The 66,438-nt window shown below is 46.6% G+C and overlaps 1 protein-coding gene across 8 annotated transcripts; it reads right to left on the bottom strand.

Moving 5' to 3' along the window:
• Positions 1 to 7,316: 7,316 nt before the first annotated feature.
• On the bottom strand, positions 7,317 to 34,338 carry SLC41A3 (solute carrier family 41 member 3). Of its 8 annotated transcripts, none has more exons than XM_063347873.1 (11): positions 34,085 to 34,338; positions 31,814 to 32,132; positions 21,134 to 21,241; positions 20,212 to 20,283; positions 19,259 to 19,403; positions 16,998 to 17,144; positions 14,246 to 14,390; positions 13,548 to 13,627; positions 11,626 to 11,760; positions 10,671 to 10,819; positions 7,317 to 8,255 (listed from the first exon to the last, which is right to left on the bottom strand). In XM_063347873.1, the coding sequence occupies exons 2-11, from the start codon at positions 32,102 to 32,104 to the stop codon at positions 8,070 to 8,072; spliced, it is 1,458 nt and encodes a 485-aa protein (XP_063203943.1). In that variant the 5' UTR covers positions 32,105 to 32,132; positions 34,085 to 34,338; the 3' UTR covers positions 7,317 to 8,069. The 8 variants fall into 8 exon arrangements, with proteins under 8 accessions (XP_063203943.1, XP_063203942.1, XP_063203944.1 ...); XM_063347872.1 differs by lacking the exon at positions 34,085 to 34,338 and adding an exon at positions 33,189 to 33,324; XM_063347875.1 differs by lacking the exon at positions 34,085 to 34,338 and adding an exon at positions 33,189 to 33,324 and having other exon boundaries at positions 8,116 to 8,802.
• Positions 34,339 to 66,438: the final 32,100 nt, after the last annotated feature.

Below are 66,438 nucleotides of genomic sequence, written 5' to 3'. Positions count from 1 at the left end.
CGATTTTAAATTAAAACCAGTCCAAGGAGCTGTATTTCTTTAAAACCATATTTCAGTCTTTCCTCTTTTCTGTTCGGCTTTGGCTCAGTGGCTGCCTTTGTAAATAAACACGCCAGTAATAGATGCTGTAGAGTGTGTCTGCTGGCTTGGCTGCGAACACTTGACTTATTAGTGCAATACAATGGGAGGTTTTATAAAACCCCAGTGCTCTCAGGCTCTTTTAAAAAAATAATGTTTTCATCTAACAACTTTTGGCTGTTGTATCTTAACCTTTTTCCTCCCTGCCTCTGAGCAGCGCCTCTACACTGACACTCCCCTCCTTGGTTGCTCCGTTTGGAGATTGGGTTTAGCAAAGCAATGAAAAAGAAAAGTAAATAAAATTGCTGGTGATTCTGGCAGCCTGACAGATTCTCCCAATCTGGATGGGAGATCTCGCGGAAATGGCCTTTCTCGTGCTATCTTAGTATGTCCCCGTCTAGCTGAAACTCAGAGCACAGAATCAGATTATATGATGCAACAAATTTCATCTGCAGCGTCCAGCCTTGGAGTGCATTCCTCCCGCTTTCTCAGGAGTCTCGCCTTCCCCACTTAGCACTGCCTCTGCTTGGAAAAATCATTGCTCAAGTCACCACAAGCTCTTTTCATTGCTTTTGGTCATGAATTATAATTTGGGGTCAGAGTCACAAAGGGATGGATTTTTGGATGGATTTTTTTTTTTTTTTTTCCTAAATACTGTTCCCTGCAGGTAGGTCTTAAAAGCTGATGGCACTTAAAAGTGAGTGGCAAGGACAGATACACAGACTTTCTCCCCGTTGTGCTGTCTGTGGGTGTTTAGGCAGTATCTGGCTGGCTGGGAGCCCCTTTGGGCCCTCTCTGGAGTGAAAGGAGGGACCGACACGCTCTGGGCTTTGTCTTTTAGCCAGCTGGTTTCTAACCTTTCCCACAGTGGTGGCGATTTGGAGACGGTCCCGGTTGTCATGGCTATTTGAGCGGCAGCCTGTCCCCCCGGCATCCCCATCGGAGCTGACCCAGTGCCCCAGACAACAGCAAAGCCACACCAGTATGGGGTGAACGCAGCCTCAGCCATGGCCCGCTAAGGGCAATACCCTGCTGAGATTTGGCCTACAACAGGGCGTCTTTTAGGACATGTAGGACCTTTGGCAATACCCACCTTTGGGCTTTTTTTTTTTTTTTTTTAAAAAAAAAACAAAACCAAAAAAAACCAAAAAACCCCCACCAACCAACAGCCACAATCCAACCCATTTAGGTCATACCCTGGCGTTCCCCCTGCCTAAACACCGCTTTCCAAAGCAAAACCTGCCCCTGCAAACAGAAAATGGCCACTTTTTATTTCTGAAACAACCGCCTTCAGCCCGGGGCTGGAGCTTTCCGGGGCTGGAAACCTTTCGCCCGTGCCAAAACCGGGCAGCAGCCGGTGCCGGTCGGTGCCGGGGGGCGGCGGGGCCCCGGCCCTGGGCAGCCCCGGCCCCCCCCGGGCGGAGACGGCCCGACCCCTCCCCGGGTCGCACCGAAACCCACTGCAGGGCTGCAGCGAAACGGAGTTAGGAGGACACCGTGTGACGGGTGATCCCAACTGCAAGCATTTTAATGTCCTTCGTGTGCCGGGAACCACGTCTTCGAGGGGCTCCTAGTTGCTTGGGTTTGTGGTTTGTTTTTTTTTTCACTGTTTCCCTGCATCCCTTTTTCTTGCCAGATGAGAAAAATATCAAGGTTACCTAGGCCACCTCTAAAGTTTAATTGGATTTGGTTTTCTCCTCTCTTTAGGACTGGGAATGTGGTGACACCTGCTGTGCCACAAGGAGATGCCCGGTGACTGCCCCCCAGGAGGACGGAGCAGAGTGTCATTCCCTCGGCCCTGCCCGAGCACCCTGCTGGGAGCTGGGAGCGTTTCCAGGAGGAAGATGGTGGTCTGGTGATGAAGGGCAGGAATGCGCTGTCAGGATCCGGAATGGGACCAAAACACAACCCTGCTTCTTAGTGGCAATGGGGCTTTGGGGCAGCTGCGCTGTGGGGCCACATGCCGTGTACTGCGCTGCATTTTGGCTAAGGTTTGGTGACGAGCAGAGGTGAAGACTCTTCTCAAGCAGCCCCGTGACCAACGAGGTGAAGACAGGACCAACCATCCCACCAGGAATGAGCTCAGCTGCTGTCACCTGGAGAAAGAGCAAAGAGATAACCCCCCGGGCAGCAGAGGCTTTTCCTCCTGTGGACTTTCTGGGGCCCTAAATACAAGCCTCACACTGCCAAAAAAAAACCCCCAAGTTGGTATTTCTGCAGGGAAATGAACCTTCCCTGCCCAGGGGTAAGTGTGGCCATTACCCGCTGGCCCCATACCCAGGGAGTGTGGGGAGCAGCTGGGCTGGGGGACAAGGTGGCTGGGGGACAAGGTGGCTGCCGAAGCAGCACGGAGGCGTCCCCACTGCAGTAAGTGCACCGACCCTGCCAAAAGGAGCAGAGGCAGGGCTGCAATTAGCGAGGCTGCAATTAAGACACCTACCTCAGAACCAAGCAGCTGGTCTGCTGGGGTGTGGGGGGCACATGGGACCTGCTGGCCGGGCAGCACTGTTTTCTGACCGGGCTGGAGTCCTCACTGGCATTTTGGCAGTGATGGGCTGGGGCTGGAGAACCAAGGTACCTCAGGGAGAGCCACCGCAGCTAATGCTGCCAAGGTCACCCCGTCTCAGCAACAGGAGCCCAAAGACAAACGGAAAAATCCACGTTAGACGTGACGATTGTGCACGGTTCAGCCTCAGGCAAGGAATAACCTTGCAAACTCTATTTAAACTCTCCTTTCTCCGCTCCCACCCCCATCAAGTGCTTATTAAAAATAAATATTTAAAGAAAGAAAACATGGCTGCTGCCATATGAAGCGGCGTTCTGAGTCGCAGAGCACCTGTGTCACGCAGCCAATGTGGGGTGAGTGCCCCACAGGCGCACTCGGCGAGGGGCTCGGGGGGCAAGTGCCCACCCCACCAGGCTGGCCCTGGGGTTCGGCGCGAGGCTGGGGAGCTGCTGGGGAGCTGTCAGGGCACCAGGGATGCAAAAAGCAAGTAAGATCAACCTCACTTTGATATGTCCATATACAATGTAAATAATTATTATATTATAATAGAATTATTGCAAATAATTGGAATAAATAATACATGCATTATATGTAATAGGTAAATGTGTATAAAGTATGTATCACAAGAATAATTAAACAGCATTTATGATTATACTTACATATTATATGTTATTATATATGTGTTGAGTGATCATGTTTGTGTATGATTGTAATAATTAATAGCCATTTGGTTTATGTATGTCTACATATGCGTGTGTGGACAACATCTTATTTATTATATACACACACACACCCCCCTCCCTGCAATGTTGAGCGTTGCCACAGTCACACGTGGCCCAGCAGCTAATGGCGAGCCGGCCCCTTCCTCCGAGCGCCGCTGACAGCTCTGCGTGCTCCAGCCGCTGGCCGCTGGCCCCATCCCTGGTGGCCCATGTGAGTTTCTCCTTAGAGTGGAACAAGACAGAGCTTCAGCGATAGGGGTGTTTCTTTCCAGAGCCTGCTGTGCACCACAGATTGGGTCTTTTACCAGCTGGAGGATTAAATAGACTTCCATTGAAGGGAAAAAAAAATAAAATGTTTTCAAGTATGCCTTGGAAGCAGTGGCGCGCTTGAAGGAGGCTTTTCAGACTTGCTTGTGTTTGCTGGCTGGCACTTCACTTGTCCCCGGTAAGGATGGTGCATCTCGCACAAAGTAGAGTTTCTGGAAAATTACTGTATTAGGATGGAGGCAGTGAGGGGAAGCTGGGAGGAAAATAAATGCTTTGACTATCCCTGAAAACAGCCCCCTGCTCCCATCTCTCTCTATGGCTGGTGACAGCCCCTTCTTCGCTTGTGAAGAGAAACCCTTCTGCAATTGGGAATGAGGGAGCCCCTGACCGACCTTCCTCCTCCACGTGGCTGGGATGTCCCCGAGGTCCCAGCTGCCACCCCAGCACCCCAACACACCGGCCTGGCGGTGGTGCAGGGCAGGCACCCACCCCCTCCCAAACTCCCGGGCCCTTCCACGCCCCCATCCCACAGCACTGACACGAACCTGAGATTTAGTTTATTCGGGGACCACTAGTGGCTGATCTCAGGACTGAATCTAAACCTCGCTGCTAATACACCGTGAAGGAAAAACAAGGGAAATTAAAAAAAAGAAATTTTAAATTTTTTCACTGCCTACTACAACCCAGATCAGCTGGCTGATGGCTGCACTGGGCTTGGAGGATCCAGCCCAAAGCAGTTTTTTGGGTTGTTTTTAAATTTCTGCTTTATTCAAAACCAGCCAGTCTCATTCTGCTGACACGCCGCGTTTGCCTTATTTCCCCCTAGAGATTAAATCAAGGCAAGCCTTCGACTGGGATCTCGCAGCATGCGATGGGTTTCTTAGCCCAGGTCAAGCACCGAGCCCCAACGGGCTGGTCAGCAGCCAGGGACTGAAGAGCAGAAAGAAAGGAGCTCTCTCCTCCCACCTCCTCCTTTTTAAGGCAGCTGCTTATTTGGGAGCTGTGAGGAATAAATACCAAGAAAAGTCACTGTCAGCTCAAACAGAGGTGCTGGTGACTGTGGCGGGGTGGCTACAACCCAGTGAAAAGCTGAGCCCAGTAATGACACAGACACAGCGGCAGAGAAGCCAGGCCTACTGCTGGCAGGGACTTTCCTGCTGGTTTAAAGACAGAAATCACTATGAAACGCCCACACCCCGTCTGGGCTCTGCTACCCACACAGGTTGCCTCTGAAGCCATGTGAATTTTGGGAAGGAAAAGGGAGGAAAGCAAACCCCCTCCCCGTATCTCCTCCCCAACAAAATCCCTCCAATACACCACCATGGGGAGCATAAAGGCAGGCAGGGCCTGCTGCGATGTACCGACAGCTCTTGAAAGCCGAGGATCCTTAAGGCACTTCAGCACCGACTCCCTGCTGTTAAGGGAAGGGAAGGGGGACGATGCCTGTACGATTCAGTGGCTTCTCGCCCTGCTGGGACGGGGGCTGCGCTCAGTGCCACCCAGGCAGCGGTGCCCGGGGGAGGGAGCAGTGCCTCCCCTCGCTGGAAGGGCTGGAGGTGCTTTCTTGGAGGAGCAGGTTCAGACGGAGGTACATGAACGCTGATCCAAGCCGTGCTCCGGGGTTACATATAACCTTTGGTAGCAAAGGCCCTTTCTCATTTGGACAGGGAAAGAAAGAAAAGGAGGAAAGAGAAAGAGTAAACAGGTTGAACAGGCAAATAACTAGCCTTTTGCTGCCCTTAGAAAAAGAAAAGGGAAAAAAAAAATAATCCCCTTTTATTGAAACCATTTCCTTTGGTTATATCATTTCTCTTGAGGCTGGAAGCAATTTTCAGCATTAAGTGCGTTCCCTGCACTAAGTGCACGGGCACGAGGCTGACGCTTGGCTGCTCACCAAGGGGTACCCCAGAGAACAGCACGTCTCGCTGTGCCCTTTTAGTCGCACCACATCCGCTCATGGCCCCAGCCCCTCCTGCAAGGGGGGAACCCCAAAGCCCGGCATGGGCAAGGTGCAGCACGGGTCACCCCAGCCCAGCTGGGTCCCACAAGTAGGACACAGATGGCATCCATTACATGTTCCCATCTGTGTCCTCTGTCAACAGTGACAACCAGAACGAGCCGAGCTCTGCCCAGAAATCCCCCGATGAAGGGACACACCAGTGCAAGGGCTTTGCTGCAACTGCGTGGCAGAGGAGCAGCCGCGTGTTGGGCACTGGGAACCGACGCTGGAGGGGAGTGACTGGGGTCCCTTGCAGTCAACACCAGCCATCGGCTCCAGCCTGGGGCTTTTGGGAGATTGGAGGGAACAAGAGCAAAGGTGTGCTATTAGAAGAGAGAAAGTTTCATGTGTCTGGGACCCTACAGAGAGCTGGGGTGTCCTCAGCAGCTTGGCCTTAGGACCAGCCTTGCCTGATTCATGCCCAGCAGCAAAAGTATCAAGGCCAGGAGAGGACCTCTACAAGGCAGCAGGGACTTGCAGTAAGGTGGGGAGAAGAGAAGCTGGTGTTGAGGCAGAAGTTATTTGCCAGAAGCCAGTGCTAAATGGGAGCTAATGAGGGTTTACAAAATAAAATGCTAATCTCAAGTTAGTAAAATATGTATGTATGTAAGCTCTAATGCAGCCCCCTCAAACTGGGACCGGCAATCAGACACTTGCTTTGCTTTCCCCGCAAGCCCCCTCAGCTGCTGCTGCTGCAATTATCACTGGTGCGTGCTCGGGGCCAACGGCAGCGCAGCCGAGCAGAGCTGACAGCACGGGCTGCGGCGAGAGATAAAGCAGCGAGGCCCGAGATGGGGGGAGCATGTGCTGCGAATGCTGAAATCTCCCCCACCATGAAGCCGGTGTGCGCATACTCTCCAGCTCAGCCAGCGTGGGGTAATTCGTCCTTCATAACAAAAAAAGGAAGAGGAGGCTTGGAAAGGGGGGAGGTGACAGCTTCTTTCTTTTCAGGGAGTGTTTTTCCCCCACACGTGGCAGCCCGGAGCCAAACAGTTTTTGCTGTTAGGGACCTTCAGGCACATGTTGATCCTGTGCAGGGCCCTCAGCTTTGCAGAAGCTCTGGGAGATCAGAACAGCGCCGGGAGCAAAGAAACACCCAAGGCCAGTAGGCACCCAACACAGCTCAAATTTAAGTTTTAAGAGATGTCAGGTCCTTGAACAAGGCATCTGTCTGCCAGCAGGCTGGGGGACTTGACTTCCCCCTTTCACTGCTCCAACATGTACAAGCAGATAATTACTGAAGTTGAGGCCTAGTGGCATTTTTCAAAGGTTTGGTCCACATGCTCAACTCCAGACTCTCGGGCATCTTACTATCTGGAGGACCCTACTTTGATTTCAGTGAAAACTGGCTGCTTTCAGCCCCACAAGCCTCCCTGACGTGTTCCTGGTAGCACAAGATAGCCACCCTGGAGCGAGGACCTAAGGTGTCATTTGCCAAATTCTCGTGTCAAATCCTCACCCAGCCCAACACCGTCCTTATGCCCACACGCGGATTCCAGACGCGGCACACTGCAATTGTTAATGAGTGGATGGCGACTACGGGAAAGGGAATGGGCTTTAATTGTAACCTGAAGCATGTGGGTTGCAAAAGGCTGCTCTTGATTAGGAAACGTTGGTTTTCCTGAAGCCCTATTAAACTTGTGTTGTCCAACCCTGAATGGATGAGAAAGAAGCGAGCAAGAAGTTCTACCCGACAAGTCTGAACTAGAAACAGGCAGAGCCATGGCAAGAAACAACAACCCCCAAATCCACAGCATTACCTTTTTTTAACCACTTTATTTGTGTGTGTTTTTCTATAAACATTTTAACTACTGGACATTTCCTAAACCGTAAAAACAAACCTTCCTCCCCCCAAAATGCAATCAATCCATCTTGTTGGTCAGACAACAGTGACACTGCCAGGGCAGGTAGGTGGTATCCCTAGATAACCTCCCGCTGGGCGCGAGCCAGCAAGGACCTGACTGCGTCAGATCCTGAGCATCTGAGCGATGGAGAGGAGACAAGTTTAAAGACCTGGTTGCTCTCCTCCTCCAGCAATGCAACAGGAGAGAAAAGTGGGGCAAATAAAGAATTTCCCTTGATGGAAAGTCATAGTCCGACAGAGAGGTTGTGACATCCACTTACAGGATTGGATGCAGTGACCTCGGCAGGCTTTGGAGCGGCCTCATGGGCTATGTTGTGCTAGGGCCAGAAACCGATCAAAATGCTCATTCATGGCCCAAATGCTCCTTAACGCCTTGTTTGCTGTGTGCAGGCATGAGCAGCGGGTGCTGCTTGAAACCAGCTTGCTCACTGGTGAGGGCACAAGTCTGTGGGTGCTGATTCCTCGGGGCGGGCGAGCCCAGCTGTAAGGCACGATGGGGAGGACAGATGGGGCGTCGGGGGTGGCAGGGGAGGTCCAATCCAGCCGGGTGACCCGGCGCTCATTGCCAAGTACCCTGTTGTCCCAGAGGAAAGCACCGTGTCACACGAGTGATGCAGAGCAGCTCATGATCTCTCAGTTCCCCAAGTTCATGTCTGTGCCGTGGACAAGCCAAACCAGGCGGAAACAGATGGCCAGGAATCCAGTGCCCAGGAGATCCCCCAGGGCAGTGAGGTAGGGGATGGAGAAATTATCCGGATCCAGCGCCTTCCTCCACATCAGGCGCACAATTAGGTCAGCCACATAGAGCAGGATTCCCACCTGGGGAGAGGCAAGACAGGCCCCGCTGTGAGGCAGAAAAAAGGTAATGCACAGCCTCCCTCAGTACCAGAGCTAACAGGGACGGCGGAGAGTTAACGCCTTCCCCAGAGAACTGCCACTTCTCTCCGGGATGGAGCTGTGCTGGGATGGGTGTACTTGGCTCATATCCTTGGGCACTGCATTGCTTGGCATCGCCCTGGTGCCACAGCCCCATGCTGCCAGCCACAAGTGTGGGGACCACGCCTGAACGGCTCACCAGCATCGCGTGCCCCAAAAGGGAGTCTGGCCACACCAAAAGCGTCTCCTAAAGGGACAGTTCCCACTTCCCATGCCATGAATGGGAGTGCTCCCATCCACTCCGCCAGAAACAGCACTGCTGCAAATATGCAGGCAGCCCCAAAGGATACAGTCGTAGTCAGATTTTTTCTCTTCATCCTTCTTTTTCCCATTAGAAATTCAGATCGCGTTCTACTTTGTTTTTCCTAAAAGTCTCAGTGGACAACTGGAGTTTGAGGCAGTTTTTACATCAAAGTTATCCCAAGCAGCACTGACATGTTAAAAAAAGAAAATAATTTCTTTTTTTCATCTCAACAGTTTTAAAATCTTTGTTGTGATTGCTTTTAATTCCTATTTCATTCCTGATTCTGATAAACAGATGGAGGAAAAAAATACTTCGGTTAAAGATTAAAGACTGCCTAGTTAATTGAATTAAGAAGGGAGAGAGAGTTTGCACCCCGCATCTGTGGTCCCTCCATGGGAGACCGCCGCACAACAGGAACCAAAGCCAGAGGCGGCATTTCTAAAGGTGAAAACTGCAAGCTGGGTGGGGGGAGAGGGAGGAGGAGAGATGGGGGAAGCAAATTAAATAACAGGACCATGGAAACTCAAGAGTTTTATATAGACCATTCCTCTGCCTCAATATAAGATCAAAAATGCCCACATTTTTCCTGACGGTCGTTTGTTTAACCTATGCTAAACGACCCTCAAAGATGGAGATGCCACACACTAAGCAATCAGTCCCATGGCTTTTTTTTTTTTTTTCCTGTTCTTGTTTTTCCCAAGGTCTAACATAAATCCGCCTTTTTCCATCTGACACCCATGATTTCATGTTTCATTCCTAGTGACCACAGAGAAAATGTTCTTCTGTCCCTCCCTACAGAAACTTGGTAGTTTAAAGGCTGTTAGCAGATTTTTCTCAAGCCTCTCTTCTTTGGACTAGCTAACCCCAGTCCATTCAGTCGTTCCTCTGAGGTCACATTTTCTAGGCCTCTGATCTTTCTCTTTGGGCTTCCTCCAGCTGACCCAAACTTCCCCCTCTCTTTCTTTCTGACTTTCTTTATAAAGTATAATGGAGGGGAAGAGAGAACCAGGCTGCGCGTATTCTCCTCCACTGGCCTCCATGGGAATCTTTCAGGGTCAGTGGCGTTGCTGGGATTCTGGTCCTTACGCTGTCATTTATTCTGCTCATTTTCACGCTTGGCTCTGGTTGAGGAGCTACCTCGATGCATAAAGAGAAGAATAAATATTTTGCTTTACAACTATGGGTGTGCGGCTGGGCTTAGGGTTGTGCAAAGGTCAAGAAAAACTGATTGTTTACACACGCAAGGAATTAACCCACAGACACGAGGCTGCTTGTAAGGCAAAGCAAGAAGTCAGCTACCTCACCCTGCAAATTAATGAATCACTGATTTAAAAGGGCAAGTGAAGTCAGAGCCTCTGTGAGTTTAAGCAACAGCCGCGTGCATTTCTGAGTGAGATGACAAAGTTTACAGCGCAGGCAAAACAGCGAAAGTGAACAGGCAGAACACATTGGATGAACTGCCCATCGCCTACCCAGAATTTTTACTTTTAAAGACTAACTTCTCAGGCCTGGGTTTTCCCTTTGCTTTTGATCCATATGGCCCTGCTCAGAAGGATCCCTAGGTCTTCACCAGGATATGTGAAACTAGTTTCCAAAAGGAGTGGGGAAACCTGCTGGCTGGGGTTCACAGCCTCTCACTTGCCCCTTACTGGGCTGACCAGTGGCAGTCTAGAAATACTCGGGGCTTAGAGACTCAAGGAGTGAACGTGATAAAATAAGGTACCACCTACAGCAAGAGGTACCTCCTTGCTAAGCGTGTCTCTGCACACTTACTGCAGCTCAGCAGATGATGATAACTTGTTCCTCATCTCATGTCTGACCCCTCACTCAGCCTTAAGGGCAGTTGTGCTCATGTGGGAAACCAGACCTGGCAATTTGGGTGAAGTATTACTGGATCCACATAAGATACATGACGCTCAGTAGGGAGCACACCTGAAATGATTGGAAATGTGGGCTGCTGCTGCAAGTTTTACTGTGACTCCTGTTTAGCCTGGAGACTGTTTTGTTTTCACAGTATCTGAGAGGTTCCTTTTGGATGAGAGGTTGGGGTTTACCTGCAGCAAAGCAGCAGTCAGATAGAACATCACAAAGGTGAAGGACAGAGACGTGTGGCCTCCCTGCAGCAGATGGATTGTGTACAGGAACACAAGGTGCCCCGGGATAACCAGGAGGAACAGGACTCGGGCTGACTTGGAATTCACCTCTGCAGAGGACAGAGACAAAAACAGTGATGACGGTGCTGCAGACGGTGGGGGAAGGACAGGACGCAGCGGCGTATTTAAATACTGGTACATAGACTTGGGGCTGTCTCCTCCCACCAACCACATTGCTAACGCCTTTTCTAGATCACACAGCAATCCGGAGCATCTGCAGTATCAGCCCAGCAGCTTTGTCTCGCACTGAAACTGTGTGCCAAAGATGTGCTCCATGCTGATCCACTCCACTTCTTCTGAACACTCCTCTCAGCTGCTCTCTGCCTCCCACTGCTTCTGCTCTGCCTTGCTGCATCCACTTTCCCAGTTTTTAGTTTGCTTTAGCAGTAACTCCCAACCTAGCAGGGAAAATTAAGAAGAACCTGCAATCTAAAAAGGCAACAGACCCAAATCGAGTTTTGCTGATGCTTAGGTTTATCCATTGCTGAAGATGGAGGAATTGCTGATTTTCAGCAAGGTTATGCTCTATTCACCCCTCTGTCCACAGGTGATGGCTCTAGGCTGGCTATGGTTAAAATGACTTTCCATTAGATCAAATCTGAGATTCTTTTTCAATTACTTTCTTTAGTGCTCCCTGAAGGCCAGTTTCTTTGCATGCCAGTGAGCAAGTATACAAGCTTTTTTTCAAGCTGCCCACCGCAAAGATGCTTCCTCTGCAATCTGAGTATCTTCCCTGTAAGGGAGAAAGGGGTTTCTGCCTTTGAAACCCACCTAGTCCTTCGCCAACCAGGCTTGATAAACAAGCTATCTGTGATCACAGGCCTTGAGACATGGACACCTAGGGTTCAAGGTCTACCTGATGAGAAGAATGTGGTACATGGGTTGGGCCAATTCTGCCTCATCTTGTATGGCAAAACTCCAGGCATGCTCCAGAAGTGCAGGAATGTGGAAATACGGCTGGCCTGGATGGCAACCAGATTCCCTCCGACACCTACAAGGACAAAACACAATAAACCTGTAAACCACCCTCACTGCAGCAGGAAACATCAGTCTAAAACCCGGCCCAAGGTGAGTAGATCCACATTCACTTACAAGCCCACTGAGAGCAAAAGAAAACCTGATCCCACATGTCATGTTGATGCTGGTTTTCACTTGGCAGGAACGGCTCTTAAAAATCAGGAAGGTTCCAGTGATCATCTCCTTCTGACTGCTTTATGGGAAACATTTTCCCTTGCTTCCCAGCACCGGCTGTAAATGCCATGTGGCCTCTGAAGATGATGTAATTGCACCTGGTTTGACGCAGGTTTGCTGGGGAAAGCAGCGCAGGCAACGGCAGATGCTGCTCACGGACACTTCTTGGATTTACTCATCCACAGAGCCATTATCGTTTAAAAAACAACAAACATCACAGAGAGTGATTATATGTCTGTCTGAAGGCATCTAACACACTTGTTAAATGAGAAAGAATCTTACGAGAATGAATCAGAGCCCAAATATGTTAGGTAATTAAAAGGCAATTAATTCCTTCCAGACTGATTAATTCTAGCAAACATGAGAAAGCAGCCAGCAGAAAACAGAGGGATGATGATCTATGGAGCAAACCTCCACCACCCTGAGTATCTGCAGGGTAGAAATGCCACAGAAAAGATAACGGTGAGCCAGATCCTATAGGCTTCTCATGTTTTCCCGTCCTTGAAGAAGGAAACGCTCCATCATTAAATATGAGATTTGCCAGAGCAAAATCAAAGTGAAAATACTAAGACTAGCTCAACACAGCTCAAGATGGGAGCTTTCTGAATCGTGCACTGCTACACTTTACAGGAGTCCCCCGCACACGCCATAAAGAGCTACCTGCATAAAGACAGGGAGCACTGCGTAACTCTGCCACCAGCTCTGCCAAACAGGTTGCCCGCCCTCACAGAGCAACGTCTGGGTCAATCATTGTTCAACTGAATTGCTGTTGACGTACTTTCCTAATCAGGCTCTTCGGCTAACCATGCTGGAAAGAGTTTGTCAGCAAGGTGGCTGCCTTTAAGCAGATCCATTAAGATGACAGCTGGGTGACACCCTCTGACACTGCAAGAGGAAACCATCTTTGAGGGTGGCATGAGGCCAAGCCTGCCCTAGGAACGTGGGTTTCCCCTGGAATGGGTCTGGTCTGCAAGAACATCACAATAGCAGAAAAATAACCCAGCAGATCCTCAGCGATGCCAGGATCCCCAGAAGTTTGTACTGGTCTGTGTGTGTATGAAAGTACTGTGAGGCTTCGAACAAATATAACTATATGCACAAAAGATGTTTGGGGAGATATATAAAAATCCCTACATATAATCCATATATATAATCTTTTTATACCTATACGCACACATATGTAATCTTAATATATTAATCTTTAGCAACAATCTGTATAGAGGATGATTGCACAGCTCAAATTGCTGAGTGGAGAAAGACAGGGAAAATGGATTTATTGTGACATCCTCAGTAGGATGTTATCAAAGTAAAGGTGTCAACGTAGCTCTCGTAGACAACTATCACATGCTGTTAACCTTTCCCACAGCTCTGCCAGTATTTTTCAGCCCTGCCTGCTATTTTGCTCCAGAGGTGCTTCAAGATATGAGTAAGCAGGGATGTAACGGGGACCAGTAGTTTCACTTCCACTCATGAGAGGGGCAGGGACTTGAACACAGACCTCTGTGTAAACAGTGGATATCATAATCCTTGGGGAGGAGGGGGAGGTATAAAGAAAAGCATGCATATAACCCCCCCTGACCAACCTACCATTAATCACAGGTGTGAAAACTGCCATGCCTTCAAAGTTTGGGTCAGTTACAGTTTTGTCCAAGATGAGCCCACCAATGCTGTTAAAAAAGGACAGGCAGTGAGGGTGGAACAATCTCTCTTCCCAGGGCAATTCCTATGCTGTGAAAATAGCACACTGAGATGAGTTACTGCTTCTTCCCCATTGCCAGGGCTGGACTATTCCCTATTTACTCCCTTTACAGCTCAGTTTTCATGAACAGACAGCCTGACAGTTTTTGTTAACAGCATAATGAGATCAGGAAGACCTCCCTACCCCCTGTAGAGCAAAACTCATAGTAGCCAGGAAAGCTTTTGCTTTCCAGAAGTTTTGCTACACTTCTATACTCGTCTTACCAGTTTTTTTAAGTTCTGTCCCAGGTGAAGTCTGACTATTTGTGATGGTCATCATCTCACTTTTCGGTTTCCTGGCTTGCACCCACCTGGTGCATGGATGCACGAGTGAGACTTCAAATGATGACTTGCTTTTTCGAGTAATTTGGGGGCTCCTTACCTGCTATCTCACAGCCTGTTGGAGGGCCACCGATGGTGAAGCCCTGGAAAAATACCTTTCTCCTGTCCCTTCCAGTTTCACTTCTGATGGCTTTCTAAATGAGCACGGGGTCTCTCTGCAGCGTGCATATGTGTGTGTGTGGGCTTGGAGCAGTTCCTCAGTTTACCTGCTGATGCTCATTGCAACAATGACCGGCTGCCATCCAGACTTCAGGACTTCGGCAAGGGAAGGACTTTGCTTGGCAATAGCAACCCAAAGAGGAATCATAACAATGAAGACAGCACAAATCAGAGGAGAAAGGTACTTCATATCTGGCAAGGAAAAGAAATCTTGAATTAAATGCCCCTGGCTTCACAGGTTTCCAAAATGATATTGCACAAAGTCTGGAAGAAAGGCAGCAGGCCTCTCGGTCAGACTCAGTTATGTTAGCCGAAAAATCACATGAACCATGATATTCCCCACACAACCACCTCACTCTACCATAGAAATCCTTAATTAACCCCTGAAACTCACTGCTAGAGGATGTTATTTGAAAATCAGCAGGATTCAAAGCCAGTTATATTTGAAGATGAGCAAGTCTCCAATTCCATCTCCAACTAAGCAAGACAAAAAGTTACAAAATTTCTGGCTTCAGGGTACAAATCAAACAGCAGGGCAAGGGGGAAACTCCTGTGTGCAAGCTGTATGACAGACACTTCACGCCTTCACCTAAAACAAGAGGTAATAGGTACTTTAGTGACAAGCCAGCAGAACTGCTGAGCAGCTGGTCTGCTCTACAGGAAGAAATGCTCTCCTGCACGTATAAGCCAGTTAAGATCCAGGGTTTCTTTTTTGCAAGCTTACATGTGTTTCCATTAGGTGCTTTTTCCATTCGGTAGGGGTATAACCTTGAAGTGACCTTTAGAAGCAAAGGAATTAAAAAATAAGTAGATGTGCAGCACTAAAAGAAAATAAACATGACTCAGAAGCATGAGAAACACCTTCAAGCAATGGGGATGATGCCAATCCTTTTGATATAAAAATGCTTCTTCAACAAAGCCCTCCATCTGGTCTCTGTGTTGGGGCCAAAGCCAGTGGGTTGTAATGCAGATTTTGCAGGTAATCTGGGAGACAAAGCAGGCTCAAAGTGTGCATTTTTCAAAATGACATTGCCAGGGCCTTGGGCTACCTGGATGAGATAGCACTGATGTGATGATATCTTCCATGAATCAAGGGCTCTTGCACAAAGAGGTGCACCCTTTATGTGGGGCTTTAGTCGGCACTGAAATGCAATCGCTTCTGGGGTGTAAAGAGCTGCAGTTTTGTCAGTCCACTTTACCACCTGGAGTCACTTAGGACAGATGGGTTGTACGGCAGACTTAGCTGCTCTCCTGGATCTCCTACCTCCGAGTCCTCATGGTTTCAGGCAATTAGTTCCTTCTTAAATAATGCAGACATAGAGCACTGGAGTCTATCAAACTTTATCAAAGCCCACAGAAAGAATCCTGGTAGGATGAACGGACTTCAGCCTCCACGTTCCAGTTCTGCAACATTCTCTCACATACAGACCATAAGCAAGCTGCAATCCTTTGGCATAAAGTACCTCCATAATGAAGGACTGGGAAAGACCAGGGCTGATTTCTAAAAAATTGAAAATCTTAATTGTCAAAACAGTGTTCTGCAGAAGGGGATGGTGCTGCATCAAATGGCACATAGTACTCCAAACTTTACAGACTCACTGGTATTTTTGAAGGATACATTTTGGTAGGACGCAGTTGTCATCACAGCACGACCTGTCCCTTACTACACACTGGGGAGGGAAATGAATTTATTCAACCACTATCAACAGTGCCTTCCTCCTCCCTGCTTCACTTCATGCTCCCAATAACTAGGTGTCTGCGTGCTGAGTATTTTCCATCTCAAGAGGCTATTTAAACAACTCTGAAAACATCACAAATGCGCTCTGGTCATAGGGGTTATCATTTTGTTCTGCCATCTGCTCCCTGGGAGATATTATCAGAGGTGTGGCAACTGAAAGACAAACTAGCTTTACAGCAGCAGGTGTGATGGCGTCACGGAAAAAGCCTATTCAAAAAAAATGCACCTCTGAAGCTCAAGGAGGACTGGATGGAAGCAATTCATGGGCCTCTCCCTGCAACGTGTGTTCCTTCGCTCCTCACTTGCTGGCATATGGAACGAGTTATGCAAACTGAGAACAGCTGCCTTGCTGCTTTTGCTCGCAGTCTGAAGCAACAGTTTGGGTTTCAAATGGTATTGAGTTTACTGGATCTTTTTATTTTCCTGTTTCTGTTCTAGGTTAGGCTCACGGTAAATAAGCTAGCATTTTACTAGCAACAGTCAGGCATGTATCACCAAGTCACAACATGTTTTGAGCTTTTCAGTGTCAACAGGTGCCCGTCTTTGCCAACCAGCAGCCCAGCTAACCCCACAGCCACAACTCCTACTCAGAGTCCCATGAGCATGAAACAATGCTGCGCTGCCTCCCTCCCTCCCAGATGATAATATCTTGTTCATCCACGACTCTCCACATGAGAAGACACAAGAATATTTTACAAATGCCAAAACCCTGAAATAGCTTTGTGAGGAAGAACCTGCTGTTACCCACGCACAGAAAGTAGTTTTGCTTGGCTAACGACAGATGCAGGAACGGAGTCAGTGTCACATATGTTAACCTTCTGTTCCAAGACTATGCAATATACGTTGGTCATTTCTTTGACAAATCCCAGTTGTTTCTTAGGCTCTGCCTTCCAGTTTGCTACTAAAAGAGAAGCTGGAAAACACCTCTTTGGTCATTTTTCTACCACAGTGGCACGACAGCCTCCATTCTGAAATCCCAGAAATGGGTAAGCGCCCTGCAATAATTTCGCAAGGATTTATCCCTCCCTTGCTGAGCTGCAAATCCCTGCTAAACACTGTACCTATATATTTGAAGAGTGTACTGCTGATTCCCGCCAGCAGGGAAAGGGTTATCAAGTCTCCAAGGCTTGCTGCTATGGGTGTGGCGACATTGTCTGGATTGATCCCAACTTTCCTTGCTCCGATGATCACACCAATCATCACCAGACCTAGAGAAGACACAGAGCAGGCATCAGAGAACGTATCCTGCTGCGTTTCACCCCAGAGCTGCTGTTCTGGTTCCCAGAGGGACGCGGGGTCTAGGAAAAGCAAGAAGCAGATTGCCTGTAGCGGTACCGCACAGCTGGAGATTGGACATCCCTAGGAATTTGTCCTCTTGCTTTCACCAACCCAAAGGGCATGACTCTGCCCAAAGGCCCACAGGCACACAAGCGAATTCCAGGGATCAAAGGAGATACCAGCAGGCAGCCCAAATGCAGAAGCTTCCCTCCTGAGCAGCTTAATCTTTGCTGCCTTGAAGCAGGACCATGCACGAAGCACACTGATAGATAAGCACACAGCAGGCATGCGGCAGCCTCCTGGTGCCGTCCCCTGCTCTGGATTCCACAGCACAAAGATATTTTCCATATTAGACCAAAATTTCTCTGAGTTTGAACCACCAAGGAGCGAAGAGCTTCCTTACAGTAGCCTGAATGAGCCTTTCAGCCCAGTCATCAGATTGACCCCTTGTGTCCCAGAATCTTTGGGGCTCCTTTAATTTGAACTGGGTGGATGCTGATGCTGCGAGCAGCTCCCAAGCCAAGAGGCCCACATCACTTCTCTTCCCCTGTCCTCTCAGCTGCACCTGGAAAATTCAGCTGCTTTTCAGCATTGTTGGAGAGGACGGAAGTTTTGCTTGCCCGGGTAAATTAATGAGCACAAACCACAAACCCTGATGAACTTGTGGGAATCCCTCAGCCATCAGATCTCTCACAGGCCTGTGGGAAAGCCACCTGGAATAAACCCGGCCTGGCCAGCCTCCACTGCTGTATGACTAGCAAGAGCAGCCTTGAGACAAGACTCATTTCATCTCTGCAAAGTCCTTCTGTGGCTGACAGGACGCGCCAAAGGAAGCCTGAGAAATGGTGGTTCCCTCCAGCTCACAGCCTCTCTGTGCGTGTTTGCACAAGCCCACCAAAGCTGAATGTACACAGGAGCATCGGCTCTCCCTTAGGAAATGCCACATGTCCACCTTCTCTGATACAACATGCCTTATACAGAAAACACATCCTCACACAACATGGCATTCTCCGCAAAAGCCCTCCCAGACACCCACACTCCCCTCCCCACAGCACAGTTCATGCTGCTTGCCTCCCTGGTCATAAAAATAGCAGCTTCCCGTCGTGCGCAGCCACGCGCAGGCCGCCTGTGACCATGTCCAGGGAAGAAACTAATGCTAGCTGAAAGCCTACGATGGTACAGCAGCAAAGCCTCTCTGTATCGCACCAAGCAGGGAGATTGAGGGGAAGAGTTTAATGAAAGCTGGGCTGCTGTTTTTCTCTTTTAACAACTGCCTCATCCCAAGTTTTTCATCAAAGGCATCTACAATCACCCTTTGACTCCAGCTTCAGGATATGCACTTGCTCTAACTTGTCCCTTTCATTTAGAAAACTTGCTGTATCCAACTCTGCCAGCTCCTGCTATTCAGGGTATCATGCTGCCCTCGTATGGCAGACCTACAAACTGATCATCTTCAGGCGACACAGAGCAGCTCCTGCCTGTCCACCCGGTCACGTTTCCCTTGCAAGGGGAATAGCCAGGAGAGTGGACTGTCTGGCTTGGAGCTCAAAGCGGGAAAGCCACAGGGCTGGCCACAATCCCCTGCACGGTATTGGGTGACTCAAGTCCATCTCGAGTGTCGTCTGGAGTTGACTGCTAACAGACTCTCAGTACCCTGCTTTGTGCAAAGCATAAGTTCCTTCTCCCCTAGGAAAGGGCCAGTGTAGATGGCTAACACGACACCCCAGACATATGGAGAAAGTGTGTGCACCTGTGTGTCCACCCACACATAGCATGTGGCATTTTTTGTGTGTCAGGTGAAGTGGGACATTTTTACTGCTGCTCTGGGCGCCAAGAGCCGAGCAAACAACAGATCCTGGGAGAAGAGAAGCAAAGGCAGGATGCAGAGGGGGTGAAAGCAGCAGACACAGGACTAATGCTCCCTGCATCCTCCCCGCTGTGCCAGACCAAAGGGATGTCAGCTGGGCCTCCCTGGCAGAAGGGACAGTTTTTTCCCCCACACCTGAGTGCTGCATATTTGATCCAAGGAACCAAAACGACTCACCGAGAGAAAGTGCAGCTATGAAGGCCGTGGTCACGCTGCTGGCACACAGCACGGCAGCCTGGCTCAGCTCCACAGAGCCCTTGGAGATGGCTCCCAGGATCACAGCAGCAACAGCAGCCAGAAGTCCCACCACAGTGGCCTGGACCTGGAGGCCAAAAGACAGCTGGTGACAAATCATCCGCATCTGCTCCCGGGCAGTCCTGGCTCCACACGACCACAGCATTTCCATGCAGCTAAGCCTTGCAGAGATGCTGATTGCTTATGTATTTACGCAGCATCCCCGTAAGGCTCCACTACATTAAAAAAAAAATCCTGACAAAGTTTGGAGAAAAACTCTGGATGCCTGCAAAGGGCAGATAACATTTCAGCAAAGGGCAATGAGTCCATCAGCAAAGGAATAGCCTTGGTCAACACAAAAATGGGCTCCCCATCAACACAGCTCTCCTAGCAAGCTGAAAAGCTGTGGAAGGAGATAAGGGAAAGCACACAGACACATGTTGCAAGCCCTGTGGCCTTGCCATGTGCAACCTCTAGGCTGGTTGCTGGATTTTAGCAAGCAGAAAGAGCTACAAGAGTCACATTTCTCCCATCCCTCCCCTACTGCCCAAGGCTGATTCCCAAACACTGCCAGTAAATGACAGGCTTTATCTAGGGCCTGTTGTGAAACAGGGATTGTGCCGCAGCTCCCCCTGCAAAAGGAGGGGTTTTTTTTCATTATTTCCGTTTGTCCACAAAGGCAATGAATGTCTGGATGTGTTTTGCAGCTAAACTACAAGCTCTGGGGCCACACAGAGCTTTACTGGAGGTCAAGTCCTGGGCGCTGCTTAGCTCTGTTGAGAATACCTGCCCCAAATCAACAGCACCAGACCCAGCACTGCTGGGAACAGATGCTGCTGGGCTGCAGCACACCAAGAGAAAAGGGCCTTTTTCCTCTCCCAGCTGAAGTGACTCACCTGGATAAGGGCTAAATTGCAGGTGGCCATTTTCCATTGCTTCTGGGCATCATCCATCTGTCCAGTGTTAGCCTAGGAGCCAAGAGAGACATCCTGAAAACCTGTTTCTGTGGCACAGGTGGCTGCTGAAGGCAGTTTCACCTGGTTCCTGTTGGAAAGGGGCTGCTAAAGCCAGAGAGAGGCACGCGCAGGTCGGCATCTCCTAGCCTTCCCTGCACTTCTTGACACATCTCCATCATGCTCCAGCCCAGTGTCCCAGGGGTATGAGAAGCTCACACGGAGATACAGAGGCATTACAGAACACCCAGCTAAAGGTGGAGTGGGCACATCCACCACATTCCACACACATCAAAAGCTGAACAAACTAGACCATTTTTCCTCTTTTGTTCCCCCTAAACTGCTCTGTTAAGCACCAATTTCTCTCAAGACATACAATACAAACAGACCAAAGTATACAGAACTGCTTAACGAGATAGGAGAGATCAAACCCAGAATAGGAAAAGCTACTGCAGGTCCCAAAAGGCCTCAGCCTGCTCCCCACAAGGCAGGATTTCTGGGAAGCCCTGGGTCTCTCAAGGGTCAATACCCACAGAAATGCAATCCAATACTGAAGCTGACAGCTGTGGAGCCCTGGCTTTGTCTCCTTCATGTATCATAGGGCCCCAAATATCAGCAACTGGCCACCCAGGGATTAATTCACCTTCAAAGTACAGATGGAAATTCTCTGTTCCAGTTACAAAATGAGGGCAAACACACTATTTTAACACTCACACACCACTAGTTTCTACTTAGCAGAAAAGGGCACGTCTCATACACACACAACGCGGTTATATAAAAGCAGAATCTCCTGCTGTCTCCTGCTATTTCCATCCCCCCATCCCCACACACACACCACCACCACCACCACCTTGTTAACACTCACAGCAGTAGAGAGCCTGGACGCCAGCGTCATCTCAAGATTACCCTTCAGGCCAACCAAGGCAGGAACCAGGATAAAAACTTCCGTGATTGTCCGAAACACATCCCAGTGCTGGAAGAAAACAAAGGCAACAACCTTAGTTTGTGATGCTGACTAGTCCAACGCTGTTGCTTCAAAGGGGAGTGGGTTCCCATCTCGCCACCTGCTCTACAGGTATCTGCTATGCACATGGAGGCAGATGGTGCCCTGGGCTGGTTGCCTTTTGGGAGCAAAGAAAGGAATTTTTAGCTTGCAATATTCTTTCTGATCTCATGGACAGCAAAGCACAGGGAAGGAACTTTCTTCCTGAGGGCAGCAGAAGATTTTGGAAAGCCACAAATTAAAATGTGCCTGTAGCATTAGCCAAGAACAACATGAAAAATAATTAGGGTTCACAAGCCAAATGAAATACAGTGTGCTCTCCATCCTTTGTACTGACACTAGATACAGGAATGCCTATTGCTATCCAGACTCATAAGAACAAACACAAAGATCTGGAAACGATCTAACAACAAAAAGTTTTGTCTGTCTTTTTTTACCGAACTTCTAACTAGGCATCTAAGACTGGTGGTGGGCGGGAAGGAGATTTTTGTCTCTCTTCTCCACAGGCGGTTCCTAAATCTTCCTGTTACCAAGCACAGTCCCAGCAGAGCTGGAAAAAGGATTTTGAATTAAGATATCTAATAAGCCCGAACTGCTGGGCCAATATCTTGATTATCGTTGCTCCTCTGAAGCTGAGCTGTACAAAGCTACTGAATCAGCTGCAACACTAGAAATGATCCGAAACCTTAAGAAATGTTGTCGATCAACATGTCTTCTCTAATTTATCTACCATACAGTGCCTTGGAACATAATTCATTCACCCCCCGTGCATTCAAGGATGTTGGCAAAGTCCCACAGTAGCCAGGGAGGCTCCCATCGGGATGAAATCACAGAACGGAGCAGCTCCCCCTGAAGTAAAACCAACTAGTCTGACATCTAAGAGCAGAATACATGAAAAAACCAGCAGCTTCAATGAGTCAGACCAAAGGTCCATCTAACCTAGCCTTATCTCCACCAGCAGTCAAATTCAGATCTATAAAACAAGAACCTACAAATATGACAAGTAGACAGAGTAATTCTCCGGTGTATTTTCCAGCCTACGAGTACCTGCTACAGGGTAGCGAACTGGGGTAGGGAGGTGTTTCTGCACACTTACCAGTGTTCAAAGGATTTCTCTTTCAGGTACTCATCCAATCTCCCCCCTCCAACCCACGTACCATCCTGTGGCAAAATTTTCCATAGTTTAGCTACACATCATGTAAAGGATCAATCTGTTCATTAATTCTAATTTGTCACTGGCTAGTATCATATAATTGTCCCCAATTCTGCCACTAGAGGACAAAACGAGTAACAGATCCTCGCCCACCTTCTTCACATCCATTGGGACTCTACAAACCTGTAAATCCAGGAGGTTGGACAGACTCGGTAAACGTCAACATGTTCAGCTGTCAGCCTGTTGGGAAATATGTACAGGGTGTAACAGCTCAGTGTTTTGCTCTGGTTGTGCCATGGGAAGCTGTGGGAAGTCAGTGGTGTGGCTGTCTGCTGGGGAGAGCCCACAGCTTCCTCCTGAGTCAGGATGAATGAAAGTGGGGCTGAGCCAGCCCTGAGCACATGGTACAAGACACTCCTTAGAGGAGCAGATAACAGGCAAAACATTATTATCAAAATAAAAAGGCACATTTCCTGGCAGTGGTGACCTGGAAACGGGCACGTTTCAAAATGTTAGAAGTAAGTTACTCTTAAGTAAATAATAGACAACACGAGAATAGTCACCTTATTTGACACACTATAATTTTGTTTGAATTTGTTAACATGGAACTTGAAAACCTGAGAAAAGCTAGGGGCGGACATCTCTCTTAAAGATTCAAATCCTCCTCTCTCTTTAATTAAGAATAAAGATCCAAACACATCTTTGACACCTTCAAAAGAAAGAGGAGAAAAAACAGACTTCATAGTCACAATGTAAAAAACCCCAGTCATTTAAAACACACAGGCGTGCAGACATTCATATTTAAGACCTTGCATATTTTGCACATAAAAAGACATAAATAAAAAGCAACAGAAAAACTTAACTATGTGTATTTTTCTGTTCAGTCACCTTTGGGAAAGATGACTTGGTCACATCAACGTAAGCTCCAATCTTTGTATTTATGATGAATTTTTCAGGTCTCAAGCCATCATAACAGAAGTTTCAGGATGCAAAGTATGATTTTTTGGGACTCTGCCTTACACATAATTACACTGAAAGGCTTTGAGCAATTAATAAAGAATCACACAACTGTACTAATAAAAAAACGACTTAATTGCCTCCATTTGAGTCTCATTAGTGACTCACCAAGAGCCTGAGGACATAATGATTTATACTACAGTAGCCAGGACTCCATTGTGTTAGAGACTGCAGAAATAGAGAATAAACAGATGATCCCTGTGCATCGCCTTGCAGGACTGTCAGCTGGAGGAGCAGGTGAATGTGGCAGGTTAGGGCTGTGCAGGCAAAGGAGCTGCCTGAATGAAGACAGATGGATTAAGTCTAGGAAGCATCTCTGTCCAAGACGAAAACTGGCCTAGAAGGAACAGAAACATTCCCTGCAGCACTGCAGGGACACTGAGCCAGGACCCACACAGAGACACTGAGCCAGAAAGACACTCTTTCCCACTTCACATCCCCATAACTGAGTTACAGCCCTAAAGCTCAGCTCTGAAGAAACTTGGTTACCCCATGATCCACTGCAGCCGGTCCCCACGCCAGCGGGATCTGCTCATGGGGTCCCATAGAGGAAGAGAGGCTATGATGCACTGAGACAGTCTCCCCAGCTGCAGTCTAGCCCTCCTGTCCCTCCTTATACTGTCTTCACAGTCCCAACCACGTCCTGTTACCTCTCCAGGGCACGCATCCTCCCATGGCAGCAGCTAAGAAACCTCAGAGGTTTTCTACTGCCCTGAGCAAGTCAACAGAAAGATCAAAAGCTCCCACACTATAAAATGCCAGCCAATTCAAAATCCTTTTCAATGCTAATCATCTCATGGGCTTTTATCAACAAAGGACAGGGATATCTTATGTCTGTGACTTTCATTTGGACTGTGTCCCACTGTGGTGGTGTGGAAAGGGAGAATGAAAGGGAAGTTTTCCTACTGAATTCTCTAGTTTGAAATGTGATTGTCCAGCTTCAATCTGATTCTTCACCTTCCTGTAAAAGAGTGGGCCAAACACTGGCAGGGCCCTGCAAGGTCTCCAGCAATGCCAGCCAGCCTGGCATCTGGATCGACCAGCTGGCCAAGGATCACTGGAGCAGAGGTGGAAGCGTCCAGCAAGAAAAGACCCATACCATGCTACTGACCCTGCACAGAGACCGCATCATCTGCACAACCAAGAAGAGAGATGGCAAATGGCTATTTCTTCGGGCATCTTTGTATTACAGCATGAGAGTGCCAGGTTTGAGCCTTGGAGTCAACTGGGCTTAACAAATTTCTCTTGTTGATTTTTTTTTTTTTTTACCAGTAACGTGAACAGTTCTTGGTTTCATCCCAGGACAGATCAGAAACTGCTAAAATCCTGAAAAGTTTGATATGAGACAAACAAGCAATTTCCACTTTGTTCTCCTCTTTACAAAAACATCAGCCCTACAAACAAGAGAGCCAGCTGGACTTGCAGCACAGAACCACATTATTTCAAGAAACTTCTTATGTAAAAAACCAGGGGCAGTGCCATTAAACTCATACGTATGCTCTAGATACCATCCATGAGCTTGCCCATATATCTGCCTGTCAAAGGCAGACATGGAGTTTCCTAAGAATGTTTTGCAAATAGGGCAAAGCATTCCTCAGCCAGACCATCCCCTGAAAAATGGTCAAATCACAGACTCCTGGACGAGCAAAACCTGTACTTTCAGTAGTGTGAGCCCTCGTGATTACCAATTTGAGTCTTATGGTACCTGGCCTCAAGCAAACAAACTTAGTCTCAGGTTTTAGCTGGACAGCACAGCGAGTTTCTCTCTCTCACACTTGCAGGAAGAAAAGCTGAAAATAAGCAGCTCAAAGACAAAAAAGGCACCGAAGAATAATCCAAACCTTTAAAGGCTAAGATCTCTGGATTTTCCCAGCTACTGGTTTTGTTGTTAAATATGGGGTTGTTGATACCATGGCAGCTTACCTCACTGACATCTCTCCTATGCCAGTTGTGACTCTCAATGCACTAGCTCCCTCCTCTGGGAGCCAAACCCACTGACTGAAGGCTTCCATTTCAACACAGTTGGAAACACCTTCACCAAAAAAATACGCTTCCTATTATTGTGCTTCATGCATGACCCCACTTCTAAGAGTCTAGTGAACAAATACACAAAGTAGACTGCACTCTGGTGTTTAAAGGACACGCGCAATGTAGGTATACATGGCTTATATTTTCTATTAATTTGGATACAGTTACATTTTTGAACAGAACCCAATTCTTAGCAAGTGTGTTCGATTTCTTTTAGACAAAGACCTATTCACCTGCCAAGGGTATGAAGTGGGTATGTACTATGTCTTTATCCTTCTATGAGATAACTGCTAACTGTTAACATAACATCTTGGGTAGTTTGAGAACTTCTGTAATGCTGCAAGACAGGTCTGTGCCTAAGCACAGCACAAGGTGGAGACGACAAACACAGCATAGCAACAGTGTGTGCCACTCCAGTTAACCCTTCTTTGATATTCCTCACATTCCCTTTAGTTCAACTTCTCTGACTTCTTTGTTTCTTCCAACGCAAGAAAAAAGAGCAACGTATTGTCTTCCCAAACACTCAAGTATCCATATTTAGCTCCTGCTGTGGTACTAATGCCAGAGAATCCAATGTACTCCAGTGTGCTCAGAGTGTAGGATATATCCTTGGGAAACTCTGCCAGCCTTTTGATTTGTAAATCCACTGGCATGCGATGCCCAAACTAGATCAAATTTTGCATTTCTATTTGTGCCACTGGTACAAAGGAAAGACAGATGGGATAAATTCTGGTTATGGGCACAACAGTGTAAATCCAGCAGCACTCCTTGGAAGTCAATGTAAGTTACCCTAAATTTACACCCACCTCAGAATCTGGCCAAGAAGCGCTCCATTTGTAGGCGATGCTAATCTTTTTGTGCTGGCATGCCTCTCATCACAGTATCTAAATGCCTCCTAGACCAAAGATTACATTAGGTTGTTTGCAAAGAACTGAAAGCATAAACTTGCCTCTGAGTGAGACAGGTAGCTAGTAACAACCCCGACCTAGATCTCCTTATCAGCAATTTTTGAAGGAAAGAAATAATACCATGCAATAGGGAAATATGCCGCAGTTTTATCCCAGTTGCTTCATAGCAGTCATCACTGAAGTGTTTAGCTAGATCCAGTAAAGGGAGCACCCAGTCTAACGCACCGAGGGCAGCGTCAGGCAGCCTGTCTGCAAGCCTCTACCCGACTTTGCAAGGAGCCCATGTACTGATCTAAAGAAGATGGATAGCGTCTCTCTAGCACAGGAAAAGCCTACAGCCATCCTGCTGACTGGCTGCCAGGACTACACACATTAAATACAAAAACGCACAAATACTCAAGGTCAGCGAATTAGCCCACCCTCTCACTACACAGTTGCCTGACCACATGTACCTACTTGAACAACATCCATCAAGAGGCCAGCAGCTACCATGCCCAAGCCAGCCAGAAGGAACGGCACGAAAATCTGGGAGGCAATGGAGAATGAAGTCTCTGGGAGAAATCCACTGGCTGACCTGGTCAACTTGCAGGTGAAACCTCTCAGCTTCTTGCCATGGAAGCACAGTTCCAGTTGTAACTGGGTGACCACCATGGTCAAACACCGTTACCCCATGCTCAGCAAGGCAAATGGGGGGAGATCAGGACATCACAGAGATCCTCCTGGTAGCTCTTTCTGAAGTCGAAAGAAATGTTTTTCCTCAAACAACAGCAACGATGCCAAATTGCTTTAGCTTCTTCTTCTCCTCGTAGGAGCACGTCCAGAGGGTTGCAGCAAGGGAATCCTCCAAAATCGATTCAGCCGGGTTGAGCCCAGGTGGCAGCCAACTTGACAGACACTATTTCTCCAATTTATATCCAGAGGGGAATTAAAAAAGAGAAAAGAAGATTGCGGAGATGTCTGTGGACGAATAGAAATGAGCCCACACCCCATTCAGCTCCCACCACCTCGGTAAAAACCAGTAAGACCTGCTCAGGCTACAGCACTGAAAGAGTGACAGGTCATGCAAGAATCCCTTAGCGTGCTCAAACGCACTAGTGTCCTTTCTCCTCAGGTTACATTTCTTGTCAGACTGCAGCTCGCCTTTGATACGATGGTTTAATATGTAAGCCTGCTGCGAACCGGCCCCAGTTCCCTCACTCCCACCATAAGCAACGTTGAACTTTTCTCACTGTCCCAAAGCTGAGGAGGTGGGGAGTTAACAACCGGGATCCGTTTTGCTCTTCTTCAAGGTGAAGAAAGGTCAAGGAAAACATGAGTCCGCATTTGTCACAGCTGATGATATTACGCAGGTCTCATCCCCAGGCAAGCCACACAGCTAAGCCGGCTGGTGAGAGAAGATCTGCCCTTCTAGACCCCAGCCCCTCTTGTCCCCTCCATGGTCTCCGCGGGATGTAACGATCGGTCTATGCCAGCTATACCTCTGAATGACTGGCTTTCAGGGGAAAAAAAAAATACAGAGAACCAGCCAATAAGCTTCAAAAGCGAACAACCTTATCTGCTGTCATCACTTCAACTTTCTGCTAGTTTGCAAAGGCCAAGATAAGAGGCATAGCCAGGGCTTATTTAAGGTAGCTCCGTAATCTCACTACACCGCAGGCAAGGGAGAGAAAGGCTGAAACGTTTCCATGGCACGCTGTGAGCTCGTCTCCCTTCCTGTCCTAAAGTGAAACACACTGCTGCCGCACGCTCCCAGGAAGATACTGTCTTTGAGAGAGGGGGATCCTACCTCCAGAGTCTCCATGGTCAAACAGCTGACACAAGGTCAAGAACCAGAGCTGCATTATGGCCACAAACGGCCAAAGAATTTCTATCCTGCTCAGTAAAGACTTCAGCTCAAAGTCATGCATGCGGAAAAGGGAGTCAGGGTTATTTTGATGGGGCTTCTTTCTAATAATTAATTTAGGCAAGCCAATTGGATCAGAGGGTCCAAAAGCTTTAAAAGCACGATTTAGGATGGAAGGCTACAGGATTGATTTAGTACATGGGCAAGGGAGCTTCTTCAATATTCAACCACAGGTTCAAATCCAGCCATGCCCCTGTGAAGGCAAACAAGTGAAAGCAAGTATTCAAGTAGGCACGAAAGATAGAAGTTTCTGAGTGCAGTTCAAATTAAATGTTTAAATTGCATTGCCTTACTTTTTGTACTAATCAGCCCTTTCTCTGACACTCTGCAGAGAGATGTAAAGATTAATGGCTTGTGGACTCTGTCCTTGTGACAGGGTCCCCAGCTTGGAGCTACATGCATTGGCAGGGTTGGACAGAACAAGACATGCTTTTGCCTTGCAGATAAATAGGGAAGAGAGGAAGCTCTCAGCCATTTGGACGGTGTGTTTCTTTTGGTCTGAACTCACGCAAACCAAAGCACAGAGCCTAATGGGCTGGGCTGAGATGGCACGGCAGATCTCTCCGCAAGCATGGCAGGGTAGGAAACAAGCCCTAGCTACAGATGGGAGATTCTGGCCTTCGCTGCTTTCTAGGTTGGTATTTTGGTATAGCCCCCGAAACCTTCTCCACTCCCAGCTGGCTCAGTGTGTACGTGTGTCTCTTCCACCTAACAATGGCCTGGTTAGCTGAAAGCTAACAAGGGAGTACGTTTCAGCTAATCTAACTGGAAAAAAGGCCCACAATAGCTGGAAGAAGGAGGTTAATAAAAATCCTGTAATAACCATACACGACCCAATCTCTTTATACCAGCCAGGAACCGAGAAGCGACAGCATGAAGGCCCAGTTCTGGTTAGAAACTCACAGCAGCTTAGAGGAAATAAAGGACAATTTCTGGACAACTACCACAGGTTTTCAAAGGTCTGATAATGTGCATACCTAGTCCCATAAGCCACTGTATCTGCCAACTGGATTGCTGACAGGCAGAAACATTTTAATGTAAAGGAAATATTAATGAGCCCGAATGACTCAAATGCCATTAAAAAACACAGCAGCAACACATCCTGTACTAAAGCGTCAGCCTGGCAGGGTTTCTGAGTTTATCACGCTTCGGCTCGCTCTGTTTCTAAGCAAGCACCATAAAAAGCCTTCAACCGATGAATCAGTATGTAGAGAAGGTAATTGGTTCAGGTGACCTGCATGTGTACACTGGGTTATTTTATTAAGCACTTAAGGAGCCTCTGATAAAGATGCGCACCAGAGATTTGTCAGCAAAGAGATGTATCGTATTTTCCTGGCAGAGAGATATACCATATTTGTCTACAAAGAGATGCATCAGGTTTGAGAAGAGAGAGCGAGCTCCTGAACAAGAGGAAAGAGATTATAACTAGTTGAGGAAAAAAACCGAACATCTCATGGCTGCCATCACTCATCATGGCAAAAGTCAGGGAGGGACACTGCTACACAAATACGCTGTATCCCTACACTTGCAAACTAGCCAACAGGTAGCATTGCCCTGGAGGAGCCAAAGCAGAAACAGCCTCTTTGGTGGACTCTGATCTAGGGCCTCCATCCACTGCCACGGTACAAAAAAAGAACAGAAAAATGACAAGTGCCAAAGAGCACAGTTTCAGACGTACCTTATCATCCCTGCAAAGAAGGGACAGGGATACCAGTGAGTGCGCGTACAACATGGCAGTGTTAGCAACAGACAGTGCTATTCTGACACCTCAGACTCACAGGGGGACAATGCTTTCCAGGGACCATACATCCCAGTTGTTGGAGTACTATCACTCCTGCCTCTGCCACACTTTATGTCAGATCAGGCTGTGTATTTTTGTTTCTTACCTTGCTCCTCTCTTCCCCGCTTTAGGAAAGGGCAGAGAACAGAGCTTATGTGGAGAGACTGAGAGCAAGCAGATGGAGAGTGCCTGGGGCCCAGAGCCTCGCAGCATCTCCTGCTGCCCCACAGAAACAGCAGCAGCAGAGGCCAGGACTACCTTAGAAAGGGCAGGCAGTTCCTAGCAGCAGTGAGTCCACGATGAGAGTCCACAAGTAGTCTGTGATCATGCACGAAAAGTCACTGCGCTAACTGCCAAAGGCCTGCTTGTCCTATGAGATGTTGCATGGGTTGATTTCCCAGGCTCTAAGCACTAACATGAAAGCTCTTTCTGAAAGCTTTTTCTGCATAAAACAGAAACCAGACTTTTGCGGTTTCAGAGGACTATGAGACTTCACATTCTGTTCCTAAAAGGAAAAAAAAAAAAAAAAAAAAAAAAAAAAAAAAGAGTACTCTAAGGGAAGAACATTGAAAGAAAAACACTTCTTCACCATCATAAAGCCATCTGCAACCTATTTCATGCTTTAATACCTCACAAGAGGAGGTAATGTGCATTTAATATCAGAGATCCAGAGGAAGGGGCAGATCTGAACAGTCTGAAAAATAAAAATGAAAGTGGCTGCTCAAGGCTCAAGACTCTCAGAATGATGTCTTAGGAGACAAAAAGTAGCTTGCCACTGGGTTCTGGCCTTGCCTTGGTATTTTCTAATCTGACTAGATATTCTGCTGGGTATTGAGTACCTGCTAAGGTCAATTAAGGATACTGTGTCACTCTTAACGCCTTTATAGCTCTTACAGCTTAGGGAGATCAGCCCAGGACTAATAGCAAAAGAACACAGCTCCAGATTTGTGAAAGCTGTCAATGCAGACACAGTAGTTTCAGTGTCACTGTACCAGATAGGTCAGGGCAGTCTGACACAACAGCTAGCTAGTTAAATAACAAGGGTTAACAAAAAGGCACGCAGCAGTGAGAGTCACCTAGAATGCAAAGGCATAGCAATCTATAATCTGGAAATTCACTGCAGCTTTAAACTGACTAAAATTAGGCGCTCACCCCTACCTTAAAGCTCTGTATTGCTACACCATAGGAGGAAAGGTCTGGTTTGTCTCAGAATCAGAACTCAGACTGGAAGAAGACTCAAGGGTTTGAGTCATCTGCTACAAGGCCTTAGAAAAGGACGAGGCGCACGGGCTGGGCTGGGCTGCTGCATGAAGCATTAACAGTGCTGGGCTGGCTGGCTCCTTGCACAGTGAAGTGGGGGATGCAGGACTACCCAGAGCTACATCCAGGAGTGATACAGCTGTACCTAGTGCAGGAAAGTGCCAGCCCACCACAGCTCAGCCACCCTCTTTCCAGGACCAAGCTGAGATCTTTGCGCAGGACTGAATCTTCCTACAGAGATGCCTCAGAATCTTCACATGCTCTCTAGTACCCTCTTGTCTTTTACCTCCAAAGGAGAAAAAGGGGCAGAAAAACACCACATACTGTCTCCTGAGAGCTATACGTAATAGCCGACTTTGAAGGACATGTTGGCATGTGAAACTGCTGCAAATCCTCCTTTACTTTGCCATCTGCAGAGCAAATCCCCTGCCCCTGAAGAAAAGTTCCCCACCTATCCCATGCCAGGTACATCGTATCAGTTTCTTTCCCTTACCTGAACATAATCCAAAACCATGCCTGCCAAGACCATGCCAAGCCCAGCTAGGAGGTACGGCAAGAGCACTTGCAGGCAAATTGCGATGGCTGACTCTTCCTGCGACTTTGCCGTGGCCACTTTCTCCTCAGCCAACAGCTTCTGCTGTGCATGCAGAGAGACATCCTCTGCCTCCTGGCTGCCAAGTCGGCTCTCTCTGTGTTTACCCTTGCTCTTTGCTTTGTGCCTGGATCGCTCTCCATTCCTAGTCCTGCCCTCTTTTCTCCTCTGACGAACTTCCTCACCTTTCATGGTGGCTTTCTTGAATCACAGAGTTTTTCTGAAAAACAAAGTCAGAAACCATGAGATAAGAAAAAAAGGCATCAGATGGGTCAGAGACAGCAAACCCTTTGGTATTTTGTCCACTCCACTAACCTGAAGGCAAACTGGCACCTACTCCCAAAACCCTAGATGCTCTGCTAACCCAGATACTAGCATTTAGTTTACTTTCAACTTTGTATAGTCTAAAATCAATCTCCCTTTCTGTAATTCCATCTCTTTCTAGGTCTGTGTTCGTGCTGGAGTGCTTGCTATGTATCCTGGCTCTCACCCTGAGAACATCTAGAAGGATGCAGAAGATGCTGCACACAGCCTGAATTCTGGACCCTCCAGCTCTCATTCTGGGAGTCATGAGAACTGAGGAGCCCAGCAGAATCCAACCCTTTCTGCGGTCTAACCCTTAGCCGTTAAATGGGAGCAGTTCACATCCTAGCATCCTACAGTCCAGCAAAGGACTGGCATAGCACAGGTATGTACTATGTATAATACCTGGCACCAGGCATGGTACAGCTAACTGTCCGCCGCTCCTCGTTAACAAGATAACTCTTTAATCTTCTTTCTAATCTCAATACTTTTTCTTCCCTTTACGCCTTAGTTGACACGCACGCACTATATGACTCATCTGTCTACAGAGAAGCTGCCATGACCCCACAGCATCTTATAAGAAAAAACAAACATGCAAAATTGTTACTAGTCACCGTTTTCCTGCCATCGCGTCTCATTTCTCGATATAACTGTCATTCATCCTGCCTGCCCCACTGCTGGCCCAGGCAGTGCCCCAGATCTTTACCCATCACGTCCTGCCTGCACTCATCCGGCGTAACCGCTGGCAGATGTTCTCTGATGCTCTCATTTTCAGGATGGGCCCCTAACGCCCTAAACCCCTGCACTACCCCCGGCAGCATCAATCCTCTTCTTGACCAACATCTGGGGAGCAGAGGAAACAGCTAGGAGGCCCCAGTCACAGCTTGGAGGGGGGAGGGAGGAGGGATAGACAAAACAAAGTGCCCCTCTGCGGGGAAAGGAAACCCGGCCCCCGATCCTCCCCAGCGCTTACCGGCTCCTTGCCCTGCCCGTGGCTCTGCCCTGCGCGGGGCTCTGCCCGCAGGGCCTCGGGCGCGGCCGGGACGATGCGAAGGCGGGAAGGCGCCCGCCACATCTGGGGCGCGGCGGCGCGGCTGGGAGCCCGCCCTGCGCGGCGGCCGCGGGTTCGAGCCCGGCCCCCGGCCGCAGCGCGGCGGCGGAGGCGGCGCGGCTCCGTGAGTGGCAGCCGCCGGGCCGGCCCCGGCGCCGTGCAGGCAGCGGGGAGCACGGCCCGGCCGCTCTCCGCAGCCCGGCAGCTGCTGCAACCCCGCTATCATCATCATCATCATCATTATTATGTCCCTTCCTAACCCAGAGCAGCCAGAGGGGATCGCTCGGAAGGTGGGGGGGAGGGCTGTCACTAAGGACGGCTCCTGCTCGGGCAGTAGCCCCCCTGGAAGGATGCGCTCGGAGTAGCCGGGTGCCAGGAGCGCCATCCTGTTGCCCCCCAGGACGTGCCCAATCCTCTGTGGCTCCTGCCACCCCGAGAGCCCGTGGGGGATGCTGTCGGAAACGGTGACAACTTTCAGCGCAGGCAGAGAGAACAGGAGGCTGCAATTAAGAGCTGAGGAAAGACGTTTCCTCCACGTCGGGGTTGGGTGGTTTGTTTTTTTTCTTACTTTGGCATTTGCAAGAGCTCTTGTTGCAAGCTTCCTGTGCAAAAGCCTGCCTCCACCACAATCACTGCAAAACTCTTGATCTGGTTTTTTTCCCCCTCCCATATTGAATCACCACGTTAGAAATGCGATTACAGCATCCACCACATCTAAGCACATAAACCCCACTAAGCATCGAAGTAACCGTAGTCATGCAAGTCTCCTGAATCATGCAGCTCAAATTTCCAGAACAATTGAGGATATTAAATCATACCTCAGTATCAGAGCACTCTTATATCCTGCTGAAGTCTCTCAGATGTCATGCTACGCTAAAGGGCTCTTACTGATAAAATGGTGTCTCTGGGCCTGCGGGCTCTGGCTCAAAGCAGGGCACACCAAAGGGAGTTGAAGGTTTTTGTAAGTGACAGTAACGAAACCCCGCAGCTGCTGCGTGTCGAGGGTGTGCATTAACTGTTGAATGTCACTGCTGTAACGGCGAGGCTTAAATTTCAGCTCACTTGGCGTAATTTTACGTCTTCGCTCTGCAACTGATGCTTCCCTCAGAGCGGTCAGAAGACAGGTTTTCCTGTGAGAAATAAGAGGGGAAGGGATGTGGATTAAAAAAGTAGCAACCCTGCCAAGACATTTTTAGACCTGTTAAATGTATTCTAGTATCACTTTACCACTGAGCTTCAAAGAAAAACATCTACAGAGCAAGCGGAAAGTCTCCTGGGGAACTTGACTGACAAGGGCATTCTGATAATGGTTCCAGCCCAGGAACTGTTCTACAAGGGATCTCCCACCTGGGTCCAACCATCAGCTACAACAGGAGCTCCAGCACCCTGCCAGATCTCATTCTGCGTGCAGGAGGAGACATAACTGTCTGGTTTGTGTACCGTGATCTCATGTCCCAGTCTAAAACCCCTGGTGTGTCACCAGTGGGTACATACTTGAGAAGGCTGACTTTCAGCAGCACACAAAGCTGCACTTTCTCGGAAGTGCAGGAGCAGTGTTTCGATAGATTCTGGCTTTGACGTAAAGGAAGGGTGGCTGGACCTTGATTGCAAACAGAGCTCCTGTGACTCTTTCGATAGGACAGCTCAGCTGCTCGCTGCTGCCTGGGAAGTGCTTGTCGGCACGAAGCTGAGCAACTTCATGCTAAAATGTTTTATTCCCGCACCGAGCCAGAATGTACGTGTGCTGCTTTTCTCTGCTCTCCCACAGACGTGCAGGTAGTACCTGCAGTTACAAGGGCATTTGAGGGCTCGTTGCACTCGTTCCTGCTTCTCTCCACAGTGCTTTTAAAGATTGTTTCCTCCAGTAGGAAAATAAGAATAAGTCTGTTATTTCCATCCTCTCCTCCATGTTACTTTGCTCCTGGACTTTCTCTCCAACAACTATTCCTTCAGCCAAGCAGAGAGGAATGTTACAGCTTTTTCCAGTATTCTGTCCAGAGATACAACTTTTTTTTCTTCCCACAGTTTCCTGTTAAATGGCATTTCTTTGATGAATAGGGAGTACTGAAGATATTTCTCAAATATAAAGCTCGATTTATGACTTCATAATCAAGTGAGAGACTTATTTTGACTGCTGGGCCATGCGAGCTCCCATGTCACCACTGGGGCTGTATTAAGGCTGCTGGGGGCTGCTCCCTGGCTCACTGGGCTGCAATCCCACCACAGGACACGTCTCTCGACACTCAACGGCTGCAACGCAGGGGCGCATAAAGAAATATGCCATCTCTAACTTTTCTCCTCTGTGAGACAGCGTTAGCTAGTGTGGCTTAGAAGTATTATTTGGAGGTCTCTGTGTAGACGGAAACAGGCAGTGCAAGACTGACACATGATGAATACTTACTGCCTTATAAATCTGGGGTTTTAGAGACAGAAAATACAGCAGGAACTTCCTAGAGCTGGGCAAGGGGGAGAAGATGACATCTCTCCTTCTCCTTTGCTTTTTTCCTTTATGTATTATTTGAAGGAAAATTAGTTTTACTGCCTGTTAGCCTTCGGACCCAATAATTTCCATATAGTTAATTTTGTGCTAGTCTGCACCTCCTTCTCTTTCTGTACCAAAGTTCTTTGAAGTACAGATGTTTGTGTGCACCAGTGGTACTCCGAGAAATTAAAAGTGCCATCTCCTGCCTGCTTTCTCTCGTCACCTCCTCTTGCCACAGGCACTCACCACTCAAGCTACTGTTTCCCTTGGGACAGTTGTTAAGCCAGGTTACAATCGTAGACTTTCACTCAGGTTTCATATATGGAAATAACCCAGCACAGAACAGCAAAGGCAGATTTTTGTACTGGGACACATCTTATTTGACTTGCAGCACAACAGGCCTTTGTCAAGCTGCTCTGTTGAGGAATAAAGCCAGCCTAAATCACCATGTATCCCCAGCACTCTTACGCCGTTTGCACAGGTTATCTCACACACTAGACTCCCAAAGACAAGGTTATTTAATTGCATGAGGCCTTTCCACTCCCCATCTGCCATTAGATGGCAGCAACTAAACATGGAATGAGGGCATGCAGCTCTGTAAATCCTATTTATCCTGTGGCTTGTGCAGGGATTTCAAGCTTTTCACTTCTAGGTCAATGGTTCAAATCTGGCGCAGGTCAGGAGGGGCCAGAGATCCTTATAATCCGACAACTGCGTGGTGTCCTGTGCGAAAGCAGTTTGCAGGTTTCCGTTTCTGATCTTGTGGACGAGTTCCACCTCATCACTGGCACTAATTGGGACCCCTGCTTGACACACCAACAAAGAGGCGGAAGATGCTCCAAAAAGACTGATTTCTCCTCCCTGCACTCCAGATGATTTGACAAAGGGGAGCACTCATCTCTGTGCACAAGCCTGCCCTCAGTCATGAAGCCAGAAGAATGTGTTGGCTCCGTTCCTCCTGTAAGCAAAAAACTGCCCAAAATGATCTCATTCCGGACAGGAGGGTGACAGTTGGGGTCTTTCAGCAGATAAAATTAATTTGGGATATGATATTCAGTTAGACTAGTGATGGCGCAATGAAATCCTGTCAAACATGTTGTAACACATATGTTATTTACAGCCTCTTATAATTGCAGGACGAACTCCATCCAGAACTGCCTTACAAGGTGACCTAATTTGGAAAAGAAAATAGATGCTAAATTTTCTCACATTAGAAGATACCTCACTGTGACTCCTTCCCTTACAAATTTAAAGCCCTATGAGGGACTGGAGCAACTGAAACTCTCCAGAGAAACCCATGAGATAAGAAATGAGCCTAGCGAGCATGTGACTGTGATATAGTTCAAGCCTGTGTGTGTATCACTCAGCTTGATCTGCTAAGATCTGAGGAGCATGTCACTACGTAAATCCCTTTGGGCAGCTGGGCACCCCTCCAACGCACAGATTTCCCTTGCTGCTAATGAATCAGCCTCTTTTGCTAACTTACCTCCAAAGCTCGTTTACTTGGAAACCAAGGGAGCTTAGGGAACAGGGTTCTCTCCATGCATAACAATGACCTATTTTAGCTACTTCTCCTCACGAGGTCATGGAGAAGGGGCAGCAAGAGAGAGTGCTTCTATCCAAGAGGCATTTCCTGGAATCGGTCCTAAACAATGCCGGGCCATTTCCATTTTGAGACCTGACATTTCACGGTGCCAATGCCTCTACACAACAGAAAATGCCAGTGTGAGCCAGGGATGGGATCCAGCTGCTTCATTCCAAGGACGCGTACCCAGGCGCTCTGCATACGTGGTTATTATTCTCACGAACAGCCCCCTTTCCCTGGAAACTGATAACACAGAATGGGAACGCTTCACAACACCAGCAGAGCAGGATGGCAGATGAGACCAAAAGCATGTTTTCCACCTCTGGGCAGGTTTATATCGCTGGGTTTTCTCAGGTATCATGAGCAATGTAGTAAGGGAAACTCAGACACGCATTAAGGAATCTGTCCTTCCTCACCAAGCCCTGTGCTGCTAGACTGCTACCTGTACTGAACTAGTGGTGTAGCTCTACACGACACCACAGGAAAGATGTATCTGGTAACCCAACAGCGAATGCTTGAAAGCAGGAAATTTTTCATGTGCTGTCTCGTCTCTGAGACGTGGGCTACTGCCTGAGCCCAGGAAGAAGCCAAACACTTTGTGGTTTTCCCACAGTTAGTGTCCTGAGGCAAAAAGAGAGGAACAAACACATGATAATGCAATCATTTTGTATTATATTTAACCCAAACTCCAAACCTCACCCGCCTGAGTACAAGGCTCAGATCCCAGACTGGAACCCTGTGGTTTTAGCCCATCTGTGGTTGATACCTTGCAAGGCCAGAAAGGACCATCGTCCTGTGTGACTCAAAGGACACAGTATGCCTTTCGATTAACTTCTGGTTAAACTGCAGTATTTCTGTTAGAAAAGTACCTGACCTGCAAAAAAGCAGTCAGTGATGGAGCAGAATCAGCCACAAGGGTTAAGAACGCATCCAGTCTGCACTTCTTTTATGAGAATGAATTTGACCTGTTTCAGCTTCCAGCCCCTGAATGCAGTTACATCTTTATGACTATATAAGCTCATTTCCAAACTGCCCTTTCCTTACTTGTGGTTCTCCTCAAGTCCCTCACCTTTAGGCAAGCAGATAAGCTTCCACTTACTCATGTGGCTCTCCTCAAAAGTCACCCCAATTAACTAACATCTTTCCAAACAGTGTGCTACTGAATGGGGCCCAGTATTGGGCAGTAGTGCAGAATCCGAAGAGAACTGAACCTATCTACACCGGCAGAAGGCTTTGTTTGTCAATCCAGTGACCATTTTTAGCCCTTCTAGACCTCTAAAGGGTTTTCTAACTAAAATGCTAGGTGACTGCATGTACAACAGGAGATCGTCAGTGTATTACAGTGTCACTGTCCGTCAGTCAAGCCTGTAAGCTGTCAACTCAGCTAGATACTAAGTTAATTTGAAGGGACCTCTTTTTCTTAAATAAATGTTCACCGCTGCTAATTACCCAGGTATTTTCATTCATGAGTCACCTCTAAGCTCTTCCTTTATTTTGACGAATAACACTTTAGCAGCTCTCTTAAATGGAGACATGTAGTGTGGCCTTTTTCCCTTCTGCTTGAACACCCCTGTTCTCTGCTGCCCCTGCAGGGTCCGTTTCTTACCATCACCGACACTAAGGCTGATAAGTAAGAGGAATAGGAAAAAAAAAAAATAAAAAAAATCAGAGTTTTCCTAGCTACCAAGAAGTAGCTACCCAGTCTGCTTCATCTCCCAAATTTACTAATGGCAACACCAGATATGCTCTATTCAGATAATGTAATTTTTAGTATTAAAAAGGGAGTCATCTTCTTGACCCCTGAAAATTCAGTAAGATGTCATGATTCTTAGTCATCTCAGCATGTTTTATTTAGCATAATTGCACCTATGCCAAGAAACAAGATGGCTGTATTTATGCTAAGTATTGAAATTAGTTGCTTGTAGTGCACATCAGAACATGAGGTAAAAGCTGGCAGCACTCAGTCTTTCTCTGGATCCCAGTTTGTAGCGACCACTTCAAGCTACCTTGCAGAGCCATTCGTGAATATCTTACACCTGAAGTGTCTTGATACAGGACACAGCCTTATGACTGGTAACTCTCATCTCTGGTTTTTTAGGTGCTTTGAGTATGATGGAGATGGCAGTAGGAAATATTTCTGCCGGGATGAAGCAGCTCCAAAAGTAGGGAACAGGAGCATCATTTCTGCCATTCAGTTCTGCCTGGGAATGATATCTTAAAGTAAGGCAGCGAACCTTTTACTGCCTGTTTTTTGTAGCTGTTAAAATCTTTGAAAAACACTCAGTTTCGCAGAATTTTGGGCACCACTGAATATATCTGAAGCCGCATCATCGCCCCCAAGGAAGAGGAACAAAGCTATCATCCAGCATCCTGTCCCCACAGATAAATGCCTCTTACTTAAGGGGAATTAAATTTAGATGGTTATTCCTTAGGGCACAGCTGTGCTGAAGTGATTTTATTAAGTGACTCATAAATGATAATTTTGAAATATCTTTCTGGTTTGTTACAATATTTCCTCAGGCAACCATTTCATTCTTGCCTTTTGCCCATCTGTATTAGGAATTTTTGCATTTGATTCCTTAGCTGCTGGCTGCTGCAAATAGCAGCAAACATTCCTGTCTGAACTCTTTCCAGAAAAGCTGAATCTTTCTGGAGAAAGGATTTGGGAAGTCCAAGCAATATTGTTTAGCAAAACAAGGTACGCAAAGTGAGTTGGGCAGATCTAAATAGCAGAGGGAATTCATCTAAGGGAAGAAGAAATCCCTTCACTCCCAAGTTACCGATTATAGTTGTATCCAGAGCAGTAATGGCTAGGAGTCTTTAGAAGCTAAGGATTGCCTGCTGGCATCTGGAATGAGTTGTTGGTCTCAGTCCAGCTCCGGCTTGACAGGTGTCCCAGACATCACCATAAGAAATGGCCTCAAGCTTGGCCCAAGCCTGCAAGTCTTAGCAGAAAACACAGGGCTTAAAGAGGTCTATGAAGACTGAGCACGGACACACTCATGAGCAAAAAGAGGCTTTTAAAAAGGTTAGTTACAGCCATAGACTTTCAGGGGCACCTCTTCAAAGTCACTGTCTAAGAAGACAGGTGTAGTTTGTGTACCCTGTCTCAAGACTTGCCAATTTTGTATGCGAACTGCACATAGTTATTCTGCAAATGCATGTTAATCCCCAAACATCCCAACGCAAAACTCCCATAAGATAGCATTTAGACTTCTTGTAAACCTTGTGAGGCACCAAGCCCAACCCAAGTCCATGGATTTTTAAGTTAACTTAATAGCATGATTTGTACTTCTGAGATAGAGGTGATCAAAGAAAAACCTCAAGCAGAAGCCTTCTTCAAGAAAGTAGTTATCGCCTCCCTAACCAGAGGATGCCTCCTGCTGTGGCTAGCATGAGGGCCACTTGTCCCCAGTACGCCTCTATGCCAGGAGGCACGCTCTCCTTGCTAGTGTATTGCAAGAACGCCGCAACGAGGGAAACGGAGCGAGGAGGATTTTGCCATTTGCCTACGTCCACACAACTGGTGCCACAAGCCACTGTCCCGTTTCTACTCTTGTGCCTGTGGCCTTTCTCCTCTCCACTCCCATGTCTGAACCAGATCAAGGCACACACCAGCACATCCCTGACAACACCCTCAAATATTACCCACTTCACTCAGCCAACCCTCGGTCACCTGGGGGAGCACCATATTCCCATTGCTGCAGAACAGACAACAGAATTGTTATAGATTACCTTTTAAGAGCCAAATCTGTTTGAGAGTTGTGTAGCAGAGAAGACGTATTAGTAGCATAAGAATAATAGAGACATATTTTCTCCCTCAGTAATGCCTTCTATCCAAGAATCCTTGAGCAATTTACAGGCTTCCTCAAGCAGATTATTTGTTAAGTAGCATTATGAAAAGAAGATAAATGTTACATAAATGTCCTAATTCTGCTGTTATTAGGCCCAAAAAGGCAGGTTATGAATCCCGACTCAAGTCTCCTTCAAAATGCAGGACAGTTCAAATACCCAGTTTTTATTTCTCCCCATCAATTACCATCTCTGACATGCTCCTTCCTTGGGTTGCACAGCCAGCTGCAGGCCTGCACACCTGCAAACTCTTGCTCACAGTATCATTTATGCAAGCCCAAATCTGACAAACTCTCCTCACTGAAAACCACCAGCAACAACTTTTTCCAGCACTTTTAGTTCTGTTTCAGTCATGACTTTTCTCCTTTTTCTCCCAGACACCAAGCAAAGCACCAAGTTCCCTCTAGTTTCTTTTCTCCACCAGCGTATTCTCCCCCACAGGCAGGAGGTGGGGACAAACACTGAAGTCCTGGCCAGAGCTCACCCTTAGCCTCTGCAGCCCTGCTCGGAGCACCTCACCTACAGGAAGAGAGAAAGGAGGGGAAAAACTTGTGTCCCTGCTCTGCAGCTGAGGTGCAGCTTTGTTGGTCTTTTGACGTGTTAAGTAGGTTTGCAGCTGCCCGTTACAGGTCTGCAACTGAAGCTGATCAGGTTCACTTGGGGCCATGCCAGGCCCGCCTGAAAAAAAAAAAAAAAAAAAAAAAAAAAGGTATTTATTTATAACCGGCTTGTGAGATGGAAAACTGGTTTCTATATTTAATAGAAAGTGCACCCAGCAGATTAACCCTGGCAGTATTGAGCCTGGGGACTCGCTGGATTCTTTTTTGAGTATTAGCTACTACATTTATCATATTTCTAGGTCTAATCCTCCACAGACCTAGGGTCTGATAGCGCAACTATTTACTTTTTAGAGACGGGCTAATTTATTCTCAACCCCTCAGAAGATCCAGACTTAGAATTGTACAGTCTGGAGGAAAGGACAGAAGAACTTCCAAGGTTTTGATAAGCATTACTTTAATTTTTGAAAACTAGTGTTTGAACGCACCCCTGATGCTGTATGCTGCAGCCATAGGTACCACACGAACCCCTGTCCTATGATACTATAGCAAGACCAGTTCTGCCTTTTGAGGCCAAATTCAAGGGCATGTTCCCATCTAAACAGCAGGCTTAGAAACTCGGCATCAGATCTTTTGAGGGATGCACACTTCAAAATACGTTTGCCCAAGTATTTCCCATGGCTGGAGAGTCACTAGATGCATCCAGCCAGGCGATACAGAAGCTGCAATGCCCCATGTGCAGAAAACAGCTGGATGCAGGCAGACACTTCACTCACAGCTGCTTCTGGAGCTGCCTTGCCAATGCAACGCAGCGTCTCTGGAATCAGTCTTCCACCACCATAGCACAAAGGCACAAAACCGTGTGAGAGGAGGGCTGTCAAACACGGGTGTAGACTGAAGGAACAAAGCTCGTTATGCAGATGATGTCCCAGCTCCAGCCTGGGTAAGTTACATTCATCGTATTTGGATTTCCACTGCTTCTTCAAAGGTATGCAGTGCCTGATCTCTCTGCCCTGTTGTGAAGTGCTGTGCCAGGCTGTCAAAAAGCGCTGCTGTAACATTCAGTCCCAGACACGGGTACATTCCAGGAGCCAGGGACGCTATTTCTGTGTATTTCCTTCTACCCAGACCAGCTGAGCTTGTTTTGAACTTGACTTTCTATTTGTGAAAGACTTTGGGGATACTTGACTAAAAAATATATACAGATCTCCCTGTACAACTTGGGTTGCATTCCCCTTCGGGTACATTTAAGGAAACTGGGACACAAGGAGTTCTGTCTAACTTAAGCAAAGCTACAGACATATCAGCAGAAGCCTACTAGCAGAAAAAACATTTACCTTGTTTAAATTCTGTAACCCCTAGATTGTATCACCTTCCATTATTCCCTGATCTCTTCTTGTCCAGTCCTTTCTCCCTAATAATGAGGAACATCTTTCCAGGCTCAGACTCTAACTTGGAAGGTTCATATACACCGCCATGCAAGGAGATCTCATCCTGACGTAACAAGCCCAGATACGCCATCAAACTAGCTCAGAAATCTGACTACATGCAAGTATATACGTAGCATTACAACCCCAGAGACAAGTATCATTCCAGGAAATCCTGTTTCTTCATTTGCAGCCTGGAAAAGGGGAAAAGACAGTATGTTCTTGCTTGCATGCCACCACTCATTTTGTGCATGGAAATGCTCGGTTCCCGAACGCAAGAAGCGCGTGTGCCAGTTTTGCGAGTGTGGGTCAAGAGCCTGCCCATGGGTCTGCAGCCCACGCGCTGCCTCTAAGTCTCATACCAACGTACTGAGAGCAGCCACCACGTGCCCTGGCTTTTCAGGAATCCGTACCCTCAGTGTTACCCAAACCTCTCTGGGCCTCTGGCCATAATCAGAACCATTGCTTCCCTCTATTAGCACTGAACAGTTTGTATTAGATTCAAAGCCTTTCTGATTCAGAAACAATGAGAAGCATAGCACATGATATATGCTAAAGAGCTATTTAAACTGTTTACCAAAAGCTTTGATTGACCCTGAAGGATATTGGCCCTGCTGCACACTCCAGAGGCAGCATGGTCCAGCTGTTGAAAAAGAAAGCTTGGAGGAGGCAAAGCAAAGCTAACATTTACATGTGCTGCTAGTTTGAGCTGCATTTTAGTCTCCTGTGTCTCAGTCTTCTCATTTATGCTACCAGGATAATTACAATTAACAACTGAGCATGTTCTGTGGTAAAGCTTTCTTAAACACTTGGGTAAAAAAAGCTGCAGACACGTGCAATCGCATTTATGGATTTTTATTCTATTAGTAGCTAGCTTCTGCCACAAATAGGACCCAAACCAGCTTTGGTATCTTAAGGCGAGATCTATTTATGTATCTGTGTGCTAAGCGAAAAACCAACAAGAGTCCTTGAAACAACAGACAAAGAGGTTTCTCTGTTTGGAGATCCTGGCTAATAACGAGAACCAATCATCTGAGCATTGTGTGTTTAATACTCCCCTGTGCCACAAGAGAGAGACACTGGTGAATGGACCCTGCCCTGCACTGCCTGGAAACTGAGCTGGCAGCAAAGCAGCTCAGAGTAATGAGAACCATAATAGGTATGCGGGCCCTGAGCTTTCCATATTTGTGCCAGTCTGTTTGGAGCCTGCGGCAGCAACGTTAGTAGTGCATTACATCTTGTGATCTGCTCTGTAACAGACGGTGACATTAAGACCACGAGGGAATGTTTTGCAGCGTGCAGTCGGGGAGGAAGGTAATAACCTAATGAGCTTTTGGTGAATTTGCACCCTTCCAGAAAACTCTGGCTGTGAATGAGCATTAAAACAACTTCCTTCCCATCTATAACACTAGACTATCTCTCTAACTGAACAAATAACAGGTCACAAAGCTAAAATAAAGTACCAGAGAGAGTCTTGTACAGGTACAAAAAAGATCTTGATGAAGTTTAGTTTTCAAATCACTATATAATCAAATATTTTTCATTAACTTGAGCTGGGAGGGCCCCTCAAAAGTCCTTTGCAGTTTTTTTCAAGCAAACTAGCTTAAAAAAAAAAAAGTAAATGTTTCAACCTTACTTCCACAAGCAGAACACCTCCTAAAACATTTTTTTTAATACTGCAGACAATCCCTATCACATCACTGCCAAAATCTAGCTATGGCTGCAGGTGATATGCTGTATCAATAGTATTACAGTAAGAAAGTCAACTCCATCCCAGCCAACGCTACAACAACTATAAGCCTGTCTTCTCCTTTCTTGCCCACTTAAACATCTTTTGGGAATTTTTGTTTTATTTTGTTGTCGATTAATACACTAGTTTAATTATGCCAAAAAGCTAACCAGCATCCAGAAAGACATGGAAAATTGCACTTCAGCGTAGGAAAACCTTCCCAACTACAGGCATAATGAAGCATTAGGCCAGCATGCCTCCAATAATGGGGATCTTTAAGCAGCGGATGGATGAGATGGTGTTCAGAGTTCCCTTCCCACTCCACAATTTGCTAACTAGCTATGACAAGTATCGACTAGTTACCTCCTGAAAATAACAAACTATCAACACTTGGAAATACATCTTTGGATATTTTATAAACCACCGTTAAATGCATTTCTCATTCTCAGTCACACAAGTGAGTTGCTCTGATTTACTGAGCTACTGCACGTCAGCCGAACTACATAAATCTCTGCCTTTCACAGATAAGAGGGAAAACGTGGGCTGTGAGTGCTGCTAACCCAGCGTAACTTGACTAATGTCTAAAGCCCCTGACTGTGTATGTCAAAACTGCAACAGGCTGAATCAAACCCACTAAACATTAGGCAGGTAAGAGAGTCAGGGGACAATTAATCCAATCCATCTTAAACACTTCTCTTCAGATGGGACCCGGTTAAAGTGCTTAACTTTCTCTGCTGACCACAGAAGGAATCTGCCTCAAACGCTGCATTGTAAAGGGCAGTAAGCAGACAATATGAATCTCAGAAAAAATCTTCAGCACTAAACAAAGCCTCGCATCGCTGCATACCTCTCTGCTCGTACATGAGGAAGGCTTTTACCGCAGACTACACTGACCACACCAGCCAAGTGGCTTCTGGATTCAGCAGGGCTTATGTTTGTGGACCGAGCTGGGTTTCTTCTCATCTGGTTAACTACTTTGGCATAACTACTTATCTCAGCACTGCAGCTATGCAGGGAAGTTTGCATTTCACAGCAACACTGGGAGAGCCGCTCAAGGGAAATCCGTCCAGCATTTGCCCACATTAAAACCTTAATCCCGGAAGTTCACACGCTAAGTGCCTCGGCTCACTGTGTCTATCACACATGCCAATGGATTCCGTGCAAGGAGACATCGAAATCTGAGTGTTAAGCATTCGTTTCACAATGTTAAATTCAAAGATCCTATTAAAGCAAGGAAAAAGTAAAGCACACAATGAGATATAACAATACAGCTTGGTAGAGTTTGCCAAAGTAAAATATAGATCACTTACTCTTCCTTGTCCCCTAGCTGTTTTGCTTGCCAGTATCTGCCCAACATCCTGCCCTGTCCCAGGCAGAAGTTCTCTGTCTACCTCTGCATACTAGCAGTCCATTCTCTCCAGAAGTAGTACAGACGCTTTCTTAAGACACTCATTTTTCAGTGTATTACTTCTCCTTTACCTACGCCCAGAGAAACCAATTCTCAAGCTCAAAATTAATCAGAAGTTAAAAAACATTGGAAATGCTGTAAAAAGTTGGAACGGAGCAGATTAATGTGGTTCAGTGCTGCGGAGAGCAAGCTGGATGTCAGAACCCAGAGCTGCGGTCACAGCGAGCGTCGCCACACCACAATGGGATGTGGTCCTCGGCAGCCAGAGCGCAAAGTGCCTCTGGGCAGCAGCTGCTCTGCAGCTGGGGCAGGGCTGGCGCTCAGCCCCCTGCGTTCCCAAGCACACAGCTGCTGAGTGTGTTTTGGCAGTGTGCGTGGCTACACAGGCACACGAAGTTTGGCCACAGTGCAGGTGCAAAAGAAATAGGGGGTGGTTGCAAGAAGCAGCCCTTTCTCTTTCCACCTCCAACCTCTGTGTATCGACGTGAAGAACAAAAGCATCACCTTAATACAAGACTCTTCTTCAGGCAGAGAAACCTCACTTGTCCTTAGGCAGGAGAATGCTGTTAGATGCAGCTGACGACAGCCAGCACAAGAAGAGACTGGTTCTGGCTGAGGTCCTCAAAGTAAGACAGCCCCATGAAGGACTCCCACGCTCATCTGATCTCACGCATTTCTGAAAAGAGTGAAACTCTGCTGTCCGAGGGACATTTTTTGGATACAGGGACAAATGTCCTTCAGAGAATAAAATTCATTACAAGTTTCAGGAAATGCTGAGCTAACACGCTAAACCACTTGCAGTGAGAACATCCAATAAAGGGGATGTGTACACCACAGGGGTAGAAGATGGGGCAGGAGATCATGAAGTTTTCCCCATTGCCTGAGAACAAGACACAGGCTAAGACATTCTGAAGACAACATTTTTAATTATCTGCTTCTACTTAGGTCCTTAGGAAAGGGTACAAACCGAGGAACACTTTCTCCTTCCCTCCAAGCTTAAGTAAGGAGGTAAGCTCAAGTTGTAAATACAATCCTATGTTGAACCTCACAAGTCTGCACTCCTGGCTCCAACTCTAGTCACTGGAAAAAGTCCCACTGATTCCAGTGAGGGCAGAGATTGACCCCAAGATGGTCACACCTGGGGTTTTATTCATTCCATGATAAAGATTTGCTAAACTTGGAACCCGATCATGGATCAGCTTCCAAACACCACCCATGTTTGGGGTGGCTGGAGCTGAAGTTTCAGTGCTGGCCCTCCTCCATGGAACTGAAAGCCAGAATTGCGATGATGACAATAAATATTCAGCACTTCATCTTCAAAGGGCTGGGTAGATGGTTCAGTCAGCGGCTAGCTAATCAATGGCACAATATCAACCATGCCATCATTTATTCATGCAATATCTTTGCAAGCTACGTATGAAGATAGTCAACAGGGTTGACAGGTATATTTATATTTATTTTGCCCTAAAGACTCCATTATTGCTAGATCCCCAAACCACAACAGTGGTGGTAATAAAAAGTTTTTTAAAAGGGGTGTTGTTAGGACCTAAAGGCCAGCTGGAGGGGAGGTGTGAATGGATACTCCTAAAGAGATCACTGCTTTCTTTGCATGTGGTTTTCTGAGCAACTCCTGTGTCTCTCTTTTCCTCTCCTGCTAAGGGATTTGGCTGGAGACATCCTCATCAGCTGCGCTGCCTTCTTAGCTGTTTGAGATATTTGCTTGGTGACCAGAAAGTGGCACAGAGGGGTAATTGAACATGAACCCATTAAAGGTCAGGCACACTCCCAGTAAATGAGCTATCAGAAAAGCCACGCTTCTGAGCAGCCCGAGAGAGGAATGAGCTCTTTGCAAACCAACCGGGCTGTGAAAGAGGCACTGTGGGAGCTTATGCTCTAGTTCTTTTAAGTCTGAGGCTTCTTGTCCAGAGGATCAAACCAGGTGCACAGAGAAATACAGAATGAATGTCTCAGAGTACAAGAAATGCCTAGAGAAGATGCCTGCTCTCCTTCTTGGCTCAGGAAGGGGAAGTTTGCCTGACACACACCACTACTCTTATTAAGGAGCTGATCTTGCTATGTGCTGAAGAGCTTTGGCTTTCCTACACATCAGTGACTTGAGGACATTCAGTATTTTGCAGGAACAGATCCCCTGGCAGGGTCGGCCTCTGAAGCATTTGATGTCCTGTCCACCCTTTGCTTTTAAACATGTCACGCATCTGTCTGAAAACGGACCGAGCTCTCTCCAGGGCAAAACACCCTCAGGACTTTTTCTGCTATGCTCTGCATTTACTCTTCAGTGCACGCCTGTGGATCACCTACTAGACTGTGGGCTGGACTGGAGCAATCTCAAAGCGCCCCTTGCACTGTCTGCAGCTTAAGACCAACAGGAGGCTATTCTACTTACACCACAGCCTGGTTTAGGAGACTTGAAATAGCCTCCTGAATCTCAATAAAATCTAGCTTAATCCATCTCCTTTCCTTCCTTTCAACAGGCAGTTTGCGTTGATTTCTTGAGCTACAGTCAATTCATAGCCATCTCCTCTCTGAAACTGCTGTTATTTTCTGCTTTAAACTCCTCCTCCTAAAGGGTGTGCAGTGTAAAATGATCATGTTATAGTTGAACCCTGAGCACCTTTTGGCCTGGGGGCAGAGGGACGTCACGGCTTCATGGCAATTACTATAATCAGAGAGACTTCCCATCACTCATGGCAATTTAAATTAAGACCTTTCTTCTAAAAGATATCCTCATAGCGCCTATACAAATACAGGACTTGCTCCAGGAATTTTTGGATGTGATTCTCTGGCCTATATTATGCAGGTCAGAGGACTTGATCGTAACGGTCCCTTCTGGCCTTAACTAGATTTTATTTAGCCTTGTGATCTGGTCTCCATTATGTCACTAGCTCTTTTCAAAACAACGCAAGGGGCCCATCTCTTGCAGAATGGAAGGAACAGAAAATCAAGACAAGACGACCATGAAACAGGCAGTCACAAGCCTATTATCAAGTACAACTCATTATCCAAAGACAACTGGTGATTTTTTTTCCAGTACTGGATGAAGTGAATTTATTCAGCTCAAGTGCCAGTTTGTAGTTAATATAGCTTCCTGAATAGCGGTGACCCTGCAGCAGCGTTGGGTTGATCTGCCTAAATGATAGACTTGGAGGAAGCCTGCTGTATACATCGAGGCCTGCAGCTGTGTTTTATAAAAAGGCATGTCAAATGTATAATTAACTCTCTGTGGACATAGTCATGAGTTCTGTTGACAAATCACAAGGAACGGGAGCTCAGAGGCACTCAGACTTGCTGGATACTGAAGCTCTATGGGGCTTCTTATACCTGCACACGTGAAGTACATCACGGATGTATGCATATATATTGAGTCTCTTACCATAGCCCCAGTCCGTAAGATTCTCCCTGGCAGTCTATCAGGAAACCCTTTTAACGGGGTAATTTAAAAAACCAAAGTCATTCCTTGGAGGTGATTAATCTGGTCATCGCCCCACAATGCAAAGCACGTCTTCTCTTATGTTTCCTCAGGGACACGAAAATCTGGATTTGAAGCTGGAGTCACACACAGGTGTTCCTGTCTAACACCCTCCTTTTGGGATCTTGCCCCAACCAGCAAATATTAAGGAATGAAGCTTCATGATACTACTGTAAGGTAGGTCATAATGATCCAGAATGGACAGAGAAAAGTCTGTGGACAGAGATAAGTGCATTCTCTCTTTGCTCGTCCTTGTGCCACAGGCCAGGGAGTATTAGTCCTGGCACTGCACTCTGCTGCTGTACCTACATGGCACCTGGACCAGGACCAGCTTGCGTCTGGCCAGCTGGGAGATCAGGAAGCAGAGCTTAGCTCTCTCTGTTCCCATTTGCACAGATAGGCCCTGGAAAGATAAGGGAGGAGGTCAAGGATTACAACTGAGACCCTGTGCTGTGCTCATCATCCCATGTGAAATGCTTTAGCTGTCTGCCATATGGAGTGCCCATCTTCCCCTTCCTGAACTAGGGAGCAGAAATATGTACCACTGAAAGCCCCTAGAGCTTCTCAGTGACATATAAAGTCATGCTGACCATCCCCATATCAGGAAAACCACCTGGCTGGGGAGTTCATTAAATCCTGGGAGCCTTCTGGAGGCCTACTAATCATTTTCAAATGTCGCGAAATACGAAAAATCCTAAATAGTGATTGTTGAGATTGGGTCACGACTACAGCCCAGCTCTAGGAAAATCATGCTTTGCCGCTCTACAGAAATACTTCAGAGATGCTCCTCTGGAGGCTCAGGCACTAAGAAGCATGAAATAAGGCACTTATAAGTGGTAACTCAATTCCACCTTCATCAGTAACAGGGAATTAATGGCTAATGGTATTTTACCTAACCGTAATTACATATTAAGTACAGTAATGAATGAAGCTGAGAAACATGAGAGGTTTCGTATCCAAAATTAACCAAATTACTCAGTCCTCTTGGTTTGCTAAATAATCAACCAGCAAGCTCATAAAAAAGGCTTGTAATACAAGGGATTTCTGCATTTTACTGATTCTGCAGATATCTCAAGAAAGGCAGCATGTGTTGCCCAGAAGTTCAGGGGTGCATTTGAAGCACAGGTCATCTTTTGCAGCTGCGTTAGCTGTCTGGGCCAAGAGTTGGCGTAACTTATCATATCAGAGGGTAAGAAACCTGAAGTCCGACCTTAAATCTCACTGACAAAGAGGAAATTTCTTGTTCTATTCACATCATCAATGCAAGCCAGGGTTTAAACAGAGTGTGTATTTTAAGCTTATATTAAACTTGGTTAGAATCAAAATAAACAGCAGTTGACACTATATATTTCTTGGGGTAAACTGTCTGGCTAGATAATGAGCACTATATAAAACTCATTGAAAACGTATTAAGTTTGCAGAATATTAAGTTCGTGCTGATTAATGTTCATCAGGAGCATCTCTCAGTATAGCAGTCCTTCTTCTGCTATCCCTGTAGAGCTCCATATACCACTAAGAACCACCAACCTGTTTGCCTCCTAACCTATTCACCATCTCCTCTCAAAGGTTGTACTGGCAGGATGTCACCTCTCTGTACCCATGATGAACGGGTCTGGGAGCATAATGTGGATACATCCCCTTTCTGGAGAGATTCAGAGGCAGCAAATGGGACTGTGGGTTCCACTGAGTGCCACAGTGCTATCTGGGAATCCCTTCTCTGCAGAGAGAGACCAATAAGCCCTTGGCAACTCTCCCACCACTGCTTTCTTAATAGCAAAACACAGTATTAATCAGAACACAGTTTATTTTCCAGGACCAGCACTGTGGCCCAGAAAATGGTCTCACCCACACCCTCCAGGAATAGCTAGAAAATGGCCAAATTAGTTAAAACACATGCTGGATCATAGGGAAGGAAGTAGGAAGGGACTTGGGTGGGTTGGTCCCAAGTTCCCAAACTCCAAACTAGTTTGAGTGGTAGCACCAGGAAAGCAGAGCTCAGGAAGAGGAAAGACGAGAACAAAGCCTTTGACTGCGTAAGTAGCTGCAGCTTGACAACTCTCATTAGTGCCACTGAAGGAAACAGAACGTCCCTGTGCACTCACGCAAGTTTCTTCTTGTTGACACGATTTTCACGTACCGCAAGCTCCCCTGCTCACTTCAGGGGCTGTTTTACATCATTCCTCCCAGACTTGCTTGAGCCTGTATCAGACCTACTCCCTCTCTCTGTCCTCGCTTCACACCCACCCCTCCATCTCCTTTCATGACTCCTCTCCGCCACCTCTTTTTGCAGCACCATCTGTCCAGGATGGACTTTGTGTTTTCCCTCAAACCAAATCCTTCCTGAGAAGCAAGCGCATGATTTTAGCGAGTCTAAAATAAAAAAACAAGCTACTGATAAAAGGAAATGTATCTTCCTTTTTGACTGCCCCCGGTTCTGAGTTCCCACCTGGCAGACATTTTCAACACACTGCCAGAGGATTGTTTCATCTACTGGATACGTATTTCACCCTACAAGCCACTTCTTCCCCAGGTGTCTTTCATGCAGGTCCTTCCATGCCAAATGACAACCTGCCACCTTTGTGCAAGATAGCGGCAGCAGTTCAGAGCAAACAAGCTTGGAAGCAGCAGGTTAGAAAGAAAAAAGCAGGGAGAGCTTCGAGATTAGAGGGAACTCATTTGAATCCATGCCAAGAAACTCCAAATGCTTCCAGTGATGAGGGGGGAAAATAAAAAAAGATTAACATTCTGCATGCCAAATCTACAGCCAGTGCAAGTCAGCACCGCGCCGCTGCCATTTGGCTGGTGTCACCCACAGAGCCCTGTCCCTTCCATGGGGAAAGTCCTACAAAGTACAGACCCACAGAACACCTATCCAAAATGAAGAGAAAAAAAAAATCCCAGCCACGTAAAATCAATGTTCATCTTCAGAGGGCAATGTAAATTTGCACGAGCTTTAAACTTTCAGTAGTAAGTATATATAATATAAAGAAAAATCTCAAAAAAGGGTATTTAAGAAAAAAAAAATCAAGCTGAATTACAGCCAGCTTCTCAATTCCCTTAGCACCCTTTACTTAGGCAGTTTTCCAATTAGTGTCAATGAAAGTTTTGCCTGAGTAGCAACCGAGTAAAAATAGACTCAGAATATCAGGATTCGACCCAGAACTTTTAATATACAGAAATAGAAAGACCCACACACAAACGTGCACAGAGAGGGTAAACCTCGGGAGTGATAATGAGTTTTGATTTTTCATCAGCCACAAAAATGTCAACTATGCTTCCAGTACATTCCACAATAGAGCAATATTTATATTTGATCTCTGCAGTGGTTTCACGCTGCACATTACATAAGCCAGTCATTCCCCATACAGTAATGGAAACAGACGGCACTTGCCACGGTTTATTTTTTGCATCAGGCATTCTTTGGCAGACATTCATGGGAAACAATATGGCAGGGGAATGGCATTACACTTCCCCTGTTGCAAACACCAGGCCGTGAACAAGAAGTACAGGACTTGCACTCTTTTTTTGGAACTGTTGCAAGAGCATTAATGGCTCATCTTGCCCCCTTTGCATACCTAGAAGGTCTCATGTTATGAGAGCAGATTCACTAACAACAAATTTGGCTCTGGTGCCCAGAAAATAGCGGTCTCTGCAGTGAGTTCTCCTCCTTTTCCAAAGCGGGAGGCCACCAAAGCTTTTTCTTTGCTCCTTCTACCTGTAAGAGTGAGATTCAAACAATCCTCACAGTGAGATCACCCTTCCCACAAGTGCCATTATTTCCCTGGAATCTCCACTAGAAAAAACCCATCCTGTACAGAATGAGTCCAAAGAGGGCTTGACTCCTTCACCAAGCCCTAGAACCTGAAATAAATTACTAGGCAGAGAAAAATGAGAGTTCAATGTTATTAAGAGGACTGACCAGTTAATACTGACACCAGCATTAACTATACAAAATAGCTACTCAGTAAGATATTGCTGCATGGCCTGTGTGAGTCCATCCCTCAGCATACTCAGGTTATATAAACATGAGAGTCTAAAAGAAAACTTGGACCCAGAGTGGAAATGCCACCACAAACTTGGCTTCAGCCTTAGTTTTTGACCCATTACAGATGTGGAATCATCCAGCACCTTTGCTTGGGCTCTGCTTTTTTTTTTTGAATCTGTGCTTCAGGTTGAGGCTTGGACAGGTTATTTCCACTGTTAGACATCCTTAAAGGGAGAAGGCCGAAATATCGAGAACTTCATGGAGTTGGCAGTATTGTCCTTGGAGCTTTTGGAAACAGGCTGAACGAAAAGATGCTTAAGCCTTCCCTCTCACAGTAAAGTAGGATCACCCAAGCCTGGATCACACCTCTCCTCAGATCTGAGCAAGCCACTCTGTGCAGTGGGTCCTGAATACCCTGAATCCCACTGTCGCCCTGAGGAGGTAGGAGCACCGTGCATTTGACAGGCTGGGCCCTAAGCTCATGATTACACAGAACAACATCTCTCCGTGTGTCTCACCCCCACTTGCACAGCGCAGAGAGCCTTGCAGAGGGCTTGGTGTCCAGGGGACACCGTGCTCCACGAGTTGCAAGTGCTCCCAACGCTTCTGGGCAGACTGTTAACATCTGATTCTGCAACAACAGGGGCAGTGGAAAAATTGTGATGGAAGAACTTGGAATGTGCCCCTCAGTGAGCTAGCAAGAGCTGGAAGCAGTCTTTGCTGGTTTTATTGGCAGGGATCAGAAGATAGCCTCTTCCCTATAACCCCTGGTAAGCTATTTTTTCTTGGTGCATAATTGCTTACAAGCTCTGAAGGAACATAGCAGCTGGAGTATTAGCATGTCTTTTGCTTCTAGCAAACATGCGCAATTATTTTTTGCATCCTTGCTGGAAAGAACAGGGCAGACTGTACTCCAGGACTTCGTCACCTTAGGACATATGATCAACATTCGCGTGTGTCACACAAGACTTACACCAGCCTGTTAGCAGAGCAAGAATAGTAAAGGCAATGAGAGATGAGCTGCATTTCCACAACTCTCCAGCTGTCAAGAGCAGCAGAGACTGACAGAAATAAGCTGCACGGAGGAGACAGGCCAAACCAGAAATAATCCATCATGTGCCATGGTTCCCAGATTCCTCGGGATCTTTTCTGAGGAATCTGATGTCAGGCGTTGAGCATGTCAGTACGACTTGCACTTTGCTGATTTTCCATCTGTAGCTGCTGTTTCTGATATTACACACAGGGTTACCACTGACAAGTATCACTTTATGAACAGCTGGAGGAGCAGTGGCCAACCTTCCTTTGCATACCGAAAGTTTTGCGCAGCCAAATCCCACAAGACACGCCATATCATTCTGCAAGCCTGGCAATACGTCACACAGGCAAGGACAGCAGCTCCACTGGGGTCTTACTGCTCTAGTGTGTGTTGGCACCAGGCTGTGCTTGCAGCGAGAGCAGGCTTAGGCCCCTCCTGGTTTACTTCCAGATAAATCTGAAGTCACAGAGAAGTCTCCAGAGTCCCACAGGCCCCCAGCTGCTGATTATGTGACATCGTCAGTGTGTGAAGACTTCTATTTATGAGGCAGCTCTGGCTGCAGAGCCACACAACCACCTTGAGAAATACCAAGGCATTACTGAGGGCAGCCAAGAAAGCCAGAGAGGCAGATTTCTAGTTCCTTAGTCCAAGTGCAACATCTGGGACGTTTTTGAGGGGAAAGTAGCTTGGGGTTTTCAATATCTGGTTTTACAAGCAGAATGGCCCTTGGAGAAAGCACTAGCACAAGAGGACAAGGATGCTACACAAACCTCCTCCACACTTCGCCTGCTACAGCTGTCCAGAGAATCACACAAGATGGGGCACCCGCTATTGCTACCTTCCCCCCCTCCATCATATCAGCATTGCATTTAGCCCTCAATGTAGCCAGCTACTTGCAGAACTCCCAGCTTTGCAGGAATGTCCAAATACCTCTCGAAGAGTTTAAGACTATCGTAAGGGTGTCCAAAGGACAGGGATATCCATCACACTAACCATGTTCAATGGTACAGAGACCAGTCTTGCATGGACGGACCCAGGTCCTCCTCTCCAACCTACCTCTGCCATCAGCTCCCCTGCATAGGAACAAATTCTCCTAGAAGATCCCTTTGTTAAAAGTTTTTGGAAGCAACATAAGCCCCAAACCCACAGAGGTTCCTCCATCAGTAAACAGTAGAGACAACACTTCTTTTCTGCCCCAAACCTGTCCATCAGTCTTGTCCTGCTCATTCACTCTAAGGCAGATGCCAAATTCCTGCAGATCTTCCATGGCACTACCCTCTGCTGCCAGATAGTCTTGGCCAGATATAGAAATGGAGAAGGAACCCAGAGCACATCCCTGCCCTGGAGACAGTAGTCAACAAAACAATTCCCCAGAAACTGAAGTCTGGATCACCCTCCCTGCACGCACGCACATTTCACCATCACTCTTCCACTCACTCTTTTCTATCTATTCACAACCACGTTTGACATTTAAACTACTCATGAGAAAAGGATACATGCAAAAGAAACAGTGAAGAATTAAATAAATTGGTACAATTAAGATTATTTTGGAAAGCATCATGCCCTCAGGAAATAATAGTATTAACGACTAGCCAGTTTCATCTCATTTCTTTTTGCTGTGTAGTTGGAGCTACAGCGCCACAAGCATTAGAAGGTGTGGAAAGATTCCACTCTCACATGTTCAGAAGTAAAACACTCAGGGTCAGCTGAATAGCCACTGAACAATATGCTGAACAAGAAATTAAAAGGTATCCAAGAAATGCCAGCCGACTGAAGAAAACACAGTCACATTTCTTAGCCACATGTCCCAGCTGAACTTTCTGTTCCCTTCTGTCATTTAATCCCAGCTTTTCCCAAGTGATCAGAGTGCTTCAAAGGAGACTGCTCACCAGAGTGCCCAGAAGCTGCACAGCCCTCCTGTTCCAAATTCAACACCTCCTGAGCTACTGCCTTTCATACCACTGAAAGTGTCTTACGGGCATATTTTAGGTGCTAAGCAATCCTTTGCAGCACTCACTGCAATAAGTTGACTGCTTCTCCAGTTCCCGCCTTCATCCAGGGAACTTTGGATTTTATTTTAAAAACCTTCTTCTCTGATGCCAGGTGGTTTTCCTTCTCCTGCCCACTCCCTCATTGATGTTTAATGTCCCACAAAGTCCCCTGCTACCCTCCTCTGTTGCTCATTTCCTTTTCCAAGTGAAGTTACCCTCCAGCCTTATATGCTTCTTTTGTCTCTTCTTAGTCAGGTGTTGCAATCGAGTTCCTCCAGCCAACGAGACTCAGTGGAGAGATTCCCACACGGGGCTCTCCTCAAATCTCAGCCCTCTCCCTGCCCAAGTGCGCTCCCTGTTCACACAAAGAGAATTAGGTCATCTGATTGCAAGTGTACACAACAAATGCTACAGCAACAGATGTTACAGCAACACAGAACTGCAGGTTGTTCAGTGATCCAGTTTACCATGACCCGGTTGAGTCGCTATGTGTATCACTGGTGTTGTAAAAAGTAGGGGCTTGATGTAAAAAAAGAAAGAGACCACATGTATACAAAGCTCTGTGCATAATTACATGGCTGAAGTGCTCATACAGCTAAAGAATAGAGCAAAAAAGACATTTGTGCAAAATAATATGCAGAGTTGCAACTGCCAGCATTGATTTCAAGACATCATGCTAACGTGTGCCACCTGAGGATTAGGCAGAGGTTCAGCACACATTGTAGTATGATGACAAAAACATACTCTAGATTGGGGTAGCCAAGCCATGGTAATGGGGATCATCACTGGTTTGTAGAGCTCAGTTCCGCCACTGCCAACCACTTGCTGCAGTCACTGCTGACAAATGAAAAGTTTTCGGTGAAGCCTGAACTAAACCAGTACAAATTGGTGTGGACTAACCAGGGTGCACACTGCCCAGTCAACAAAAGCAGGCTTCTGCAAGGTAAAACAGCAGCCCATATTGGAAAGAGAACTCTTCCATCAGGGCATCATCCGCTAGTAAGGATGAAGGTGACAGTAGGACCAGGACTACTGCAGGACCACCATTAAGAGTGCTTATTTGGCTTTTTTTTTTTTTCCCGAGATGCAATTTCCCACATTAAGAAGCACAGGAACTGCAGTTTTCACTGGGACCCACAGCAAGAGAAAGCTGCATCTCTCCCTGCCTCATCCCCTGCTCCCCAGCACTGCCATGTGATCCAAGAGCTGGACAGTTCAGCCATCCATATCTTCATCTGTTTATTGTCTCATGTACCACAAGCCAGCAGAGATGGTCACAGAAACATAACCTTGTAGTAAAAGTAAATAATAACATGCTCTTCTACCTGGTGGCGTTTTTGGAAACAATCCCTTCACTTCTTAATTAGGAAACTCAACACCCTCTGAAGTCAACAGCACAACCTATTGCCACTAATTCCCAGCTCTGGCAAAGGAGCGAAGGTTCATATTTCTGATCAAGTCCACCAACAACGTCTGGTTCTTTCAGTGGCTCACTTGAAAATCCAGCCATGGAGATCCCATAGCATCAGCATCCTTTTTTTTAAAGTAACTTCATCTAGCTTGCTCCCACTCAAACCCTATCTCCTTTAAATAAAACTTTTCAGCAGTCTAATTCCAGCTCCAACTCCTTTCTCCATTTCTTACAGGGCCCTCTTGAAAGTCTTGGACTCGCCAGCATTAGGGATTAGACCGTACATGGCTGTCCTAGCACAGAACAGAGAGAACATCATGTAATTTCCATTTTTCTCCCGGTTGTGCTCTTTCAAAGCCTCACACTACTTATGGTTTCCACGCCACATATTCTTCTGTCCGTTGCCATGGTGCAGCCACTGGTTTGTCATTAATATTGTGGGTAACTTCAGATCCTTGACCTCGGGGCTTTCAGAGCTTTTCATGGTCTATTTTCCTCTTGATTGAATTGCTCTGCATTCCCAAGCACAGCTAAAACAAAAATAAAACACTGCTGCTTTTGAATGGGGAAAATGCATTTCACAAAGACAGGCTAGCAAAGGCTGGAAACCCATTGAAGAACAGCAGATTAAAAGGAAAACAGCCATTCTCTACAGACATAGCGACTGTGGCATGGATTTAAATTTACCTACAGCATCTGAGTCAAGCTATGGTCCCCAGGGTCCATGCATGAACTCAATAACTGGCCCCGTTCTGACTCTAATAATATGCTGCCCCACTGCCAGAGGACCTCAAATGATTCTATAAATTCTCATCCATGAAGTTTTACAACAGTTTTGAGAAGTGAAGAGCTACTTGTTCCCAGATTGCAGATGGGAAGACTGAGGCACAGAAACAGTAAGCTAAATGACGGATGTAGCTCATGGCTTCCCATGTATTTGCCCCTGCCTTGTTCTGTATTCTTGCCTTAGGAGGCTACAAGGGTATTTGCACTCCTAGGGATACCTTACTCCCACAGCAGGCCTGTGCAAATGCTTTTGTGCCTATGATTTTTGCCCAGTGGGATTATTACCTAGACAGCAATTGGTAAATCAAACGCTGTCATTCTCTATATTCAAACCTTGAACTTACTGAGAGCAGAATTTCATCTTAAGTATTTTTTAATGCTAGTGATAATTCTCACTTCAGAAAGCAGTCCATTTCCAAAGTTGGCTAGAAATCAATAAGTTCATGTATACTAGATGAGTCTGTGGTATTCCTGCTTAACAGAAGTATGATTTATTTTTTTTCAGTCTGTAGAAAATAGCCATTACCATGGAAAATGTGATAATTGTCATATCAACAGCCAATTGCCAAAGCTAAACTACCCTTCAAGTTAACAGATTCTAAAAATTGCATGCACTTAAAGATCTTGCTTTCACATGAGCTCTTTCTGTTAAATGAGCTCCCAGAAACACAGATTTGCATTAAAAAGGCCTAAGCCATGGCATTTCTGAAGATACAACCCTCCCGACCAGCCTGATAGTAGTTTATTTGGTGAGGGGCCCTTCAGGATATAAAACCAGAAGGGAACGGCAGCATTAGGAATTTCCTTTTTTCTTTAAGGTATTAGTTGTTTAAAGGGAAAAACACATCTATTAGCTACTTGGGGAGGATGCTTCAGAAGCTGCAAACAAAATGCGTGAATCTACATACGATGCAATAATGCACGCATCAGGCAGGCACTTCTATGCACTTAAAAATGCGTAATAGCAGGTCTGAGGATTACAATAACCACTTGATTCTATCAAAATCAATACAAACACCTGCCTGGAAAAATAAAGAGCAGCAGATAGACAGTAATATGCAAAGCCTGAGGGCTTTTCTGCAAATGCTGGGAGAACAAAGAACAAGCAAAGAACAGAAGGAAAAGTACTACAAAATACTACACATATACATATGTACTACATATACAAGCAGTATAAAGTAGCACATCCATCCCTCTCAGATTTGGGGCCTGGTCGAGGTTGAGCTCCTGTTGTCACTGAAGCAATTTTAGGAGTGTTCTCACTTCAACTCTGTCTCCCCTAGTCCCCTTGCAGGGCCAAGAAAGCCCTGTCCTGAGGACAGAGTACAGCCATATCACATGGTGTTTAGGGACAAAACCCTCTCCCTGCCACAGACACCTCCCTCTTGCCAGAGGCTGGGAGTAAAGCCAATCCCACAACTTCTTCCCAACAGAATAAGGACGCTCTTTATGATCTGCTCAGTCAAGAGGACACTCCAGCTGGCTTCGCTCCCTTGAGAGGCCTTCGCTCCTGCATATCTGCCCTGCCCGGCCAGCTATATCAGAGCCACACTTTCACTATTGCTGTGAGGATGAGTTTGCTGTAAGATCCCCCCGGCAGCCCGTTTGAAAGCCTTTCATTGGGAAGGCCAGTCACATTCCACTTCAGACAAAAATGCTGCCTGACAAACAGCCTTGTTCCTCAGATCCCCAGTTGGATAAGGCGAGATGGAGGGGCGGGGGGGAAGGGCTGTGAAATCCTGTAACTCCTCAGGGAAAAGTGTGTGTGTGTGCGTGTCATTGTGCCTCACCTGATATTTATTCTTATAAAAGCCACCAAAACATGCCTTTATAAAAGAAGAATTGGGGAGGATTAAGGGGAAATGCCAGATATCCCTTCCTGGGTTAGATCCTATAAGATGCTGAACATTGCCATCTCCTTAGGAATAAGGCAGTTAAGACCTCAAGGTCATAATTTAGTTTTCCTCATTTTATAAGCCCCACACTTGCATGCAAGATGCTCTCTTTGGATCAAGGTACCAGCCTACCGCTTCCCAATATTGGAGGTGAGGGGTTTTTACCCATTTATGAACAAAACACTGCTGCAAGTGGGATCTCTGTCTATACACTGCAAAAAGCCACATCTGTACCCATGCAGTGAATCATGCAGGATTAGCCTAATAAGCTCTGCTGTAAATCAGACTCAAAGCATCTGTACTATGCTTAGGAAGAGTGAAATGCAGGATACCTGCAGAAACCAAGCCGTCTGGCCTTTTCCAGGCCCAAATCCATCCATCCATCCATCCCAGAGCAGAACCAGTGCTATGAATGAAGCATGTGGGGCCTTTCCATCTACAGTACTAGGGTTGTGTCAGTGTCCAGAACAGGGGCCTGATGTGACTCTTTGAGTCCAACAGAGAACTGACCTTTGTTAACTGGGCTCATGCATCTCAGCAGCCTCATCTTTCTGCGTTTTCCGCATGCTGATCCAATTTTAAGAGATGAATGCAACTGATAGCATTATGTGGAAAAGTCATTGCAGATGCCTGTTAACACCCTCAAGGAGCTGTTCTTCTATCCGAGGTTATGTATGGCTCTTAAACATAAGCAAATGAGAACTTAACACATAGTTAATTTCCACATTGTATACGTTTTTGCTACCATGTCTGCTCCAGAGGGGTCAGGATCCAGTGTGGGCATAGAACTGCACTTCCTTACCACAGAGGAAAGAGATTAATGAGCTTCAGATCAGAATTTTTCACTTGGAAGCATTTAATTAGGCAGGCTTTCTCCCACGTGGAGAACATAATGCTGGAATAGAAATAGCTTAACCCATTCTATAAACTGGCACAAATCAAGGTAAACAGCAGGCATTGAACAGATTCCAGTTGTGGTGTTGCACGCTTCGTTTACTGGATGATGATATAATTTCATGACTGTTGATTAACTAATTTTCTTAGCATCTACAGTAGTCATCTATCAGTGCCTTGAGGTCTCCAATTATTTCCTATACCAAAGTTATGACCTACTTACACATCATCGAATTACCGAACAGTGACAAAAAAAAAAAATGACACCTGGTAGTTAAATTGCAGTGGTGAAAGTTGGGAAACAGGAGCTTTGTCCCAGCTCTGTTACTCACTTGCTGTTTGTGGCCAATTGCCTGGAGAAGAGGAGGCTGAGGGGAGACCTTATCACCCTCTACAACTACCTGAAAGGAGGTTGTAGAGAGATGGGGGCTGACCTCTTCTCCCTGGTGACAAGTGATAGGACGAGGGGAAACGGGTTCAAGTTACGTCAGGGGAGGTTTAGATTAGATATTAGGAGACATTTTTTCACTGAAAGGGTTATTAAACATTGGAATAGGCTGCCCAGGGAGGTGGTGGATTCACCATCTCTGGAGGTGTTTAAAAAAAGGGTAGATGGGGCACTGAGGGACATGGTTTAGAAGTGGCTCTTGTCAGGGTAGGCTAAAGGTTGGACTCGATGATCTTAAAGGTCCCTTCCAACCTCAACAATTCTATGATTCTATGATATTCACTAATCTGGGGAGCCCTGTTTCAGACAATCAAGATCTCCATCTGACATCAAGAGAAAATACAGATACTCAACAAGTCAATTCCTCAGTGCCTCCAAGTGAGCCCTCAAATGCAGTAGAGAGTCCTAGAATTAAACTCTGTAACGATTCTTTAGCCATTTAATCAGATATAGCAAGCAGATATATCCAGCATCCCACGTGTTAAATGCACTGTGATAGCCACCCAGGTACGTTTCTTATGTGGAGTCAAGAGGAGAGGTCCTAGCTTTGCATTGCTTGGGGTTAGGCCACTTAACAGCCCTAAAGGCCAGAGAAGCCCCAAAAAACCATACCCAGATGCATCTGTACAGTGAAGAATCCCACAACATGCTGCCTCATGCAATGTCGGGGCAGGGGAGAGCTCTGCAAAACAGAGACAACCAATATGCATGTCCACCTCACACAGACCCAGGCAGATCTAATGAATACCAACAGATTTTAGGTCCTTTATGGAAAATGGTTGCATCACTCTCCATTCTTATGCTGTTCTCTAATGTGGAACAGCAAGACGCAATGTTTTCACAGGTTGTTTTTAATCCTGCAGCCTGGTTAAAAGGATAGACCGGTCCACCAAAAAGTGTGTGTGCTCTGGACAGCTAAGTTAAAAGCAGAATGTCATGCTGAAGCTAGAACAAGGTGAACCCTTTATACAGTGCCACCTACTCATGCAATAATGTTCGAGCATGAAAAATGAAACCAGCTGAGTTTTGCACAAAGTCTTTGTGTGTGTCTGTGTCTGATGCACCATGTGAATCTTTTGTCACAGCTCAAAGTGCTGTCCCCAGAGAGGGAAAACTTTTTCCCCTTCCCTCAACTGTGTTTTATGGTTTTACTCTAATTTTACAACACAATCCGTGACAGCTGGTCACACGGTGTGTCTGGGTTGAATAAAGCCCAGGGACCCTTTGCCAAGCCTCTACGCAATGTGCTGAGCGTAATGAAATGTGTCAGCTCCACTGTGAATCGTGCATTCATAGAACTGAATGAGTCTGAGTTTTCAAGGAAAACTTAAGGGATACATAACTGCACACAGCAAACCCCAGGGGGCAGAGAGAGGCGAGGAATCCCAGAGAAACACTCACCAGCTCCACTAATAGCAAAATAGATCCTTATAGCTGGAATTTAATCAACCTGTTTGAGCCATAATTTAAAACTATCAGTCACTGGTGAGGCCTCAGAGAACAAGTACCAAGTACGGTTCGGTGGCTGAGTTAAAATGCCAGGTCCCAGTGGTCTGGGTTATAGTGCAGCTCCGCCTCATACATCCAGCACAATCCCAAGCAAGTCACATCATTTTGGGGCCTCTCTCTCCCATTTATATAACAGGAATAAAAGTGCTTCCTTCTGGCTCAGTTTGCTTCTCTTACCTATTGAAGTTGCCAGCCCAGGAGGACACTGACCACATCTGAGCGCACAACAGCGCCCAGCTGGTACTTGAAGCTATTATCATATAGAGGAGAGAACAGCCGTCTGTAAGAGTCCCGTAAGTGGTGAACATAACATTGTGAGGTACACAAAACAAAGTGCATAACGTAAACTGGGTTGACCTTATTTTTTCCTCCCCTCAATGCTGCAAAATGAAGAGGAACCCGATGATGAACATGAAAAATGCTGATTTTAACAGAAAAAGAAGTCTTCAAAAGGCGTATTTCCTTGCATCATGTCAATCTCTGAAAGTCATGGTGCCACTGCATTTCTCTTCCTTGTAGTTTCTCCCTAGAAGTCAGTCTATCAGTAAACAAATTAATGGCTGATGCAGTTGGAAACAAAAGGAAACACAAGTGAGCAGCGTCCCTGAAAATCACACAGCATATGCTCAGGGAATTTTTCTGACATAAGAGATTCACAGGGAAAATGGGTAAATTGTTGCCCTAATTGCTGTAAAGGTGTGTCTCGTTTTCCTTTTCCTCAATGTTTTCAGTTACCAGTCAGCTGAAATGCCCCAAACCCAGACCTCTCTGTGTCATCTGTGAGCACTCTGCTACAAAGCAGGGACACCCTCTAACAGGGCACCTGATGTCTATGGTTGGACCCCACTGCAGTTTGCTGTCAAACTCAGTCTGACATTTCTGCATCAGAGAAGAAGCCATCTGACCTTGTCACATGAGTTTGACCAGGAAAATAGCAAACACAACACTTGCACAAACATTGTAAAACAGAAGTACAGATGCCAAAAGGTGGATGTCCTTTGGAGTAGAGTGAAAAGTCAAAAGACAGAACTCCGGGATGCGTAAACATTTCTTTCAACATTTTCTACCTCTCACCAGCAGCTTTTACCTCAAAAGTGCTTTACTAAGGAATTAAGCCTTAAAATATCCTTTTACATAAGAAAAGGCTATGATTCTGTTTTACCTTAAGGGAAATGGAAGGTTAAATGACTCCTGCAAACCTTACACCTGTGGTGGGATCAAAAATAAAACCCCAGCTATCTTTGCTCCACTCCTTGGCTTTAGCCCAAGAACCGTATTTTTCCGCTTCCTTACACAAGCCGTGCAGAAACATGCTCAAGAAGAGAATCTTCCCTAAATTAAGAGCCCTCATCTGGAAACATAGCTCTGAACTGTGCCAACCTGCCACATGTGTTAACAATGGGGAAAAAAATGCCACAGCCATTAGAGAAGCACACTTTCAAATATGGCACAGCGCTGGCCACCCTATCTCCAGTCACCTTCTTTTTGCACCTGAATCAACTGGATCATCCTCCTTGTCCCTGAACTCTCCTTCTCCTTCCACATCTGTTGCCTGCAAATCTTCCTGTCACCACCTCCTTTTTTAAATGCCAAGGGCTGGACTGCATCCCCATTCCTTCGGGCCACAATTACTGCTGGCCGTGGAGAACTGCAAACTCCCATTCTCTCATGGACCCTCCCCAGTTGCCCAAGACACCGACTCCACCAGGTGCAGCGTGTAATTTCCCACCTTCTCACCCCATGCAGAAGGGCAAGACGAGGGCTCGATCCATCCCCATCAGAGCAGGGACGTAGCCTTGTAGCTTCAACTGCATCAGGAATATGAGATCCCACACGTCATAGGATGGCAACTAATGCAGCACTAGTGGGATCCAGGGCAGGACCCACAGCCCCCTGATTTCACCAGGAAATCTTTGATTGAAGACAAGTCTTGCCTGCGATATCTTATCTACACCCCATTGTTTCTGGGATCCAGTTCAAGACAATCCTTTTGGATTTTCTACTCCTCTCTCTCTCCTCGCTCCCTCTATTCCCAGTTCCTCTCTGTCATGACGCAAATGCACTGCTGGTGCAAGACCCTTCCATTGTCTGGAAAGCCACAGGGTCTTCCTCTCATCTTCTGCTAGTAAGTTTGTGAATATTCAAATATATTCTGCATATTTTAAACCAAAGCTTTATGTAATTACCAGCATCTATTCTCTGCCATCCTGTACATCATTCTGGAAATGATTTGGGAGTGAGATTTATTATAAGCCATTGCAGTGTGCTCTTTGTTAAGCCTAACGAAAGCAGGGTTTATCCAAAAGGAGGGATTAATTTAAGTGTCCTGCACCTCAGCTGTAGCAATATTTTTAATCCATATGTTTGTAGACAAGCCAATCTGTTCAATTCTAATGACCTGTGCAAGAAATGCATTTTTCAAACAAATTCTCAGCAGGATACTTTTCTTCAGCATCTCTGGCTAGAAGAGGCTAAGTGAGGTGATGGAGTTCTGAATCTTACTTCTTGCTCTGGAAGTGCCCTTAACGATAGTTGTGTTCTGAGTTTGGGGAAGTGTTTTTAATTACTAAGGGAAAAAAATGAAGTCAAAGCTGAGCCAGCTGCCAGAGCTTCCAGAGGACTGACTACATTCACAAATCTTGTAATCTTTTTATATTCATTATGAGAATGCTACAAAAAAAAAAAAAAGG

The sequence above is a fragment of the Chroicocephalus ridibundus genome, chromosome 10 (genome assembly GCF_963924245.1).
Source record: "Chroicocephalus ridibundus chromosome 10, bChrRid1.1, whole genome shotgun sequence".
Lineage (NCBI taxonomy): Eukaryota > Metazoa > Chordata > Aves > Charadriiformes > Laridae > Chroicocephalus > Chroicocephalus ridibundus.
Note: the sequence above shows the minus strand (reverse complement) of the source record. Positions and strands in the feature narration are given on the sequence as shown.

Coding starts and splice junctions, on each gene's coding strand:
- SLC41A3 (XM_063347873.1), bottom strand. CDS start 32,104: ATGAAAGGTGAGGAAGTTCGTCAGAGGAGAAAAGAGGGCAGGACTAGG. Junction 17,145..19,258: donor CATAGCTGCACTTTCTCTCG/GTGAGTCGTTTT, acceptor TGTCTTCTCTAG/GTCTGGTGATGATTGGTGTG. Junction 14,391..16,997: donor TACACTCTTCAAATATATAG/GTACAGTGTTTA, acceptor TTTCCTTGCCAG/ATATGAAGTACCTTTCTCCT.